The 72,089-nt window shown below is 31.9% G+C and overlaps 1 protein-coding gene across 1 annotated transcript; it reads right to left on the bottom strand.

Annotated features, from left to right (window-relative positions):
* Positions 1-22,531: 22,531 nt before the first annotated feature.
* LOC139525157 (uncharacterized) lies at positions 22,532-48,926 on the bottom strand. Its single transcript, XM_071320346.1, has 9 exons — positions 48,831-48,926; positions 43,618-43,709; positions 38,999-39,340; positions 35,152-35,169; positions 31,569-31,679; positions 30,982-31,098; positions 27,900-27,989; positions 24,590-24,661; positions 22,532-22,644 (listed from the first exon to the last, which is right to left on the bottom strand). The coding sequence occupies exons 2-9, from the start codon at positions 43,658-43,660 to the stop codon at positions 22,532-22,534; spliced, it is 906 nt and encodes a 301-aa protein (XP_071176447.1). The 5' UTR covers positions 43,661-43,709; positions 48,831-48,926.
* Positions 48,927-72,089: the final 23,163 nt, after the last annotated feature.

Here is a 72,089-nt window from a genome sequence, read left to right as displayed (position 1 = left end):
AACAAACACTCGATTGTGAACGAAATCGTGTGAGTATGGATTTAAATATCAACCATAAGCATAAAACATAATGATTTATAGATTGCAAACAAAAAATATTGACAAATTAAATATGTTTTTCCAATAATTGCAACGAAATGGAACTGACCGGTTTTGTCATAGATTTCACAATGCATAAGCCGGTTTGGTCAAATAAAAAAAATGATAATCGCATTACATTATAAATGATAATTTATAGTACTGCAACTGACATCGAAAAAGACGCTTAGTTAACGAGTTTAATGGTCCGGAATAACACACGGCTGCAAATTGTTTTAAATGATAGAATAATATCTATATTTTAATTTCCGTCGGGTCGTAAAAAGTTTCTATGGTCACATTTTTGTATTTTATCCCTTTAATGGGGGTACCCCTCAATTTACGGTTTTTGGTAGTTACCTTAAAATCCAAAAATATATTTTTTGGTTAAATTTCCCGCTATTTTCGTAAATATTTTCTATGCACATATCATCAAGGATCATCGGAATGATGAAGACATAAATATTTTACCATCTCCAAGTAAAACTTTCAAACTTAAAGTTGGCTGTTTTTTAGATAGAAATTTAACGCGTTTTTCTTTGAAAATGTGAAAACATATGATTCAAAAACAGTATTTGACATTTGAAAGGACACAACATATTATTGCGATACTGCATGCAAATTTTGTTGGGCAAATTCCAAACAATTTTGTCAAAAACTCAAAAATAAAAACATCATTTGTACCTTTTTTAATTACGGAAATTTCCTATCCGTCAATCAGCTCCACCATTTATTTTTTCATTCACAATCAATTTGATAGTTTCGATGTGATTATGTAGATTTTGTAGGAGAAGTTAATTTATTTTTGAGTGATTTGAATATATATAGTAGTTCTTTCGTGGTTTTTTTCTGTAAATAAGTTATATTTTTGTTAATGAAATTTTGACTTTATATAAAAGTTAACCAAATCCTTCGGATAAGAGGTTTTTCCGGATAATGACTAGTTGACATTGTGTGAAAATACATTGTATGTCAATGTTTAACCTCAGAGCAATTAATATGCATGCAAGTGGTCGGGGGAAAAGTACTATTGAAGTTTCGCAGAGATTTGGTGTGTGACAAGGTAATGCTAAAACCAACTTCTCTTGATATTCTGCTTTCCGTGGGCGAATCATCAGTGATGTTATGAGACTTGCACCAGAAGGCAAAATTGGTGAGTCTTTAAATTAAATTGATTGATTGTTGGTTGCTTAAAGTCCAGTGACAAATATTTCATGCATTTTCAGGACGAGAACAAGCTAACAATAAAAACAATAGGTAGGTTTTGTCATAATAGAGGCCATTCAGGATGATGATCGGGAGAATTTAGACTGCCACTGGAAAATGATGGGATATTGGATTGGGACAGAAATTTTCCATTGCAACATGCCACCTACGGACCCCTTAAAGAGTTGATGCAAAGGTTTTTAACGTGCAAAGAACGTGACACTCCCTTAACACGAGGCAGCGGATTTAACGTCCCCATTCTGACCGGACGTGACTGCGAACTTGATACATCCCGCACAGCCAAACGGACGCCCAACTTCGTTTTACTGCCGGTCGGGGGAAGACCAAGTGACCATATTTCGTTTCCCCAGTCACCCTTGGGGAACTTTAAATTAGAAACAACAGAAATCCATATATGTGATCAAACTGATCGACATGTAACCTCACAACCTGACACTTTTATACGATCTCGCGCTCAGTTTCTTCCTTGTAGTTTGGATATGAAAACAGGGTTTATGTGTAAAAAAAAAACCTTTAAAAAAAACAGAAAACTACGCAAAACTGATTCCTCTAAACGTGTTAACAGTCTTTTAAGTTGTGCTTATTAATGTGAGTGATCATTTATCCATGCATAACCAAGTACTTATTGAAGTCAACACCTGTGCAATTAAGTAAAACAGTCACTGAAAAAATAGAATTTGAACTTGCTGTCAGTTCATTAATAACGATTGTTAGTGATGTGATTTGTTTTTCCATAAGAAAAAGCCTTTCTCATGTAGCACATCCTCTATATATACCGATCAATTTTACCCAAGATTGTCTCTGATGCTTACCAAACTGCCAAACTCCAGAACTAACTAGATATTGTGACACCTTACAATTCAGACACAGTGGGGCCAAGGGATATGAATTATCGAGTTTAGCTCTGAACTCAATTTAGGGGATGCCATATCTGCTGCAGGAAAATTGAAGTCTATATTAAGATTTTCAGAATTACACCAAGGTGTGTCTGAAAATATCAAGGATACATTAAAAGAAGAACAATTACTTCATCCTGCCACCAGTGGTCATATGAGCTATGTCCTCGTTTTGGTATTTCTATGGAAATGATGCCTGCATAGCTTGTTAATAGATATAGGAAGATGTGGCATGAGTGCCAATGATACAACACACTATCCAAGTCACAATTTATAAAAGTAAACCATTATAGGTCACGGTCCGGTCTTCAACACAGAGCCTAGGCTCAAAAGTTCATTTGATAGTTAATCGATGGAAAATAACACAAAGGCGCTTCTGAACCGTATATTGTCCCTAAAGATAAAAAAAAATCGTAAATGTATGGCTATTACAAAATCAATCGTTTCTGTAGCAACATTCGCCCCTTTACATTTGGGACTGGCAGTGCAGATACATCATGCATATGCATATGGGAATATGGGTCACGAACATTGATCGAAACTTTGTACTCACATTTCTTTTGTGTTTCCTATGCAAAGGGAAGACTATATCTGACGAGTTTGACCAAATCATGACGGTATTTACGCTCCAGATAGCATTTGTACTAAAAAAACCGTGTTTGCTTTGAACAAACTCTGTCCTGCGCCGAACTTGTTCTTATAAAAAAGGGAAGTGTTTTGTAATGCTAACGCGCGTACTGAATCCGCATATGATGACTAAGAGATTGATTCATGTCCCTATTTTATGAATACTTGAGCTATTGTGTGTCGCTTTTAAAAGTTATATAAGGATCATGACTGAATTTCAATTACAACATTAGAAAATTGGCATTGCATTGTAGAATTTTTCATCCTTCCCTTCAAAAATCAATGAGTTAACTTTTTTACCAGGATTATCCTACTAAAAAAATGTTCATGCACCAAACTGACTTTGTTTTACACTCAATTTTTTTTAAACCTCGCATTCGCCTCGGGTGACTATAGTATATTTTGTGTTATTACTGCTCTGTCCAGACTTTGCAAATACACAATATGTATTTATCTATAACTAGATACTAATTTTCACAAAATACACAACCTTTAAGATGCAAAATTAAAAACACTGTTTCAGCGCTTGAATTTTGTTTTTTTCAAAGATAGAAAAAATATTATAATAATTTAATAAACTGGTGTTTTATACATTAGAAAATAATTCTGTAATATACTATAGTGAAATACTATACACAATATGAAAGTTTATGGATGTGAAAAGGTCAAGGCCACTTCTTCTTTTGCTATGTCTTAAATGGAAAAAAATTAGAAGGTTCCAAATCAACGCCATTTTGTAATGGCAGCTCTTCATATAATTAGTCAAATTTGTCGTTTTAACATCGTTTATATCATATGCTTATGATTGAATCGTTTTTGTAGCATTCTATTGAATACATATCAGAATATTTCTCCTTTTTGTTCTTGTGTTTGAAATATTGATATTTTTAGGTCTGACCTTTGACCTCAATTTCACAAAATTGTGACCACTCTGGATTTTTACGACCCAACTTTTCTTATTGTACACGTTGTCCTCTTTCCATCGATATATAATTTAGGTGTGTGTTCTTCCGGACCATTTAAGTTTTAAAAAATGATCTCTGGTTGCAGTACTATTAACGTCAGCGTTAAACAGGAGTCTTTTGAGTCGTTGGAAAACAAGTTCTTTCACAGGACAACGGCTTATTATTTATATGTCAGTTTCAGATTCAGATAGTGTGCTGGTGGTTGTTCCACAGGGCAGTAGTATGCGTCTAGTGTGGGTTTTTTTTTATGAAAAGCAGCTGCCGCTGGCTAGCTTACATATGTGAGCGAAGAGAGAGCCGAGTGAGTAAGCCCCTCCTGCCAGTACATAGCCTCTACACTGTCAAGACTTCTACAGTGCCTCCCCGCGACAGCACATGGTAACTGGGATCTAGTATCTCAGGCTTTACTGTAGAGGATCTTGGAGCAGCAAGGGCCCTAAAGATGCAGAGTGTAGGCCCACCGGCGTGTGGACACGCCCTTACTCTCATTAACCTTGCCCCAACTATGGGTAAATAGCCGGTTAGATGAAGATCGTTAACCCAGGAAGGTAATTTATCTAGGAGAAAGAAAACTCTGAAAAAAAACCGGGCAGATAATGGTTCGTCAGCCTTGGTCGGCAACTTATTTAAAGGAAGGAAACCTCGACAAAAAATCCCTGGCCCTCCAAGTAGGGGGTTCGGCATAGGGCCAACAACTCTATCCTGTAAAAAAATTAAGTTACGGAAACAGCAACAAAGGAAGTTTCAGATTCAAATAAATAATAAGCAAACACAAATAATTTCAATTTTACTTTACATTCAAAAATTTTAACAGCAGAATAGATAGAAATAAAGGTTATCACGCAAACTGAGGTTAAAGCTCTGAAATATGCGTTTTCTTTATAGTCCGGCCGATTGGTGCAGATATAGATCAGAATTGCTAACTTGAAGATAATAATTTATTTGGTACTTGTGGATTGTCATAGTAAGTCCTTGATACGATCTTTTATTTATATATGATCTAGCTTATGAAAGTGACGTATTGGATGATATCAGATTCAACTTAGCAGATCGTATACACAGTGGACTGTCGTCTCTGAAATATATAACAACACAAAAAACATGAAAGTAATGCGATTCATGTAATCCGAATGCATACTTTGTATTAACAATGTTTCAAAGGAAATTAAGCGACGAATGTCAACTAAAAAGCATTCTTACCAGAACTCCTACCAAACAGCTATTCAAAAATAAAAGTTCCAAGTTTGAAAGTTTGTAGTCCTTTTGAGTTTGCTTGTCTGAATTCCATACTTAATGAGTATGATTGTTTTGTTAAAGAATAACGTTTAATAATTTCATGCGTCCGAAGCGCTTTTCTGGATTTACCTCCATCAGGAACGCTCAAAGCCAAACATTTAAAATCCGAAGATATATAAGTACCGAAACCGTTGAAGAGCTGTTCGTTAAAAATACATAAAATAAATAGTCAAATTCATCTAAAGCCACCTATGCCTGAAGGAGTTGAACCCTTATTTTTTTTATAATTTCAAAATTTTTAAACGGACAATTTTAGTAAAGTTTGTTTAATCATGTCAGTACCCTCGGGGACTAGTCCACCAGCAGAGGTATCGACCCTGTGATAAGCTTTACAACGTCCAATTGCCAATTCCCGTAGTTGACCCTGTAATTAGAGACCTTTTGTTAGTTGTCTCCCTTATGAGGGACATTAATTTTTAATTAACAATGGAGAGTTAGCAGAAAGAGAAAAAAATACCTGTACGTTATGTAAGTCGTCTTTAATGTTTTGAAATCTTTCAATAACATTAATTTGTTGTTTAGCTAAATACTTACGACATCAGAAATTATTTTTCATGAAAAATTAGTTTAACCGCCAATACGTCATTTTCAATTCATCATACTTTGCATTGGCAAAAGCCAATATTGTCCTGTATAGAACCAGTCTTAAGATTGACAAAGGGAAGTAATTTGTTTAAAAAGAGTGTAATAACAAAATCAAATCGGTAATTGGCAAATGGACAATTCGTACAAACAACAACGGCTCATCAGCGGGTGTTTCTTAACGGCGGAAAACGGAACGCAAAAAGAAAACGGAAACATCTTTTCTTTTCGGTTATTTTATCTGCATAGGCATGTTTTATATAGTATTAAACTTGTTTACAAGAAAAAAGACAGACGAATAAATTTAAAATTGATACAGATTTTAAAGCATAAAGTATGAAATAAAAAGCAGGTGATGATGAGACTATGTTTTTCTGACGTCAGACACACAAATCAGTGAATGTGTTTGTAGATAGATGTTGTTGTTTTCTGTTAAATTGTTCCTTTTAATTTGTTATACGATGATGACTGATGTACCCATATTTTGACTATCTTATTTATTGTGTCTGTTTAGTTAACGCATCAATGTAAATATAACGGAATTTGATGAGACTGTCATCAAAGTGAGAGGGTTAGCGCTATAAATCCAGGTTTAATCCACCATTTTCTACATTTGAAAATGCCTGTACGAATTCAGGAATATGACATTTCTTGTCCATTCGTTTTTGATGCGTTTTGATATTTGATTTTGCCATGTAATTATGGACTTTCCGAATTGACTTTCCTCTAAGTTCAGTATTTTTGTGATTTTACTTTTTTGAAATATTTTATAAGGTCATGCGTACGTCGTTCATGCGATTCAGTATAGTCTGTTCGAGTTTTCTTAATAGTTAATACATGATCATCATTTTACATGTCTCTGTAATTTTTATCCACACCACTGTCCTATATTAGCTATATATATAGTTGAATTCTTTGATTTGTCGTTTTTACCCCATGATGGCTAACAAATGAGACCTCCTTATTTTAGTATTATAGATTGGCAAAAATTTGCAAGTTCCGGGTCGAATCCGATACCGATACAAATAGTTTATTCACCTATTATCTTATCTGTACGTTCCTCATCTGACAGGCGCACCCCAAACGGTGTATTTAGTATTTACTATATACACGGGTCATAATCACAGGGTTGACACTACTAAATTCAATCATTGTCACATTGTTTCCTATTGTAGTATTTTAATCAGCACAACTTTATAAGATGACAATACGAATACTTAAAATCTAGACTTAAAACAAGGCGTATAGGTAGTTTCCAATTTGTTAGCCGGCATGACTTTAAAACGGCGAATCAAAGAATTCAACTTTATTTATAACTAATATAGGACAATGCTGTTGATAAGAAATAAATTACTCCATTCCAGGTCACGTTGTTTTCCAAATAATTAATATAACCAATAATTGATAAGTTTCAGGTCGATGGGTTCAAGCAGAAAGATTTTGAAAGCAGAGAAAAAAAAACTGCATCTTATAATCAGCATGACTTTATCGGGTGACAATAATAATACTAAAACTCCAGGCTAAAATAAGGCTTACACATAGTTATATACTTTAATTCAGTCACGGACCACGATATCACGGGTGTGTTCTAGTAGATAGAAACTTTTAAAACAAAAGATGATCAGCAAGATACAAGTCAAAATTTTCGTTATAGTAAGTAGACTTTTAAAAGTGATGGTTGCCCTTAAATGTCCTCTCTTGTGTTTTCGGTTACAAACTAAAGAAGATAGTGATTTATGTGATGAACTTTTAAGTCTATAATGTTGGAGAGTTCTAATTGTTAAAGATGCACATAGACCTAGACGAATGGCTCGTGCTCTTTATAGCATCGTGGTTTTTTTTTTAAACTGTTGTTATTTCCAAAACTGTTTGCTATTTTGTTTTATATCTAGCTCCTATCATATCACTGATGAGTCTTTTTTTAGACGAAACGCGCGTCTGGGGTATATTCAAAATTTAGTCCTGGTATCTATAATGAGTTTATTTACTACCACTGGGTCGATGCCACTGCTGGTGGAGATTTATTTCCCCGAGGGTATCACCAGCCCAGTAGTTAGCACTTTTGTGCTGACATGAATTCTCATTGATATGGTTATATTTATAAATTAAACGTTCACAAAATTTTGAATTTTTAAAATACTAAGGCTTTTTTACCTCAGGTATAGATTACCTTAGCTGTATCTGGCAAAACTTTTAGGAATTTTGGCCCTCAATGCTCTTCAACTTCGTACTTTATCTGGCCATTTTAAACTTTTTTAAATTCGAGCGTCACTGATGAGTCTTTTGTAGACGAAACGCGCGTCTGACGTATATACAAAATTAGTCCTGGTATCTATGATGAGTTTATTTACTACCACTTGGTCGATGCCACTGCTGGTGGAGATTTATTTCCCCGAGGGTATCACCAGCCAAGTAGTCAGCACTTTTGTGCTGACATGAATTATCATTGATATGGTTATATTTAAAAATTAACCGTCCACAAAATTTTTAATTTTTGAAATACTACGGCTTTTCTACCTCAGGCATAGATTACCTTAAGCTGGGTCATACATTCACGATTTTTACTGCCGTCCTTGACAGGACCATTCCCGATTAAAATTTGTCAAAAGTCTGATCAAGATCGTGTGAATCGTGGATGGAAATTCGATTTGTATCTTTCGCCAGGTAAAATTCGACCGAGTCTGTCACGACTGCGTCCCGATTCTACCGAATGTAATCCGACAGAGATCAGATAGTGACAAGACAGTGAACCGACGCTGACGGAAGTTATCCGTTCGAAAACTGTCGGCATAATAGGGATGATCGGGTACTGTCGGAACGTAATCCTATCACGGTCCGCTCTATCGCATTGCAAACGGCTTTGTCTGGTCTCAGTCGTATTGTATTCTGTTATTGTCGGGACTTCTCCAGATCATTCCCGTTCCACAGGACACCGTCCCGAATACACAGAACATTGTTAGGAATTCGATCCGATACAGCAGAATCTGTCACGACATAGGCACGATTGTAATCCGACTAGAAAAAATCGGCTGAGTTTCCCCGAATGTTACGGGACGCACCTAACTGTCGGGGTGCTTTGCCGAACTATTCGGACCCTTCCCGACCAGTAGGAATCTGTTACGAACTAAAACGACTGCGTTCAGACAATAATAGGACATTCCAGATAATTGAGGATACTAATCCGACTTTTTCACTTTTCGTGTCGTATCGCTGTCTGATCTCAAACGGGAGCAATAATCGGCAATGTGTGAACCCCGCATTAGCTGTATTTTGCAAAACTTTTAGGAATGTTGGCCCTCAATGCTCTTCAACTTCGTACTTTATTTGGCCATTTTAAACGTTTTTAGATTCGACCGTCACTGATGAGTCTTTTGTAGACGAAACGCGCGTCTGGCGTATATACAAAATTAGTCCTGGTATCTATGATGAGTTTATTTACCACCACTGGGTCGATGCCACTGCTGGTGGAGATTTATTTCCCCGAGGGTATCACCAGCCAAGTAGTCAGCACTTTTGTGCTGACATGAATTATCATTGATATGGTTATATTTATAAATTTACTTTTTTAGATTCGAGCGTCACCGATGAGTCTTTTGTAGACGAAACGCGCCTCTGGCGTATATACAAAATTTAGTCCTGGTATCTATGATGAGTTTATTGCCAACATAATTGTTGTGTGATTTTGCTACTTCAGTCGTTTTTAATTTTCGTAGTTGTTTTCATTTTCTCCCTTAAATTCCGTTCATATAAATATTTCTTTCCGTTTCCGTCGTTTAGCAACACCCCTCATCAGCATGTCCTACATCAAGAGAATTGTTCATTAAATTGACACCAATTCTGTCCGCATTGAAAGAGTCTTCAGTAATATTGTGAAACAGTTTACTCGCGTATACGTAGTTAAACTTGACGTATTAAAACCATATACGTTCAAAAAAAATACCTACAGAACATTTGGCAATTTCAAATACTCTAAAAATAAATTCGATATTTGAAACCACCATTCCCTTAAAGAAATTAAAACATGCCAGACAGAAAAACAAGTGATCACTGATGCTGGAGTTTCTTAATCACAACATATAAGTTGAACTTGGGAGTAGGACTCTTTCAACCAATTGTCGTCATTCATTTCAACTTTTGATTATTATATTTAAAATTTACTAGCTCAAATTTTATCATTTTACAATGAAGGAGACTTGTCATCGAATTTGTAATTTTCATGAGCAATATGACGAGTGCAACATGTTGAGCAGGACCCTTTTTAATTTTCCGTCTTTTTCATTATTTTTTTTACAATGACGTCGTCCGTTTCTCTTCGACTTAAGAGTTTTTATAATAGCATTGCTTTGTTTTACTCTTTTCTAACTTGAATCAGGCAAAGTTAAAAAAAAAACCCAGCAAAAATCACATGACCATGACATGTGAAGATATCGAAACTATTCAATTCTACATTGATGTATGTTTGAATATATAACGATCATGCTGTTTCAAAAAACATTAAGTATTAGATTACAATAAATCGCTTAAATTCTACAATTTGATTAGTTTAAGAACAGTTTATTTGAAAATAATAATAAAAAATATAGGTCACCGATGAGTTAAAAAAAAGATCTTTCAATTTTAATGCCCCAAAAAATGACATGTGTGCACCAAATGGAGATAATGTGAAGCTTTTTTTTATTAATATAAACTTTTAAAAGTCATCTGGGCCCAAAGACAATCGATATAGTAATAAATAATTGCAAAATTTAAGCGATTTTTGTAATTTAATACTTTTTCGATACATCCTCTACTTCACCTATTAGTTCAACAGAAAACAAGAACGTGTCCCAAGTACAGTGATGCCCCACTCGCACTATCATTTTCTATGTTCAGTGGACCATGGTATTGGGGTAAAAACTCTAATTTTGGCATTAAAAGAAAGATCATATCATAGGGAACATGTGTACTAAAAGAGGGACGAAAGATACCAAAGGAACAGTCAAACTAAGAAATCTAAAACAAACTGACAACGCCATGGCTAAAAATGAAAAAGACAAACAAAAAACAGCACACATGACATAACATAGAAAACTAAAGAATGAACAACACCCCCCCCCCCAAAAAAAACCAACTAGGGGTGATCTCAGGTGCTCCGGAAGGGTAAGCAGATCCTGCTCCACATGTGGCACCCGTCGTGTTGCTTATGTGATAACAAATCCGGTAAATAGTCTAATTCGGTAGGTCACATTCATGAAAGGGAAGGGGATTGTAGTTACGAGGTAAGGAACATATCCGATATCATTTGTGAAACGGTTATTCCATAACGGTCAACCAACTCGTGGTGGCGTCCGTAAAATTTACGAAGGGATGATTTCAACTTCACCATTTGGAACTCTAGGTTTAATAGCTTCCTTGTGAGCAGCAACCCTCTATCAAGAAAATCATGATAGGAAATGCAAGCACGGGAATATCGTATATATATCAATTGGGAGATATATACCCCGTACAGTAAGTTTCAAGTTGATTGAACTTCAACTTCATCAAAAACTACCTTGACCAAAAACTTTAACATGAAGCGGGACGGACGAACGGAAGGACCCACAGACCAGAAAACATAATGCCCCTCTACTATCGTAGGTGGGGCATAAAAAGTACTTTTACAAAAATGTATGCTTTTTCGAAGGCAGACTTTGAGCTTAAATGAACGGTGACCCCATTTTTTTTTTATTTTAGTGTCTATTATTAGGTATATGATAAAGTTTATTTTTATCAGAAACATATAGCGAAATCCTATATTTAAAAAAAAACATTATTTATACCCGCGAGCCCCCTTAACATATTAGTACGATATAGACTCAAACATTAAAACCACACGTTTTGAGACTTTTATTCGCCTCAGATCTAGAGTGTTCAATTGAAAATTGACAAAAATTAGAATTTCAGGTAAAACAAACAGTCGTTTTTTAAGTTTTTGATAGAATAACATATCTCCGTTGTCACGAAGGAAATGTATATCGTTATTGATCTATGATGCTGGATAAACCCATCAAATTAAAGTATTTTTCGTATTTTTCATGCAGTATGGTACGAGAAATATCTCTTCATGGAAGACATAGAAAACACACCTCCACATAAGAGAAAATTATTTATTGTTTGTAAAGTATAATCGAAGCCGTCTCTCCATTCTGTGAAAATGGCGGTTACAGGCGTTCTGTTTTTTCTTCTTCTCTCTTTTGTACATAAATTCTAAGTATGAATAATCCATTTCTGTTTTATTTATGTGGTAATTCGTTTCACCTTTTAGTGTGACTTTATTGAGTGACTTAAATATAAAGCACACATCTATCTGATACAACACTTGACACAATTTACAACACCCTTTCGTTTTCCTCAATACGTCGTTATGGTAATTTTTCTATTGCCTCAATCATGTGTCACTTTCAGTTGTAGTAGCAGTTTCATCGACAATCCTGAAATGATAATGAAATAGCCAGTCAAGAACTTTAACTATTAGAACTTTAGACAATAGAAGAACTGTAAAATTATTGCATGCTCATATTTCATCATTGTGACATATTATTTAAAATTATACATCTTAACAGAGTTTCTACGAAATCGATCTCCGCTAAAATAAGCATTTGCCAAATTTACATCGAGAAGCTGCTTATTTCACGATATTTTAAGTTTGGAGGAAGATAGGGCAACTGATAGTTGCCACCTCTAACTAAGACAACGACAACCGCTCTGCTAAGAAGTACAGCACTTATATCCCTACCCAACAGAGCTAGTTATAATTGGTTTATTGCACAAGAATAAATCGAAAATATTACCACCGACAGTTTACTCTTAAAAGACCCCGAATGTCAATTGAAAACAAAAACATTTTGTTTTACATTAGTTAACGTTGAATGATTGACGTCTATAATTTGCTGTAAAATACTATAACAGCGACATATCTTTCGACTTAGGTTAAGACACAGAAAATAGGATATGTTATCGATTTTGGTAAAAAAAAATAATTACAACTGAATATCGAAATATATTCTATTTATCTTTTATTTTCTAAAATATTTCCGATTGAATTCATTCAAAATAGGTGATCACTTGTATATAAAGCACATACAATTGTTTAAAAAGTTCTTATTTTTTTCTTAAATGCCTAACATTTCTTATTTAAAATCCATAGATTTGACCTAAAACGTTTTATATTGTTGATGTATACATTTTCTTTTAAATGATGTACAATCATCGTATGATAACCGATTTTGTTTATAATGTATAAATCAATATTTACCAAGTTGATTGAGGAAGAAAAACGTATGGCTAATAACGCGATGACGTTACGCTTTTTTAATGTTTTGTGGTATTTTCCAACCAAGTCGGTGACCATATTAACGATTTTGTATTATAATATATTTGATTATTTTATCAGAACTTGTACACTGTGTCTAAACCACACCGGCAAAATTTGCTCGGACTCGATGCTATCTAACATCCGGCACAATGACGGAACACCAATAGACAAAAGAAAGGTAGGTTTCTCCTTATTGTTTTATTCTTTTTATGATATCGAAGAATATATATACATATACAACTATTTTCTATTGTGAGATGCAATATTTTCTACAACCGTTCTCTATTAGCGGAGAAATAAGTCAAAATGCATGTCAAAATGACGAATTGAGTGAACCTTGCCTCGAAATTGTTTAATTTCTCGTTAAATTGTTCACATTGTACGGAAAGAAAGGTACGGGAAGATAGTCTTTACCTTTAGCTATACCTATAATAGATATTCCAGATGATATACAAGCACAAGTGAAAGATATAAATCTGACTAATTCAGAGGATGAAAGTACATGTTTAGATGGAAATGGTAACACATTACCACAGTTGAATATTCGAGACTTTGTTACAACACTAGACAAACTAACTACTGTTGTTACAAATTTGAAAGACAAAGTTGACGAATTGGAAATATCTATACAAGCAAATAATTTGTCAAATGCGAGTAGCATTCAAATTTTAAATGACCGAATGACAGCTTTAGCAAAGGTGCGCATGCAACATGACCAACAATCAATGAATAAGATGCAAGACATTGAAGCAGAAATTCAAAATGTTAATAAAAATTTGGAAAAAAAAGTTAACATGTTACAGGGAAAAACACAAAGCATCAGTGATAAAATAAAACTGTATGAAGTGGAAACAATTAAATTACAAAAAAGCTTTATGCCGGAGGAAAATCTCGGTAACCAATGTACCCCAATGTTAGATGAAGATCAAACAATTCCAAAAACAATATGTGAAACAATATTACAAGAACATTCACATGAAATAGAACAGTCAATAAATGCTGATATAAATGAAGAACCACAAAATCCTGTTTATGATACCCAACCAAAACTGCCATTATCAGGAAGTAGGGTTTTAATTGCCGGAAGTTCAGTCCTAAAAGGAATTGACCCATCTAAATTAAAAGATTATATAGATGTCCTGTTTCACAGAGGAGCAAATGTACTAGATTTATACGAAGACATAAGAAATATGGATCTGAGTACATACAATACAATTATAATTCATGTAGGTGGCAATGATGCAAGTAGCAAAATGAATGTACAACAATTTGTGGACATTTTTCAAGAAATCATTAACTTTGTAAGATGTCAAAACTGTCGAGCAATTGTATCTGGAATATTACCAAGGATACAATGTGATGTCACTGAGTATAACACAATCCTAAAACAAATGTGCCATTATAATGATGTCAAATTCATATCAAATTATGAATCTTTTGTCTACAAAGATGATCATATAGCTAAATCATTTTACACCACAGATGGCATTCATCTAAATAGATATGGAACAATAAAGTTGTTGGCAAATGTTAATAAAGTAATTAAAGTATTCAAGGGAAAACAAATACAGCATCATTTGAACCAACAAAACAGAAATAGATATCAAAGTTCCAGTCACCAATATTACGCAAACAACTTCAGAAGGAGCCCTACAAAACAAAGATATCAACCTAGGAGCAACATGATTACAACAGACAGAAGAAATTTCAACCATTCAGGAATCAACCCCAGAAACGTAAAGGACAGGAATGATCTCAATATGAACTCTCGTGACTCGTGGGAAAACAATAATGAGCTAAATAGACAAAATGTAGACAGAGCACCATTTTTTAACTATCATTCACCAAACTCTGTACGTAAGTCAGATTATGTTCATAGGTAGCATTTAGCTTGTTCTAGTTTTTCAAACAGATATAATATTTTAAATCTGTTATGTGATAAATGTAGTAGTATACAATGTTCATGTATTAATATAAAAGACATTAATAATATAAACAACAGTAATAATAATAATTGGAGAAAATCTCAAAAGAGACATAGAAAGAGTCAAAATAAAACACCTAGTTCTGTAAATAAAAGTAGAAATAATGAAGCAAGTTGGTTGTTTAAAAAAGGGTTTAAACTAGGTTGTTTAAATATTCAACATTTACAACCAAAAATTGAAGAAATAAAATTTCTATTAAAATATGAACAATTATTTGATATATTTGGTATGGTAGAAACATTTTTAAATGATGAAATTGGTACCGAAACATTACAAATTGAAGGTTACAAAATAGAAAGAAAAGATAGAAAAGCTATTAATTATGGCGGAGGTGTGATTGCGTACATACGAAATAGTGTATGTCATCAGAGAAGAATCGATTTAGAAATAAGTAGTATTGAATCTTTATGGATTGAAATTAAATTTCCAAACACAAACTCTATTTTAATAGGCATTTTTTATCGTCCACCGAGTTCATTTCAATCTTGGATTGATTCAGCTGAAAAAGAAATAGATAAAGCGTCTGCAGAAAATAAAGAAATTATACTCTTAGGAGATTTTAATATAAACTTTTCACATATAAATCATACAGTTGTCGGAAATCAAAAATGGAAGGACTGTATTAATTTGTATGGTTTACAACAAATTGTACATAAACCGACACGAGTAACAGATAAATGTGCAACTACCATAGACCATATATATACGACCGATGTAGGCCATATTATAGAAGTAAAGGTGCCTAGTTATGCTGTCAGTGATCATTATCCTGTTTGCGTAACAAGAAAACTTAACCCCAAAATAACAAAAATGGAGCATTTGTCCATAGAATATAGATCATTCAAACAATTTGATAAAAATAAATTTATTGAAAATTTAACAAATACTCCTTTTTATCTCATTGAATCGATTGGAGATGTTGATGAAGCAGCTAATTATTGGTATAATTTATTTCTGAGCACCCTAGACAAACATGCTCCTAAGAAAATTAAAAGGGTGAAAAATACCCAACAACCAGAGTGGTGGACTTCTGATATAAATAGCGCTAGACACCAAAGAGATTATTTTCAAAGAATTGGTGATATATATAATTATAAAATTTGGCGTAATAAGGTTACATTTTTAATAGAACAGGCAAAGAAAAAATATTTCCAAAATGCTATTTCAAATTGTAAAGATAGTAAAACTATTTGGAAGTATGTCAAAAGTCTAAATCCTAAAAAAGTACATAATAATATCACGCATTTAGAATATAAAAATAGTGTAATTCAAAATGATGTTGATATAGCAAATACATTTAATGTGCATTTCACAAATATTGCTGAAAGTATAGTTGATGACAAGTTATGTAATAATGATGATGGTGCCAGATTTGATGCACTCAATAAATTTGTAAAATCAAAGTTACAAACGGGTAGTGAAAAATTCATTATACCAGAAATGAGTATTTTAGATGTAAACATGTATTTAAAAAAACTTGACAAGTCTAAAGCAACTGGTTTAGATGATGTCGGACCAAATATTTTAAGTATGTGCAGCGATGTCATTGCACCAGCCTTGACATATATATTTAATCTAAGCATCAAAAGTGGTAAATTTCCAAGTATTTTCAAAACTGCAAGAGTTTGCCCAATTTTTAAAAGTGGCGATGCCTGTAATCCTGATAATTATAGACCAATAGCAGTTTTGCCTTGTCTCTCAAAAATCATAGAACGACATATAGCTAATAGTTTGTATATATTTTTAAATAGTAATGACCTTCTTAATACTACACAGTCAGGTTTCAGACCTAAACATTCGTGTACTACTGCACTTACTAAATTAGTAGATGAATGGTTGGCAAATATAGATAATGGAGAGATAAACGGAGTTATATTTTTAGATTTAAAGAAAGCTTTTGATCTGGTTAATCATATAATTTTATTGAAAAAACTTGAATATTATAATGTTTCAAATTGTACACTAGACTGGTTTAAGTCATACTTGTTTGAACGAAGCCAACAAGTTAAGGTCAATAACGTCATGTCTAATACTAAATGCATAAAAACTGGGGTACCACAAGGTTCTATCCTGGGCCCTTTGTTATTTATTTTATATATCAATGATTTACCACTTAATATAGAACATTCATTAATAGATTTATATGCAGATGATTCTACATTACATTGTAAAGGTAATAATTTACTTCAGTTAACTTCTAACCTTCAAAATGATATTCATGTAATTGAAAACTGGTGTGCGCAAAATTGTATGAAATTAAATGCCAAAAAGTGTAAATCAATGATTGTTGGTTCAAAACAAAGACTTTGTTCAACTGGAAACAGTTTAGATATCAATATTTCAAATGAACAAATAGAAAATGTAGATTGTGAAAAACTTCTTGGTTTATATATTGACAAAAACCTAAATTGGAATCAGCAGATAGATAAAATGTCATGTACTATATCAAACAGAATCAATTTATTACAAAAGATAAGAAAATATTTACCTATGCATATACGTATTATCTATTTTAATGCTTATATTCTGCCATTATTTGATTATTGTTGCAATATATGGGGAAGCTGTTGTGAAAGTGGAATAAATAAACTTAATAAGTTATTAAAGAAATCTGCTAGGGTTATAGTAGAAGCTGACATAATGACATCATCCAGTTTATTGTTTAATAGTTTACGCTGGTTAAATGTGGAAAAACGCATTCAATACCAAAAGGCAATACTTGTATTTAAATCATTAAATGGTATGGTTCCTAACTATTTACAAGAAAATTTTCATTTTACTGATAATCAAAATTATAACTTACGTTCAGCTGATGAAAAAGTATTAAATCTTCCAAAACCAAAAACTAATTTTTTAAAGAAAACATTTACATATTCAGGTTCTCAAATATGGAACAGTTTACCAAATGAAATAAAAATGAGTAATACACTTGTATCTTTTAAAACAAAATGTTACAAATTTTTCATCAATTGTGCAAATTAATATGCTTTTTCATTATTATTTAAATACAATTGTATATTGTGTATAATATAACTTTATAATACTCTATGTACTTATAAATATGTTATTATTATTTTGAGGACTCTCAGGAAGATTAGTTTTAACTAATGGGATCATCCTCTTGAAATAAAGATTATTTATTTATTTATTTATTTATTTAGGTATTGACACGGAGATTGCAAATTTAGTTATTATGAGCATATCAATAATTGTAACTCTGTGTATGGAACGAAAGAAAAGGGTCGTGTCAAAATCGAACTGGCCGGTTTCGTCAATGTATACAACCCGGTTTCGTCATAGATTTCAAAATGCATAACCCGGTTTGGTCAAATAAAAAAAATCATAATCGCATTACATTAGAATTGATTATTTAACTTCAGCGTTCAAAAGGAGTTTTGTGGGTCGTTCGAAAACAAGTTCGTTCACCGGACAGCGGCTTATTATTTATATGAGTCTCAGATTCAAATAAATAATAAGCAAATTCATACTCTTATAGCCGACACATATATTTTAATTTTACTTTGCATTCCGAAATTTTTTAACAGCATTTTGAGATTAAAGCTCTCTAAATATGTTTTTTCTATATGAGTTATGGGAAAATATGTTGAACATTTCTAAACTTGAAATTAAAGTTTACGGTCTTAAAAATCGAAACACACACTTGATATGTGATTTCCTCGCACAAAAGAATGGACACCTTTATAAGTAAGCTAATCATTCCATGTATGTAATCTTTTTTACCATCGGTAAAAATAAATCTTCTTAAGGATAAACGTTGATAATAATGATAGACAAATGTATATGCATGCATAATCGACATAGAAAATGAATGTAGGGTTACAACTACCATGCATTAAAATAAAATTTATTTATCACTATACTGCTATGTACAAATTAGTACACACTATACTTATATATAACAATAAATATATCAAACACAATTTTGATTGCCGATCGCCCACGAGACTAGAAGGACACCGGATTTTATTATAATCTATCATAACAAACATAATATTTTTCAATAATATATATATACATATAAACAATGCTTTCAATACAAAACGAAAACATTGACTCCGTCATAAACGAACCCGCCGGCCAGGAAAAACCAACAACCAAGTTACCTTAGTCGATATGGAAACCTGTGTCCAAACCCTAATGCTCGGAAGATCGTCTCGAGAGGTGTACTTGGACAATACTGAAAATTAGCTTATTTTTACATAAACAAAATATCCTCAAAATGTGTAATAGCAAACAAAAATACCAATATATAGTACAAAAAACAAGAAAAAATCAAACAATAATGAACCAACATTAAATCTGAACTTGACCAGTTCGAAGTTGGCGAGAGAATGGTCTGATAGGGAAATTAACCCGCCAAAAAAATGACCATTCACGTGATACTACAATTAATATCACGTGTCCATACATATTTTGAAAGAACCGTTAGTACAATAATTTTCCTCTATACTTCGAAACGCGGAAAATTATAAGTATATTAGTCTCAGGTCATAATTATTTTGTAAACATAATTAAAAAAAACGAGTCTGCACTGTCGCCATTGTGTTATGATGATCGTACACTGATGTTGGTCAATATATTTTGACAATATATACGGACAGACGAATTCAGTTTATTTAAAAGTGGGCGTATTTCGAACAACTTTTACATACCGCCGAGCGTAGCGAGTCGAACAATATTTTGATTATTTTTTGCTTTACAAAATCTTTAAATACAGGAATCAATAAAGTTTTGGCAACCAAAGGTGGGGTCGGGGCGTGCAACATATACGTCATCTAGATTCGCCACTTATCTTATAAAGTGTATACCGAATTAAAATATTGTTAGAAATGAGAAAACAGGGACATCCGGGAAATCGGATTATGTCAGTTGGATTATGTTTCTCATAATAAATGCCGAATTTCAAGTTCTTTTTATCGATTTCTATACATTTTTTTTCTTCAAATATATATAAAAGTTATATAGGAAAATGATAAGGCAGACAGATATACAAATAAATCGACTTGGCCGATATCCTAATAAAAATGTTATTGACCTTTATTTACGATTTTTTTCTCTATTTCTTCGCGTTTTTACACGCCCGTCCAAATTTTGACAGGCCGTATTATTGTATACACCCGTCTAACCGTCCGTCCTTCCATCCGTCCGTTTCTCCATCTATCAGTCATTCTGTCCGTCTGACCGTCCGTCTATCTATCCGTCTGTCCACCATAAACATGTCGCACCGTAACTTCAGGACAGCTTATCTTATTTTCTTAAAATTTAACATGATCTGTTAACCTTTTAATGAAAATCAAATTAAATCTTTTTGAGTTACAGAACACGTAAGTGAAAACTGAATGTGGGGTTTTTTAACATGTCGCGCCATATCTCAAAAACGAAGTATTATAACTGCATCAAACTTTATACACTTCTTAGTTATATAAATACTATAAACTTCTGTTTACTCTTTGGTGATGTTTAAAATTTTGGTTTAGAGGGATTGAATTTTTTTTTGGTAAAACAAAAACAAAAAAAGGGGGGGGGGGCATTTAAACATGAAAAATTCATACAAATTCCAAGCGACAAAAACCCAACCAAAGAGCAGAAAACAGCCGAAGGCCACAATGGGTCTTCAATGAAGCGAGAAACTCCCGCATCCGGTGGTGTCCTTTAGCTGGCCCCTTAATAAATATGTATACTAGTTCAGTGATAGTGGATTTCATAGAAAACTGCGAATACATACATGTATCTTTATCATATTTAATGGATAATTTTAACTATGATACAAGTTTTGGCACAAATCGCGAATTTACTATAAAGGCTCTGTCATAGGACGAGTTAAGGTTTATTCATCATTTTTTATTATTTTTACTTTTGTTGTACTGTTTGTGTCAGCGACAACACTTTGACTCATTCCATTCCCCGAGTCACAGGCTTGTTATTCCATGGTTGTCTTTGGTTGCTTTATACCATATGTGTTTTGAACATAAAATAGGCAGGTAGTTTTTTTGTTTGAATTGTTTTACATTTATAATTAAGGGCCCTGTTATAGCTTGCTTTCATGCGGTTTGTGTGTTTTTCTCATTGTTTAAGGCATACGGTGACCTAAACTTGATTAATTCAACATCATTTTTGTGTCTAAAAGAAAGTTGTCTCATTGTCAATGTGTATGGGATAAGTGGTTACCGTCACTTCTTCTAAATAAGACCTAGATATAAATGACGGTCATGTTTTGCAAACCAACTTTTATTCACATTGAAAATACAATACTGTCCGATATTGTTTTCGAAAGTTATCTTGAAGTTTTAATTGAATTCGAACTGTAAAAAAGATGAATTTGAAATGTAAAAAAAAAAATGAATTTGAACTGTAAAAATAATGTGAAAAACATGCCTATAGAAAAATAAATGTGCCTACCAGAAACGGGGAGAAAGTTACAAATCTCATTGCTATGTTATGGATGCTTAAGTGTGAATACTTGCTTTAGTGCGCAAGGAACACAGTATATATAGTACCAGAAAATCTGGCAGGACTGCATGCATGATAAACTTGTGCAGAACAGTATAGACTATAGGCGGTTTGGGACTGTTCGTCAATGGTTGAATGCAGTGTATATAATTTAGTATAGTAAATTAAAATTATGGCACAATCAAAATACATACTTTTATTTTTCATCTTTACATACTACTATTATAAACAAAGAAAATATAATAATGTTACAAAATAATTAGATACCAGTGTTTGCTATTGAGTATTTATATTATTCAAATTAGTTTGAAGTTAAGTGAAATAAGGGATACGCCTTTATTAGAAAAATGTGTATTATCATAATTAACTATGTCCAAAAGTGCCTGTTTAAAATAGATTTTAACACGCAAAGTTTACCTTACAATAAATATATATTTAAATTCTCGAAATACAATGTTCAGATCCGTGCCTAAGTTGCTTTTCATTAATTGTTTGTTAAAAAATACAACCAAACCGGGTGATATATATAGACGAAACCGGGTGATTGTGTAGTAACAACATTGACGAAACCGGTTTATTTTAATTTGACATGACCCTTTTCTTTCGTTCCATACACATAGATACAATTAATGAGATGCTCATAACAACTTAATTTGCAATCTCCGTGTCAATACCTATCTTCCCGTACCTTTCTTTCCGTACAATGTGAACAATTTAAAGAGAAATTAAACAATTTCGAGGCAAGGTTCACTCAATTCGTCATTTTGACATGCATTTTGACTTATTTCTCCGTTAATAGAGAACGATTGTAGAAAATATTGCATCTCACAATAGAAAATAGTTGTATATGTATATATATTCTTCGATATCATAAAAAGAATAAAACAATAAGGAGAAACCTACCTTTCTTTTGTCTATTGGTGTTCCGTCATTGTGCCGGATGTTAGATAGCATCGAGTCCGAGCAAATTTTGCCGGTGTGGTTTAGACACAGTGTTGTAGGTAATATTTTTTATATTACGTTTTTATAGTTATACTTCTCTGAAAGGGTCAACGACATAAAAATATGAACTTACTGTAATGGTATATTCTCTTGTATTTCTGTGTTTGTCTGGTCTTCTTCGTCATCCACAACATTGACATGTTCTTTTTGTTCATTCAGTTTCTCTTTCCTTTTACACATCACTATAAGAGTAAGTATTATGGTGACCGTCTAATAGACTTGTATTGGTCGATTGATATCTTTGAAATTTAAACACTTGCATGTTGGTCCCAAAGAGATATACAGGGGTTAATGTGTAGTTTTTTTTCTAATTTTTTCAAAAGGTACAACAATCAAAATTGTCTTAAATGTCTTTAGTTTTTGAGTTATGCATGCAATCTTTTTTCAGGTTTAAATACATTGTATTATGTGTCTTTAATTGTGTTAGGTGTAATCCTGTTTAAGAGATATAATGGCTCACAGGAGTCGTTTCATTATTTTTTTTTTATTTAACTAAGTTGGGCGGCAAGACAACATTTATAACTTTCTTCGTGAGAAGTTCGATTCAATCTCCATAGATACCTTCGAAGAAAAGGCACTGTATCATCCAACTTACATTGTCAATACTTGACGAACTACCACAAAGAAACTTGCTTCTGATACGTCACATGAGTCTAAGCATGGTGTTGGGTTTAAAAAGACTTAACAAAAAAGTTTATTTTATTAGTCAGGAACCTGTTATTTGGTGGTTGTTGGATTTTTCGGCATCTCATATTTGTTATTCGTTTATTGTCCTTTAAAGTTTGTTCTTGTGTTGTTGTTGCATTAATTTATCAGGTTGTTTTTAGTGTGTGCCCGCCAAACATGTTGAACACCGCCACATTATGTATGTGCCTGTCCGAAGACAGAAGCCTGTAGTTCAGTGGTAGTCGTTTGTTTCTGTGTATCATATTTGTTTTCGTTCATTTTTTGTACATAAATTAGACCGATAGTATTCGCGTTTGAATTGGTTTCCATTTGTCATTTTTTCTTCAGTGGTTTTAAAATGTTATAAGAAATCGTACCCTGAAAATTAGCCCCATCGTAAAGAACACCACATGCGTGGTGTTGGCTATGTTTGACGCGGGGTGGTGGTTTTGAAGTAGAGAAAAGGCGATATGCCGATATATATATGATCAAGTAAAATGGTGATAAAAACGAATACTCACAACAACAACCGTTTATGAAGCTTTGTTCTCGTTCAGTGCCTGCAATTAAAAAACATGCAATAACTGTTGGACTTTAGTCCCACTTTAGTCTTTATATTTAACTAAATCATTTAAGGTTATTCGATCACTATTCCATACTTTTTGAATATAATCACGAGAGAGAAAGAGTCAATACTTCATAATGTCAAGTAAATGTTCTGATTATTTATTAGAAGTGTAACAGTTTGTTTACAGTTCTCTTGTTTTATGGTATCTCAGATAGCTTCCTGAAGCAACGACACATTTTCACCGTGTTTTTTTTTTCTTCAAATTTTCTCAGTTCTATCATTCTTTTTGTTCTTTAATTGATAGCTGAACTGTACACGCTTATTTTCTTACATGTTGATTGTTGGCAAGGGTTAATAGACTGGCCAAATATTTATGGTATTTCCTGTTGTCCTACTGCTATATATAATATTTTTAAAATATGTTATGATTTTTCCATTGTGTATATACTTGTATTGTATGTTTACATGTCTTCACCTCGGGGTATAAATACGCATTTCATTAACAAATAAATAAATTCTAAAAATACAGCCCTATAAAATTAGAAAAATGAGCATTTGAGTTCTTATAATTACATTTTTATGCTACAATTATGAAATTGGTAGTATAAAAAGGGTTTTTTTGTGCCTTTTTTAAACATTGTTGCCGGAAAAAATGAGCAGTCAAAGCTGTTGTATATGACACAGAAATAAAATTTAATATTGGAGTGTCTCGTGATGGTTGTCATATAAAAAAACAGATTCTAATGATGATGCAGCTATAATAATCCAACATAATACCTTAACAAAGAATGCTCGCGATTCCTACAGAATTTCAATACACAAAAGTTGAATTCCAAACACTGTACATTCCAAAGTTTCTTTTCAGTTTTAATGTTTGAAATTGAGTTACATACCTTTTTCGTCCATAAGTAGCATTCGTACTATAAACCCAAATACAAATCCAATAGGTATAAAACTAGGATTGCCTGAAAAAAAATACCTTGTCACATAAAACATACTTTCAAATTTTAAAGATTTAAGATGTCTTCATATATTTAGAACCAAAAAGTAATGATGCAGTGATGAGAAGTTCACGAAAAATACATATCCATGACTTCAGTTGTAAAAGTACGATAAGGGGATAAAAAAACTGTGATAGCATTTTACGCTAAAGGTGTCTGAATCCTCATCATTATAAACTAGAGGCTCTAAAGAGCCGGTGTCGCTCTTCTTAGTCTACGTGCATATTAATCAAAGGACACAAATGGATTCATGAATAAAATGTGTTTTGGTGAGGGTGATGTGTTTGTAGATCTTACTTCAATAATCTCCATCTATAATGAAATTGGCACAGTAGTTATTGAGGAAAATATTTTGTAAAAATTTACAAAAAGTTACCAAATTTATGAAAATTGTTAAGAATTGACTATAAAGGAATAACTCCTTAAAGGGTCAACTGACAATTTTGGCTCTGTTGACCTATTTGTAGGTCTAACTTTGCTGTACTTTATTGCTGTTTACAATTTATCTCTATCTATAATAACATTGAAGATAATAATCAAAAGCTGTAAAATGCAGATTGATCTTGAGATAATCATAATGAACAATTTTTATCGTTAATATATTTGGGTTCAGAAGTATGAGCTAAAAACTTCATTTTACCGTATCTACTATTTTGAGCCATGTCGGCAACCTTGATTTATAGGTTGGTCATCGGACACATTTTTTAAACTAGATACCCAAAAGATAATTATGGACAAGCTTGGTTAAATTTGTCTCAGTAGTTTCAGAGGAGAAGATTTTTATAAAAGATTACAAAAATATACGAAAAATTGTTGAAAATTGACTATAAATATATGGCAACAGTAGTATACCGCTGTTCGAAGTTCATAAATCGATTGAGAAAAATAGAAATATGGGTTGAGGGAAACGCATCAAATATAAGAGGAGAACTACGACTCAACAGAAGCACACCATTAAAATTAAACACACACAGAAACGAACTATAATATAACAATGACCATTTTCCTGACTTGGTACAAGTCATTTTAAGAAAAAACTAGAGGCTCTAAAGAGCCTGTGTCGCTCACCTTGGTCTATGTGCATATTAAACAAAGGACACAGATGGATGGATTTATGACAAAATAATGTTTTGGTGATGGTGATGTGTTCGTAGATATTGGCCCATCCCTGTGACGCCATATTACTTTACTGAACACTCTTGCTGTTAACAATATAATGCCCAGTAGTTACAGAGAAAATAAAAAATTACAAAATTTATGAAAATTGTTACATTTTACCCCTATGTTCTACCTTTAGCCATGGCAGCCATCTTGGTTGGCAGGCCGGGTCACTGGACACATTTTTTAAACTAGATACCCCAATGATGATTTTGGCAAAGTTTGGTTAAATTTAGCCCAGTAGTTTCAGGAGAAGATTTTTGTAAAAGATTACAAAAATTTAAGAAAAAATGGTAAAAATTGACTATAAAGGGCAATAACTCCTTAAGGGGTCAATTGACCATTTTGCTCATCCTGACTTATTTGTAGGTCTTACTTTGCTGTACTTTATTGCTGTTTACAGTTAATCTCTATCTATAATAATATTAGAGATAATAACGAAAAACAGCAAAATTTCCCTAAAATTACAATTCTGGGGCAGCAACCCAACAACCGGTTGCTCGATCCATCTACAAATTTCAGGGCAGTTAGATCTTGACTTGAAAAATAATTTAACCCATGTCAGATATGCTCTAAATTCTTTGGTTTCAGAGTTTTAAGCCAAAATCTACATTTTACCCCTATGCTCTATTTTTAGCCATGGCGGCTATCTTGGTTAACAGGCAGGTTCACTGGACACATTTTTTAAACTAGATACCCCAATAATGATTGTGGCAAAGTTTGGTTAAATTTGGCCCAGTAGTTTCAGAGGAGAAGATTTTTGTAAAAGATTACACAAATTTAAGAAAAAATGTTAAAATTAACTATAAAGGGCAATAACTCCTTAAGGGATCAACTGACCATTTTGGTCGTGTTGACTTATTTGTAGATCTTACTTTGCTGAACATTATTCCTGTTTACATTTTATCTCTTTCTATAATAGTACTCAAGATAATAAACAAAAAACAGCAAAAATTCCTTAAAATTACCAATTCAGGGGCAGCAAACCAACAACGGGTTGTCCGATTCATCTGAAAATTTCAGAGCAGATAGATCTTGACTTGATTAACAATTTTACACTGTTAGATTTGCTCTAAATGCTTTGATTCCAGAGTTATAAGCCAAAATCTACATTTTACCCCTATGTTCTATTTTTTGCCATAGTGGCCATCTTTGTTAGCTGGCCGGGTTACCGGACACATTTTGTTAACTAGATACCCCAATGAGGATTGTAGTCAAGTTTGGTTAAATTTGGCCCAGTAGTTAGAGGAGAAGATTTTTTTTAAAGTTAACAGACCACGACGGATGGACGACAAGTGAAGAGAAAAGCTAACTTGGCCCTTCGGGCCAGTTAGCTAAAAATGATGGGTTGAACCTGACATCCTAAACCTTCCGCTTTTATGACAGTGTTAAATATAACATTAAAATGACAACATTACATGACAGGACTACAATACAAATAAATGGGAGATAAAATAGGACAGTGAAACACACGAATAACAGCTAACAAAAGGTATCAGGTTTGAAATTTAATACGCCAGACTCGAGTTTCGTCCACACAAGACTAACCAGTGACGCCAAGAAGAAACAAAAGTTCGAAGGCCAAAACAAGTACAAAGTTAAAGAGCATTGAGGACCAAAAGTTCCAAAAAGTCGTGCCTAATACGGCTAGGATTTTCTGCCTTTGATAAGATTTTATTTTTCTTAATAATAAACAACGTCGTATAATGCTACACCTTATTTCATCTGACATTTTCAATCATATAATCAAATACAGGGAGGTGAATTACCCAAGGCGATATTCAACCGGGTTCAATTTTGCATATGGCATTTATTTCTACAAGTTTATCCAAGTCAATTCTTTTCTTATATACCTGAGTAAGTTTGCTCATGATGGCTTCATATGCAAATGTCATATATCGTTTTATTTTAGAACTACATTATCTTAATATCTGATTGTTGTCTAAATATTAAAAAAAAATACATTTTCATTAGCGTTAACAATGAAAGAATATTTGCATTTGTTTGTTAATGGTGATATTCCTTAATAATAAAATTTACAAACCTGAACACATGCTTTTCTCGCTAAACCCGACTACTACTGGAATTGCAATCATTAGTACCATTAATAAGCAAACAAATGTTCCTTTAATTGCTGAAAAAAGTCAATAAAGTTTATCAATTTGCTGAGTACAGTATCCAATAAACTACAGCTAACCATTATATGACCACAGGATTTCATACCAAGTGGTTGTCTTTGATCTGGTAATCGTACATGTATATTTGATTTTAAAGGGTGTTTATGTTTGTTTGTTTTGATTTATTCTTATCATTAGATCAAATTATTTTTCACATTTGTACTGGAACACGGTAGTAGAGACTTTCAATATAGGTAAATCGGTACTTGGTTTTGATTTTGAAAAATTAAAACATACTTGATGGTATCATCAGCTCAGTAGTCAGTGCTTAGGAATTGACATGATTAAACAAACTTTACTAAAATTGTTGTTTATAAATTTTGAAATTATAACGAAACTAAGGTTACAACTCCTTTAGGCAAAGTTGGCTTTAGATGAATTTTGCTATCAACTTTAAGTACTTTTGACATATAGGTCTTCAACGATTTTCGGTACTTAAACATCTTCGGATTTCAAATGTATGGCTTTAAGCGTTCCTGATTAAGGTAAATCCAGAAAAGCACTTCGTACGCAAAATAATTATTAAACGTGTTGTTTTCCATTTTTCACATCACTTGGTCGATACCTCTGCTGGTGAACTATCAGTCCCCGAGGTTATCATCAGCTCAGTAGTCAGTGCTTCGGTACTGACATGATTTAACAAACTTTACTAAAATTGTCCGTTTATAAATTTTGAAATTATTACGAAACTAAGGTTTCAACTCCTTCAGGCAAAGTTGGCTTTAGGTTGCACTTTGTAAATACAGCTGTTTCTCAAAACACGCCTCTTTTGGGGAGATCTTGAATATTCATAGAAAATTAATTTTGTTTACATACTGGTTCCCAGGTATGCTCTCTGTGTTCCACCTCACAGAGACATAACTTGGAAATATTACCAATACATAGACACGTGCATATTGGTTACATTGAAATCTGTGGTAACCTTTCATTCGAGGTAGGGGTAGTTAAGAAAATTAGTGTTAGTTTAAACTTTGAGAAGTTCAGGGCATATAAACGTTGAAAATATGCCGCACAGCCCTATCTTTTGACCTTTGAAAAAAATTGTGGAGCATATGAACTTTCAATTCTAGGGTAAGCTTTTTTTTTCAAAACTTCGTAGTAACAGTGGTACAGTTTTAGCCGTAAAAGGAGTTCCTATGGGAAATTGCATTGTCAATATTTACAGAAATGCAACCTTTGGATGAATTTGGCTATCAATTTTAGGTATTTTTGACATTACAGCTCTTCAACGATTTTCGGTACTGAAACATCTTTGGATTTCTATTGTTTGGCTTTGAGCGTTCCTGATGAAGGTAAATCCAGAAAAGCGCTTCGTACGCAATAAATAATTAAACGTGTTGTTTTCCATTTCTTAAATCACTGGGTCGATTACCTCTGCTGATGGACTATCAGTCCCCGAGGGTATCATCAGCTCAGTAGTCAGTGCTTCGGTACTGACATGATTTAACAAAACTTTACGACAAAAGAGATGATTTCAGCTTTCCAATTGTGAACTTTCCATTTCTAAGTAGCAACATTCCAGTAGCACCTACATACGGGGTATATATCTCCCAATTGATACGATATTCCCGTGCTTGCATTTCCTATCATGATTTTCTTGATAGAGGGTTACTGCTCACAAGGAAGCTATTAAACCAAGAGTTCCAAATGGCAAAATTGGCTTTAAATGAATTTAGCTATTCATTTTAGGTATTTTTGACATATAGCTCTTCAACGATTTTCGGTACTTAAGCATCTTGGGATTTGAAATGTTTGGCTATGAGCGTTTCCGATGAAGATAAATCCAGAAAAGCGATTCGGACGCAATAAGTTATTAAACCTGTTGTTTTCCATTTTTCAATTATTTATATTGCTATATATGACAGTTACTCATATTTTTTAAAAGGTCTTTAAACTTAATCCGTTGGATGTGTACTAATTGATACCTTAGTCTTGGGAACATGGTTAATTATTTATTACTTGTAATTGACTTTGAACTAGCTTTCAGTAACTTTCAGCGAGTTCTCTTATTTCGTTACTTTGTGTCTATTGCTTTTACTTAGGTTGTTTTTGTGCTCCATACCAATCTTTTGAGTTGAACCAATTGCTACTGATTTTTAAAGCTTGTTCTTGTGGTGTGCTTTTACACTATTTTTCTATTTTAGGGAAAGGTTGGGCGATCAAAACATATTTTACCGTCCCACATTTGGTAAGTGCCTCATCCAGGTCAGGAGCGTGCACTTTAGTAGTTCTCTGTGATTTATGTCTTGCCATATTTGTTGTTTTTTTTTTGTAAATGGTTTTGATAGAATAAGGTCGTTAGTTTTCTCGTTTTGATTGTTTCACCTTTTTTTTATATCAGTTACAGTAAGGGTTTTCTTATTGTTGAAGGCTGTACAGTTGCCAGTAATTGCTTAGACTTTGATGAGACTGTCATCAAAGTGAGAGGTTTAGAGCTATAAACCCAGGTTTAATCCACCCTTTTCTACATTTGAAAATGCCTGTACCAAGTCAGGAATATGACAGTTCTTGTCCATTTGTTTTTGATGCGTTTTGTTATTTGATTTCGCCATGTGATTATGGACTTTCCGACTTGATTTTCCTCTAAGTTCAGTATTTTTGTGATTTTACTTTTACATCCATACATTTCTCAATAAAAAAAATAACACATTCAAATTGACATAGTTTCTTCACAAAGTGGCTCAACTTGCGAAAAATAGTGTAAACTTCGAAGCAAAATGATTTGATGAAATAAATTTGGAAATTAAACCTTAGTTTTGATAAATACATGTATTTGCTAATTTAATTTACTATGATTAATTAACCATTTCAACCTAACTTTCGTTTAACTTGTAAAAATTACATAAAGTTACAATTCGGCACGTGCATGTTCATCCTACGTGACATATCTCAAATGCATGGTGTGTGTATTATGTCCGTTATCGTAATTAGTTAATTACTATTCAATACCTTTCATTGAAAATTCTTTATTTTTTTGTAGACATAAACAGCAGTCCGTTATTCCCTCTATCATACGTCTTCGTCCCATCCAGATTTTTTTACCAATTGTCTTTAAGCAAGAATTTTCTTTAAAAAAAAAGGTGTGAATATTAATACACACCAATTTGTTCTTCCTGAATATGTATTTAAATACACACATTGTGCAGTATATAATTCAATTATAACAATAAATCAAGTTTATCTTTTATCTACTGGAATGAAGATTTTTATTAAGTTTTTGTGAACTTTCTGTATTTTTTTTAAGTTTAAAGGACCATTAGCCTCCCACCCCCTTCTGTTGTCGACGGTAAAACAACCAAGCTTTATGTTCTAACTTATTTTTTCAACACATGTCTAAATTGCTTTTGTGTAAATATTTACTCTTTTAGTTTAAATCCTGATCCTTGAAATTTCATAGACATATTGAAATTGTACACCTTTTATTCAAACAGGAATTTCTGTCTTTTGTGTTAAGATTTTGATTTTTTTTCAATTTGTAATGTTTTTATCAAAAACTCTAGCTGAACTTTCAATTGTATGGTTTTAAGTTGAATTACCTGAACATGACTCTATACAAGGTGAATAAAGAGTATATATAAATAATTGAGATAAAATGTAAAACAGCAAAAATCCAGAAATAGTCAACACCAATAGTAGTGGCCAGCAATCTAAAACAATAATATATATTATAAGAACAGTTTTGTTGTAAATAAGCACGAGATTATTTTTAAAACCAAATAAAATATACTATCCTGCATAGTTGATAATAATAACAATAAAGTAATAGAACAGATGCAACAACGACAACTCCAATTAAGTATTTAAATGCGCTCCATAGTATTCTTTAATAATTTTTTTCGAAACCAGAAAATATTTTTAAAAGCAGTTGCTCTCCGAACTGTTGTGATTTAGGGACGACATCCAAAAAACAATGAAGGATGAAAAACTTAATTCAAATAGTTTAGGGGTGGAAAAGAGGGGGGACAAAATTGCTGCAAGTTTTGTTTAATTGACTTCAATTTTATATATATCCTTATTGGTCAATCAATTTTTCCCAAATTAAGTTAAGAGAGAGGGGTAGGGGTCAGTGAAAAAACTATATCCTACATTGAACTTTTGCTGTCGTCCCTTACTGCAAGACTTTTAATATTGGTTTAACATAGAAATGTAGAACTGTGATAAATGTACAATTCATGATATACCCGGTTTCTAAGAATTTAAAGTCAAAAATATTTTTTTAGAAATCTGGAAAAAAGGAAAAAAAGGGTTGAGTAGGGATACCAAATTGATGGTATGACACTTTTATCCTGCAATTAGCCAACTTCTTTACTTATAGCAAGTGTGTAAATACATGTTTGCGTTCGTTGAGGTTATACAAATAAAGTTTCCGGTTATCCTGCTTCAATCTTTAGGGAAAGGTGATGTTGATATTTCGATGACGTAACAGTAAATTGTTGTGGCTTCATTGCGGTCTGAGTTTAAACGTATCGATTTCAAAAAAAATATATAAAAAACAATATTTCAGGTAATATGTTTGAATTGCAGAATAAAAGAATATACATACATTGTTAAAAATATATTTTATATTTATCGACAATGTTAAATATTAGTGTGATTGGATGGTATAAAGAATTTTGTGGGAGACAAATCTAACTTTCGATATTTCAAACTTATCATGAAGAACAGGTTATGAACAATGACGATGACCACGGCCTCGTCTACATCGAGTAGCAGCAAGATTCCGTTTTGTCACAAACAGTTTGTATTAAACACAAATATATATGACTATTGCTAACATCTTGTCTTTCTAATCAGTCAGGATTCTACTTTGTCAAAATTATCTCCCCATTACGCCAGTTCATTTTCACATTCGTAGAAATGGAAGCCACTGTAGGGATGACGCGCTGCCAATTATGCTCTTGGAAAACGATAAATTTATCCACATTGCACCATTACGATCCTTATATGTCAGTTGTTTTTTAAAAGACAAATGTATCAACTAGCATCAATTAATGATCTTGCCTGCACTGAGTCAACTTAAAACTATTGTCTGATCGGTTGTCAGGTGGAATTTTCGAAAATTCATAAACATTTAAAAAAAATTGTAATTAAATATTTCGTGGAAGGGCAGACTATATTTTTTTAGTGGTTGAAGACTATAAACCCTAGTTATCACACACAAATAATTTTAATTTTTCGAAGATATGCATTTTCATCATCCAACTTGAAAGACAGTCGTCAAGTACTTTTAGTAAAAAATAGCTATTCGAACACACCTACTCTGTTTTTGTGATTCATTGGATAGGTATTTCACTTGACCTATATATTTCATCTTTTACTTCTGTAATTTTTTTATGTTATAAAGTCAACCTGTAGCTTTGATATATAAAAATGATAGAATCTGAAGCGAGACGATGTATGAAATATTCTTGCTTTCTACGATATCAAGACAAAATATTAAACTCAAACACGCCCTATCATAAAAAGGTGCACTCGATTTTCTCTTTTCGATACAATTGTTACCCTTTTTTTTTCTTGAGTCACATAATGGAAAGGCAGACACCAAAATTACTAAACTAAAAGATTGATATGTTTTCCGTCCGTGGTAAAAAAAAAAAATTTAATCGGAGGTTATGCATTTTCTACATCCAACTTGAAAGATACCCATGTCGTCGACTTGATATCTAATTGCTCTGCTTAACTATATACTATATAAATTGAAAACTTATGCAAATGGTGTTTTTAGAATAAAACACTTCGTAATTGAGAAGAAAGTTGTCATTTTATTTGTTTATATTAACTTTTAAAATGTTGGTCACTATAGTAAACATTACAGTAAGCATTTATCGCCTTCTTTAACAAAGAGCTTCGATTCTTTTGTTCTATTTCAACCGGGTTTCCACCTGTAATCATTAATGCTGGAACGAATTTCTGTTAATCATTAATCAGTTTATAAAGGTCAAAAATGAAAAATGTCTTTAATTTGTAAGATTGGAAAAATCTTGTTAGTCTGGTAAATTTTTTTTTTCTTTTGACCTTCACCTACACAACGACAAGGTTTAATTCATCATTTTCTACATAAGGAAATGCCTGTACCGAGTTGAGAATATGACAGTTGTTTTCCATACGTTTGATGTGTTTGGTCTATTGATTTTGCAATTTGATAAAGGACTTTAAATTTGAATTTTTGAAATTTTTAACTTCACGAAAGCAACGTATTCATTTGCGGTCATGCATGCATGACTTTAATGAAAACATGTTCAATTGAACATTTATGAAGGGCTACATAATGTGACAACTTTATTGGTGTCTTAAAGGGGCACTAGCTGTCAAAAGATATTCATCTATGTGACTCCAATTATCATATTTGATGTATAATATACTGAAAACACATATCCAAATTATAACAAGTCTTAGATAAACAATAAACAATATATACACTAGATAATATATATCATAATTTCTTGTGTATTATAGTACAGACGCCATGTTAAAAAATATCGAGATGACCCCGAAAACTACCGATGGTCACAAAACAAGATATAAACATAAACTTAGATATAAAAAGATATGGTCCTCGTGCAAATAGATTTTTCTATGACTGTTTGATTTCATTTTATAGGTTAAACAATAAGTTTATTTTCGATTAACCTGCATAAAAATGATTGTGTTGTGGATCGAACCAGTCATTTGAATTATTTACCTTTGTTTCACTTTTAACGTTGACATTCTTTTTTCTTTATAACCTAACACACATAAATCATGTACAAGCCATCTGTAGCTAAGGAGTTAAATTGAAGTTCACATAAATACGGATTCAATGAGGTCGAATTATTCACTTGCAAGTGAAAAATTCATCTTCGATGTTTCTTAGCCTATATTGACAAAATTGACTGACTGCTATAAGCGAATTATTATTTCACTAGTTCACTTTCATTAATGTTTGAACCAAAAAGAATCGTTATTTTATATTTTTTTATATCTCGTAGCTAGTACCCCTTTAACGCAAATATACATCTGTATTTCTGTTGATCATTTTGTATGTCTCATATTAACCTTATACGATTTCAAATTAATGTCATATAGAAAAACAGTTTTAATCATCTAAAACGCTCGTTGTTCTTAACTTTTAATACTTACCTGATCTTGTTTTTCTTTCTGCAAAGATTATTTGATATGATTACATACTATTCAGATATTCTATAAAAATAGAAATATTTTGATTATACAACACACAAGCATACGTGCATTGTGACTGGCTAACCTCATAGTTTCTCTGTATATTGCTTTTAACTTAGATGACGTTGGATCTAGTATTTTCAATATAACAGTTTGTATATTAAAATCACCTATATTTATTATATTTGTCAAAAACATGAAAACATACAAAAGAGGAAATCTAGAACGATCAAAGATATGTTATATTTGCCTTCTGAATCTTCTGATTGTCCCTTCTTCTAAGTTATACAAAAATAAGTGTTCTCACAAACATCGTTATATAGTCCAATGTCTGACAAGGCTCCTTGAAACTAATTTAGTAATATCAGTTCTATCAGCGATCAAATCTGGGCATCATGATATATATCAGACTTGTTACTATAGTGATGATGTGAATATGGATAATAAAAAGCATCCCAAGACCCGTGAGATTACTTAAAATCTAAGTCCCCCATCCTATCACAGTATAAACACCTTTGACCTCATTAAAAATCCTTGTTTTTTTGCTCTTTTATTCAAATTGGCCAGATAATCTTACATGAGCTTTGCAATAAGAATTAGAAAAAAAAGCTGGCATTTAACTCTAACTTCACGTTCAATTAAAATAATGATGTCCTCTCACTGAATAGTTCAAAATATGGTGACTATATTAAAGCATGTATCCTACCGAACTTGAGAAAACGATACCACAGATACAGTTGTCCACCTCAAATCATTGCTTTCACCTACACAACGACAGTGAGAGTGAACAAAAATTTAACAACAAAAGGGGTGATTTTATTGTTCCAATTGTGAAGTTTCTTATTCTAAGAACCAATTTGCAACCAGCGCCTAGATATCATAGAGTTGGTACGATATTCTAGAACTAGCATTTCCTGTCATGATTTCCTTGATACAGGGTTGATGCGTTCAATGAACTTAATGAGTCACAGTTTTAAGTGGTCAAATTAAACAATTTCGGAAACCAAGAATTGTTGGTCGACTATTATAAACTGTATATGTTTGAATTCCTCGACAGTGATACACTGAATGTGTACTTAACATGAGCAACATGATGGTTGCCCCTTTTGAAGCAGGATTTTCCTACCATTCCGAAGCACATTAAATCATACTAGTTTAGGTTGGGTATGTGCTGCTTAGTCGTTAGTTTTAAATAAACATGTAGTGCTTTCTGAACTCGTTTGTCTCTTCGACTATTTCGTCTTTTACCAGAGCGTCGTAGGTATCTATTTGACTTGTGAATAGTGCGCCTCCCCTTTCTTTCTTCGGACTTTATTTGTTTTACAGCAAAACTAAGATAATTGAGAAGAACTCTCCAATAGTAATCTGAATATCTAAATAGGTCGATGAAAACTTCTAGGTTGTCCAAAGTGGTGGGTTTTTTTTCTATAGCTATGAATGAATACAAGAACAAGTGGAAAATTATAATGTCGATGCGAAACCGACCAAAAGACGCATCCAACTGACATAAAGAGGTCTACATACAATTTTCTCCCATAGACATGCATTTATATTTACAGACTATTTCCAGTTTTAAACTGACTTTGGTTGAACTAAGTTGGGTGGAATATTAAAAGAATGTATCAAAAATTTGCAAGCGAAATCTCGTGTCACTTCTATATCTCTTACCCTCTAAAACAATTTCATTAATATATGTCAATAGGAAACTACTGTTGATGTTCCTGACTTTTGGAGCAGGTGAGGTAGTGAATCGTGCATCACTTTATTTTACTTTAGTTTACCTAATCTTAGTCTCCGGGCTGATGTGATTATTTTGGTCGTAGAGTTTCAATGTGACTCATTAAAAGCAATTTCTCTAATTATGTCTTTCATCAAAAAAGATAGTCAACTAAGCATGCCCTTATGACGTCATTTACCAGATTAAAGGTGCGCCTGTATCCCTGCACTATATGAGTCTCAAGCATTTTCAGGATCATCATTATGCTGAATAGTCTACAACTAATCTTTGTTCTTAAAAAAATTATAACGATTCCCGTGCGACTGTTAGGAAGAATGTCCATCTAATTAGATTTTAATTTCCCAAATATTTTGTGCAGTATATCAAACTTTTTCACCCTAAATTTGTAACTTTGTAATGAAAATCACATGACAGATTCAACTTATTACTGTATCTCGAACTGGCGCATTTATGAATCCCGACACTAGGTTTCAACTTTTCATCTTTGGGAATTACTGGTGCAGGTAGGTTAGAGGGTTCGATTCGGACACAAGGGTTTTACAGTTTTTTTACCGGATTTTTGTGACAAAAATGTCGGTTATTGATTTGGGGATGTACGGCGGGCGGGCGGCAACCAAATGTTGTCCGTGCATTTACTCATGAACCGTTCATCCAAAGCTTTTAAAATTTAATATGTTGTTACTGACAACAAAATGGAGGTCAAGTTCAAGAATGACGATTTTGACTTTTACCGTTCAGGAGTTAGGGTTCTTGAAAGATTGAAAAATGGCGTTTCCAGTCGTGTTCGTGCATTTACGCATAAACTGTTCAACCAAAGCTTCCCAAATTTTAATATATTGTTACTGATGACAAAATGGAGGTCAAGTTCAAGAATGACGATTTTGACTTTTACCGTTCAGGAGTTATGGTTCTTGGAAGATTGAAAAATGGCTTTTCCAGTCGTGTCCGTGCATTTACTCATGAACTGTTCAACCAAAGCTTCCCAAATTTTAATATGTTGTTACTGATGACAAAATGGAGGTCAAGTTCAATAATGTCGATTTTGACATTTACCGTTCAGTAATTATGGTTCTTGAAAGATAAAAAAAATGGTGTTTCCATTCATGTTGTTGCATTTACTCGTGAACCATTCAACCTAAGCTCTTTCAAATTTTAATATGTTGATACTGATGACAAAATGGAGGTCAAATTTGATATTGACCATTTTCACTTTCACTGTTCATCAGTTATGGTTCTTGTGATATTGCCAGGACACAAATAAATGTTAATAAATCCGGTTTGCTGTCGTTGTGACAGCCTCTTGTTCACTAGTTTGTTTGCCCTTGCATTTATATTTACTAATTTTTTTCTCTATCGAGAACATGTATACTTTATTAACGGTATTTATTAACAACGACAGGATCTTTTTTTAGGTGCCAGTCATTGGCAAGCACTATTAAATCTTTTTAAAGGCGTCTTTGTTAGATTAATTAGTATGTTTCTTTAAAAAAAAAATAGTTAGTTGTATAGTATGTCTGGGATGTATGTTTACACAGTTCTAGCTGCTGGTTTCCCAATTGTTGTCACATTTACCTATTATGGCTGCTGCCTGTATAAACAACTGTCATACAAGTGGGAGGTTTAACTTGCTACAAATGTATATCAAACCGGGTTTAACCCACCATCTTCTTCGAAAAATGCCTGTTCAAAGTCAGAATATGAAAGTTTGTTTTTTGTTAGGGTGTTTTGCAGTTGCTTGACTTTTGTCAGTTTTTTTGGACTTTGAATTTGACTTTGAGTTCAGTATTTTTGTTATACTTTTTTTAACCATTTTCAGTGTAGGCATTTTCAGATAAACAGATGTTCGTAGTAAGTAAATAAGACTTACTAATAACTAGTATTGGGTTTCGATTATGTTTGTTACTACACATTGGCTGGCTGTAAATGTATCAAATAAATAGTTTTTATTGAATTAAACAATCTTTATAAATTAAAAGAAGTATCTTTCATTCAAATAACTTGATCACAATTTTCTAGAATAAAACACTCAATAATAACCGATATTTTTGTCTTTGTTTCACATTGCCTTACCTTGGTGATTTAAATTGAACAGAGTTACTTCAGTGGTAACATATTCAGCACGACTTCCATGTCTACATGTCCAGTTTCCATTCAGACGCTGATCAAGGGGTCCAGTGACGTTAAAAATGGTCTCATTCGTTTTTCTATTTTGATGTATGCTAACATTCTTGTAGAGAGGATAACATTTGACGACTGGTATTGGATGTGCACAAAATCCTTGTTCTTTATCTAACGTGTCGTACAAAGAAACAGGCCATACAAGATTTGATATTTTACAAGTCAAAACAAGGCTACCATTTTTAACTTTCCATGTCAAACACATACACACGTTGTCTTGGCATGACAATATACCTACAAAAAAGAAACCAAACCAATTCATTTTTTTTTTAAATATTTGAACAAATAGGTAATAGTTCATTTGAAATTGTATCTTCTTTTCAAGTACAGCATGTGTTACCTTGTCTTACATTAGACAAACACGAAAGCAAAGGGTATACATGTTTTACTGTTGCGACATGAGAAATTGACAGTTGATTATTCTAGTTTGAAAAAATGTCTATATCCAAATTCATGAAAGAAATGCAGGTGTGCAAAGGTCTGTAGTTGCTATCGACATAACTAAGATTTACGAAGCAATAAATCGACAGTAGTTTATATAATTGAATATGAATAGAAGGAAGATGCTAATCTAAGTTTGAAAAAATGTTGAATGAATAAGGCTTCATGTAAAACAAAACAATCTGCCATTATGGATCTAAAAATTAATAATCGGAGTTATCTTACAAATATGTAATTCAGACTAGTGTTTTGTAGATACACCGAGTAGTTTGTGACTTTCAAAGGTCAAAAGATGTAAGAGAAAACCAATTATGAAGTTTGAAGAAAATTGAAAAATAAATATTGGAAAAGATTATCTGCAGAGCCCGACACATAATCATCGAAAAAAATATATTTTTAAAAGTTTAAACCGATAAAAAAGGAACACAATACTGGTGAAGAATTTAAAAAGTACCAATTTACAAACAATGTGCATAAAACAGTCATATTTGTTGTTATTTATATCTGTTCTGAAACCATGGAATGTTTGCTAAAAAGTTGAAATAGGACAAGCATTAATAGACCATTTTCAAATTACCGACTTTTCACTCCAGGTTCTACTATTTTTCAACAGGTTACCTACTCTGCAGTAGTACTTCCTGTTAATTGGTCAATCATGAACAATCAAAAAAAGTATAATCAAATATATAATCAGTGCAATTTGGGGGACTGGTGGCTGTTTTCCGATGATTTAGTCATGAATAGAACGCATTTTAAAACAGTCAACTTTCCCTGAAAAATATGGTAAAATATGGTCAACTTCATAAATAATAATCAATTTCACTGAATATGAAAGTATTTACTCGTATTTAAAACTAACGACTAAGCAGCACATACCCAATCTAAACTAGTATGATTTAATGTGCTTCGGAATGGTAGGAAAATCCTGCTTCAAAAGGGGCAACCATCATGTTGCTCATGTTAATCACTTTGAATCAAGAACTTATCTCATGACAAGTTCAACGTAAAAAATTGACACATGAAGTATTTTTTACAGTTTGTTATGTATATTAGAAATGTTAATATACTATGTTTAAGACAAAAGATAAACAACAGTTCGATTGATTGGTATGCATAGCATAAGTTTAATGTTTATTAGTTTGAATGTAACTCGTGTAATTTTCAATGATATTAAACCTATTGCTTTATTATTGTTCAAAATGAAAGAATTTAGAAAAAATGAGTTATGAACTACAACTATATTCTATTCTACAGTACTTTTTTTACGTTTGTTTCTACTTTTATATATGAGGTAAGTAGCATTTAAAATGATATTCCTTTGAACTACTGTCTGTACTTTATTTAATTCATCTCATCATTTTTCTCAATAGCTAACCAAACTATTAAACAAAATATTCACTATACAAAGCCCGTCGCCATGTCGTCTTTTACCGCAATAGCCAACCATACCATTCAACAGAATATTCACTTTACAAAGCCCGTCGCCATGTCGTCTTTCACCGCAATAGCCAACCAAACCGTTAATCAGAATTATTCATAAGAGACTGTTGTCAAGTCACAATTGACAATTTTGGTGAATTGATATAGATTCTCTTATATGGAGTTTGCATCGGAATTAAACACATTTATTCTAAAGCAAAAAAAGGGTAAGGGTTGAGAAATCATATAACGTATTTATTGTATCTTTGACACATTCTCCGTTTCTTTTCTCTATATTATTCACATGTTGTTCAGGATTTGCTTTCCCTTTCAGATAACCTGAGAGGTAACCCCCAGTTTTTGTGGGGTTCCTCTTGCGCAGTCTTTTGTTTAATATGTTGGGTTTTGTGTACTTTGGTTGTCTTTTGGTCTCTATTTAAAGCCATGATGTTGTCAGTTTAAGAAACATAAAATCCTTTAATTTTATTTGTCAAAACGTTGTAGACATATTATCTTTTAATTGTTAACTACACATTATTACAAATAATCCCACTAATTAAACTTTGTCTTCTGTGCACTAATTTATCATTTTTTTTCGTGTAAATTTCGTATAATCGTCAGTTTTTTTCAATCGGTCAGTGTTGTTGTGAAAATATGGCAGGTAATTAAAGTTCGTGTTTTGAAGCCGAAGTTTAACGATTTTCACCTGTTTGTCAACAATCGACAAAAAATCAGCAAAAAAGCATGGAAATTGAGCACGTGTTTAACATGGAAATTCAGATAATAGTTTATTTTTTAGGACATCCATGCATATTGTGATCACCGGATTTTTACGAGATGGGTCACACTGAGGTCACTTTGCATACGGAAAATAAACGTCTTCTAAATATGAATAAATTAAAGAATTTTCTTCAGAAAAAATTATATGTACATAAGTTTTATAATAAAAACTGTCCATTAAGTTATAAAAAACATATGCATTATTTTTTTTTGATTTGATGTTTCTTATGACTTTAACTAAGAAAGTATATTTTTTCATATAACAAGAGCTCATAATTTTCATGATTTTACCTTGGCACAAAAGGCCACAAATGGTCGGAAATCTCTTTGAACTGATGTCAAGATGGTCAAGTGAAAATAGAGGTATACATTGTGAATTATACATGGTAACAATGCTTATGCCCCAAGAAAAAAATTATAGAAGAAATGTGTGCAAAAGATTGACACAAACCTTACGTTTTAAAGTTAATTCCAGTCTCCCTTTGTTGATTTTATAAAGATTAAAGCTTTTGCAGCAGTTTTGTTTTTGTTTGGGTTTTTTTTTTTTGGAGGGGGGGGTGGAATATAAGGTTTTCTGTTTCTTTGCAGTTAAAGTTTTTTCACAAGTGGTTTTAATTGATACATTTTGACTTATATATTGGTTTATGTGGTATTGCGTAAACATATGAACCCCAGTGTAACCGACAACTGGGACTAAACATACATGTATCTATTGGTCTCATCCAACTTATAAAGACTTATTCATCGTAACTGGAAGAAGAAAAATTAGTTCTAGTAATGTATACACAGCACCACTATTGATAGATATTATTTTCATATCGAAATTGTAGATAAGAACTGTAATATAACGGCTATTTATAACATCTAGGAATTCTTCTTACTGATTATTATCCCTGAATATTTAGTAACGAATGTATTAGGTTAACATAATGAAATGCTGTAAATTAAATATTTTGTGTCACAACAAGTAGTACAATGAAGGTATTGCATTAGAGTAAAATATATTAAAAAAAGAATTTATTGAAACATATAATGATAAAAGGCATGGAGTTAAAATTGGTAAATGTTCATTATTTTTGATTAATGATGTGTTGTTACAATGTGTCTGAATTGTGCACCCCTAGACAGACTTGCCGTTTTATTCGTATACGGCAGAATTTATACAAAACCTTTAAATTCACAAAAAGCATCTTCCAAAATTCTGAAACTTCATCCTCAGACATACTGATGGTGTCTTGTAACTCAATAACTCTAAACTCAACGAATATATGCATCCCTTATACCAGGGTAGCCAAATGAACTTGTTACTAGAGATGATACCGAAACCAGAAGATCGACTTCATATCTTGATCTTGTCCTTGATTTTGACACTTCTGGACAACTTAAAACTAGAATCTGTAACAAACTTTCTTATATGATTTTAACTTTTATTTTGTCAACATCCCATTTCCTAGAAGTAACACACCCTCGTCTATCACATAAAGTTGAGCTATCTCTATACATACGTTACACTTGTGCATTTTCACATTATACGAAAACAATTGTAGAGGTGTGCTCCTGACACAAAAAGCTGCTCAAGTATCAATCAGAAGAGCTGCAAACTTTGAATATATTCTCGTTTGCATGTGGCATTGCTTTTTTTTTTGTCAGGCTCTCGTGTATATCGTTCCTTATTTGAAATCTTCTGACTGTTGTTTGTATGAAAAAAACGATGATTTTCGGTTTCAGCAAACATCATTAGAATGATAAAGAGTAAATCATGTAAATGATCTCTACTTAAAATATTGGAAACAAAGTTTTTACACATTTTTCTCACGAATGACAATGTATTAACTGCCTACGAAATTTTTAGTAAATATATTCATACACACCTGAGATTATTATAGAAGCTAACAATAAAACAGCTTCCCTCATTTCTACTATAACTGTTCATTCAATGTGTCTCATTAATTTGCTCTTCATTCTGAAATGAAGTAAAGTTGCATATCATTAATCGCTCAATATTAAAAACTAATATAAACACCAAGCAAAACAGCATTATCTAGAGTATTGTATCATTCAGTTCATAATTATTCCTTAAAAATATTTCAATAAAAGCACAGTAAGCCTCACCTGGTATTAAGCTAGCATTCAATCAATAAACTATCTGTTTCCATTCAATCATTGCATTTGTATATCTTGATTACAAAAGTAACCTTTTTTGACATCAAATGTTTAAAAATATGAGAGTCATAATCTTAATGTACCGTTTCCCATTTGTAAATTATACCCATTTGCATATTCTACCTTTCTTCATAGTAGCCATATGCATATTAATATAGAGAATAAAGTTAGAATCATTCTGATCACATGAAATCAATTATTTCCAAGTAAAACCATAATTTACATGTTTTTAAACCTATGAAAGATCCCTTCAAAATCGTTTTAACACAATTCCACGTGCTTCTTAATCTATGTTTAAATTTAGATCAGGCCGAATGATCGGAAGAACTTGGTGGATATCTCGATGGTTAATAATATGGCGTCCATTCATTGTTAATTGTTTATTTTGATTATTTTGTGATTGGGACGTTTTAGTGTGTTATGAACCAAATATGAGAATTGAGTTAATTCAGTGAACATAAATTTGTCCCTTCACTGCAAGTACAATCCGATAACAAGTCCAATTCAGTGATGGGAAAATCGGGGAAAAGAGATCAACGATCAACAAAGTCGTGATGGCGTCTATACAAATTTCAAAGAAACTACTTAAGTTTCATTTCTTTGAACGATTGGTACAAAAACTGCATTGCTAGCAGTAAAAACCTAGTCAATAGTGATGGGAAATGCATGTCCTGGAATATCATTTTTGTTTGTGAAACTTAATACACATTTATATTTTTGTAACCTGTATTTACTCCGTTGTAAAATGAAAATGTGATTCGATTGCTAATGAGACAACCCTCAACAAGAAACCAAATAACACTGAAATTAACAACTATAGATCACCGTAACAACTATAGATACGGCCTTAAGTAAAGTTTAAAAAAATCTCTAGCAACCCTCAACGTTATTGAAAAGATGTAAGTCGAGATATGAGGGAGACTAAACTTTATTTGTTGTATCCTTCATTTCAAGTTCGAGGAAATAAATAAATTCAACATAGTCACCATACATTGAACTAATTGGATAGAGGACATCATCATAATAGCAGAATATGTAGTAAAAGAGACTTGCAAATTTCTATTAATTCTTGAATAATTCGTCAGAAGTCTGTATAAGTTTGCAAATTTGGCTTCAAATAAAAGATTTTTTATCAGTAATACAAGTCTTGTAATGTGGTACTAAAAGAGGCCAATGGATTCTAAGTGAATACAAAAGCACACTCCGATCTCTTGTGATACGTTATGATAACTTTGAATGAGATTGTGAACATTTTTATTCAAATTCATATATTAAACTGAATATGAAGAACGAATCTTTGCTAACATTTGGAAATGCCATGAATTTATTTTGGTGCGGCAATTGTTTTTTTTTTTTTTTTTGTAATATAAAATTGCTCAATATGCTTTCGGTGATATTACAATGTCTTAACATTCTGATAAAATGTGTTTTGCAAAGTAATCGCCCTAAACTTTATGAATCGATTATTACTGTCCGTTTAGAACAACAGAACAAGCCACTTCTTCAAGGACGCATGCTTAAAGGACGATCATTGTATTAAATAATTAATGACAATTGATTTGTAGATGAAGTGATTAATTATTCATATTAAGTAGATTTCAAAGGGGCAAAACCTACGATTTGACAAAAAATGACACAAAAATGGTGAAATCAAACAGACCGCGAAAAATCCAATTGCATGTGTTCCTAATAAAAGTGAGAATGGAAATGGGGAATGTGTCAAAGAGACAACGAACAGACAACAGCAAAAGGTCACCAACAGTTCTCAAATCTATCGTTAGTTTATGTATATATGTTTATACCGGGTTATGACTGTTGGAATATATTACCTTATCTGTATTTGGCAAAGCTTTAAGAATTACGGTCCTCAATGCTCTTCAACTTCGTACTTTATTTGGCCTTTTTTACTTTTTTTGGATTCGAGCGACACTGATGAGTCTTCAGTAGTCGAAACGCGCGTCTGGCGTAAATTCAAAATGTAATCCTGGTATCTACGATGAGTTTATTTCCATTCATTTTCTAAGTTGTATTTGATGCAACTTTTTTGAATTTTCGGTTTTACATCTCCTTAAATTAGTATATTATTTGGTCTTTCAACTGATTTTTATTATGAGTGTCACTGGTGAGTCTTATTGGAGATTTTCAGTTAATTGACTTACGTACCAAACTGGGCGTATGTACCTTCTGGGACTGGTTATTGCTAACGAATGAATTTTGTAAACTACTTCGCTCAAGTTATACGTATTATTCCAAAACTATTAAACTTATACACTGGAAATTTCTTCCATATCAAATAGTTTTTACGTGATGAAAAAATTATATTTTCATTTATCACGTGGTTCTCCAGGTTGTCATAAGATCATGTACACACGTCAAAATCCCCCTGACCTATCCCACGAAAACTACAACTTCTATAGCATTACTGTTTACATGAAAATAATTGTTTTTGTTCTTCCTTTCGTTTATGTCCGACAGTAACATTGAATTGCAACATGCTCGTAAACACAACAATGTTTTTGATTCTTTTCTTCTATGTACCCTGTGAGCTTTCATATGTTATATAATTGTTAAAAACATAAAGTGCATGTTGCAATTCAATGTTACTGTCGGACATAATAACCGTGTCATCTAATTTCAAAATTAAAAAGATTTTAACTAATGCTTCTAACAACAATGATAATTATTCACAGTTTTTTTGTGTTTTTTTTTTAATGTTTTTGTCTAAAAGGGCATTCTTGATCATTTAAAAACACAAAAGGCTATACATATTAACTATGACTAACACCAACGACACATCTTTATACACGTATTTGATATTTGTACTGAAAACTGTTTTAAATTCAAGAAATGTTTTATTTTTTTTTTATTTTTTATCATAATCTTGTTCTCTAAACAGTGCTCAATTCTATTTAATATCCCATTTATCTTTTACGATCAAAATCTTTCGTAAACAAAATTTTATTGTTAGGCCTCTATAATGTTAACGGTTTGCTTAGGAACCCTTATTTAAAAAAAAAGAATCGTTATACTAAGAAACCGTAACTGTGCAACTTTACTCGTACCTAATATTAAATATAAAAAGCTTATCATACATTTACATATTAAGATCATATACATCAAATTTTATATTTCATTAATTATTTAGTTACAGCCGCCAGCTTTATCATTTTCAATTTTATCACAATTTTTAAGATTGTGTGTTATTGTCATTAAAAAAATCCAACATTCAATTGTAAAATGAATTAGGATTTAAAAAGCCAGATCTGGTTTATTTTTAAATAAAACATATCCAAAAAATAAGTTTATTGCACGAGCTGACAATCCACATATTATATGCTCCCCACCGTAATGCTTCACAGCAGTAGCTGCAAAACGATCCAAACACGAAACATACTTTCTAGTCAAAGGGGTATCCATAATGTTAAGTTCATTTTGATTTTGAATTGCAGTTACTGTTTCCGACTAAATGGTTTACATTCTTTTATAGCCTACGTCCTTTTCAAGAGCAAGATCACGCAAATACTTTAGGGAACACGGCGAACTCACTGAAAAATTAAATAGCACTGTGGAAGAGTAAAAACTAAAACAAAACAAGGCCACATTCTGTATGTAGGTGCCTGTCTCTGTAGTTAAGTGATTTGCGTTTGCTGCTGTGTAGTATATATGTTTTTCGTTTATTTTTTTAACATTAATTATGCCTTTAGTTTCCTCGTTTGAATTGTTTTTTTGTTTGTCATTTCTGGACCTTTTATAGCTGACTATGCGGTATAGGCTTTGCTCATTGTTGAAGGCCGTATGATGAACTATAGTTGTTAATGTCTTTGTAATTTGTCCTTTTGTGACGAGTTGTCTCTTGTCAATCATAGCACATCTTCTTTTTCTATATTCTCCATTTAGGAATAAATAGATGATTATGAAACGGGTGACTTCCGACATTTTTGGATTATGATAAGGTATAAGGTCAGGTAAACTTTCCTTCTTTAAGAGTAAAATATTCCGACAGATAACCAATGTATATGTCTGTAGGACTAGACTACTCTAAACCGATCGTACAAGGGCTATATAGCCAGTCAATAACTTCCATATATATACTACTCTATTCAAATTCTATTTTTACTTTGTTCACAACTTCGAATTGATCGATATAAAAATAACACGATTTTCATGAATCACTTTATAAATACTATCAATTGCAAATTTGTCATTTTTCGGATATTTCTTTCAATTATTTGCTATTTTATGTGAATTGAAAACGAGCTTGGTGTGTGTTTTTTAATGTTGGTTTTTTTTTCATATCATTTCATTTTGAATTTATCTATTGATCATTCACAACTTATAAAAGAAAAAAATAAAGAACACGTACATTTTGCGATTTTATATGTGAACATTTTGCATGATTTAACATGAACGACTAATCCATCAAAGACCAAAATATAGGCAATCTAACAAACTTCAGCAGGAAGCAAAACGTTGGCTATATAGTACAAGAGCCCGTGATGACAAAATGTGAAGTTATTCAAAAGATAATATTCATTACCCAAGTCTTTATTTTTATTTGATGTTGTAATTTGTCACGATCGGGACTATTATTTGCAAAGTTGTTTCCTCAGTAAATGTCTTTAGTAAACATAGAAAGGCAGGAGTTAAGTTGTTCGAGGTCGATAGGATAGGTATTAATGATTTTAATATCACAAAATCACAATGCCAAAATTGTGATAAAACCCAAAAGGTAGAACGGGGAAGTATACTCGGCTCATTGGCAAATATATCCCGCCTACATGCAGCTCGCCACCATTTCACCTTCAAATCTTAAGTCTCAATATTAACGTGTTTACCTGAGCACCAACTGCATTAGGCATCTACATGCCTGAAACTTAAAATCTTTTTCATAAAAGGAAACCAAAAATGATAATTGTCTTACCTTGAATATTCCAAATTAAATATTTTCTTTCGTTTTTTGTACACATGATAACACATAAATATGAATAGTCGAGCGTTATTTAAAGCTTACGATACACTAATCAATTCACCTTGAACATGTTGAACCAGACGAGATAGGTTTTGGTGATAGTATTACAATACAGGTGTGATTCAATGTGGGTTAATGTATAAGGGTAAATGTGTGGAAGTTTAAACAATATCCAAATTCAAAAAGGAAAATATATGATCAAGTGAAGCATTAGCAATACAATTAACCTTAGTCGGTAGAACCTATTTTTTTCAGGGGAAACAAAAGGAGCAACTTTGGTTGTTTTATGTTGTCCCTACTAGTGCCTAGAACTGTCGAAATTATCGACCAAACAAAAAGACGCAATACAGATTTATATAAATATTTTGGGGAACACAGACGTGTTGTTATTAAATACAAATAAAAGTTGTAGGTAAGTGAATCTTACTTAATTTTGATTGATTTCTATCTTTTATAGTTAATATCTTGATTTATATGAATCTTATTTCAAGGTCAATCTTAAACATACAAGATTGTTATTACCACGAGTTTTAAAAATTCAGTTGAAAAATTGAATATGTGTGCATAAATATTCATTTAGATTGCTTACAGGTTAAAGTACATTTTTGAAACTAGAATAACATTTTGCTGTTAAAAGTATTAAAAAGTAAAATAACAAAAATACTGAACTCCGAGGAAAATTCAAAACGGAAGTCTCTAATTAAATGGCAAAATCAAATGATAACACATATCAAACGAATGGACAACAACTGTCATATTCCTGACTTGGTACATGCATTCTCAAATGTAGAAAATGGTGGATTGAACCATGTTTTATAGAGCTAAACCTCTCACTTGTAGACAGTCGCATTAAGTTCCATTTTAGTTAAAACGATGTGTAAACAAAACAGACATAATAGGTAAAATTGTCAAAATAAGAGAAGAACGTTGATTTGATTTCACTGACTTGTCCTGTTTAGAGAAGCTTAATTAGGAAATAGAGTATATTTTCCCTATGGCTATCCATATACAAAGCATATTTGTCTGTCCGCGAAGATTGTCTCGTCTTTATTTACTTTTTTGATTGAGAGTTTGTCATTTTTTTACATCTTTTTTATCTACATACACCAGTCTTTTATAACAGTTACTTTTACGTTACGTTCTATGTGTGGTTTAAGTTACGGTCTCATTGAAATGTTTCAACAACCACTACTATTTAAATGTAAATGAACAAAAGTTTAACCTGAACTAGTTTTAAATTTATCTTATAATTTTTCCAAATCAAAATGAACATAATTAATCAAGAACTGAAATCCTGATTGTGTGGTAGGGTTAAAACAGGATGATACCATAAGTTATTCCCAGTTGTTTTCCATCGAGTTTATATTATATAGAGATTTAAGACAACAGCACCACAAAGTAACTATGTATACTGTTCTTCATACTTTGAAAATCTTTTCTGGATGTAAGGTCAAGAACGGAGTTTTATGTGAGATAAATGGCAGTTACGAAAATAAAAGGAATTTAATAAACAATGGGGTGGGAGAAGCGAGAACATATAATCAGTGCTGATACCAATTACTTGTGTCAACGAATTAGAGTTTGTTGTGGCCATACTGTCAAACCAAGGACGTTTCTATGATCTTCTATGAAGTTTGGTTCGATTGGTTCAATAAGTGTTGAAGAAAGTCTGTCAACCAATTACAGGCCATGAATTTGTCGGAATAATAAGTTGAAGTTTTGGCGGAGGATCATTCCAGAAACATTTCTTCTGTCTAATTTCAATCCTACATTTAGTAGATATTGACGAGAAGTATTCTGCTCAAATTCAGTGATGGCCATTTTCAAAAATTTCATAGGTTATTTTTTTAAGTAAACAGTGTAAAGAGCATTTTTAGGATAATCATCTAAGAATGAAGTCCAAATTGCTTAATTAAATAAAAGTTATAGTTTAAGGCATCCTCTTTGTGTTCAATAACTATAGACACAAATTTTTATATTTATGAATGCTGCTGTGAAATAACTATTTCATTTTTTGCAGTGATAATGCTTTTCTTCTGTGGTACACGTAATTGCACATTTGAGTACCTTGTTAACATTATGAGATGATCCCTTTTACTTTTTCTGTCAATAGTAAGTGAAACTGTCGATACCGATACTGTCCGTAAATCTCAAGAAGAAATACGTGCGTTGTAAATCAGAAGACTCTCAAATATAATTATACTCCCTAAAATGTGGAACCGACTGACGGTTTCCTTAGTGAACAGACCCTTTAACATAAATAAATTTCAAACTATTCGTCTTTTTAATGAAAATTTAAACCTGCAACGTTACAGTTACTATGATGGTATTGACCGTTAAAGTGGATATCCAAGTTAAAATTAGTCCTGCACTTTAATCAAACTTTATTCTTATGCGTGATGAACAACTATAAGTACCAAAAAAAATCACAAAGTATACAAAATTGATGTAAAAAAGTAATCAATATTGGTCATCTTTCGACCGGCAGTAAACACTTCCCTTAAGTAGGGCGTCTGTTTGGCTGTCAGGAATGTACGAAAAAGAAATTCCATGAGGACGCGGTGTGTCAGTATAAGATAATCTCGATGGCCGGAGGACAGAGCGTGATATTGAATGGACACACCAAGTCCGAATGGGATAATTATTATACATTTAAGCTGTTCAAGATTGGTTAAATTAACATTTACACTACATTAAATCTTGTTTATAACGCCAAACAATCCTTATAATATACTTTATATATCATTATATATATAGTATACAACTCGTCTAAACATCAACCCAACAATGTTAGATCTGTAAATTTACTTTCGCAAACTTTTGTTTCTTCCCTCGCCGGGATTCGAACCCATGCTACTGTGATATCGTGACACCAAATCGCCTGCACTGCAGCCGTCCCGCTAGACCACACGAACACCTGGGCTCTACAATAATAGAGCTTTCGCTGGCCGTGTGTTACCTTTCCACGTCAGTTTTAATTTAGCGGCGTACTGCAGTACATGATATATAAGGCATGAAGATGTTATTGTTACAGATCAGCTGAATTATCTATAGTAAAGGATCCTACAAATTAATGTAAGATACAGTCATAGAAAATAATTATATTTATAAGTACGTCTGAGTCAGTGACAACTCTACAACAGATGTATCCATCGGATCGCCATCAATGATGGTGATACATGGCTGTGTACATAATGTATATACAACTCGTCTAAACATCAACCCAACAATGTTAGATCTGTAAATTTGCTTTCGCAAATTTTTGGTTCTTCCCTCGCCGGGATTCGAACCCATGCTACTGTGGTATCGGACATTATTTATTATTATTAATTATTAGTTTTATTGTGGATAAGGCATTCCCGCCAAAATGTTACATAACAAAGTATAGCATGCAAAACAAAGAAACTTAAGCTACGGTGATCTGGTAGAGGTGATCCGGCTCAGATCACCCCTGGTATAACAAAGGAGCTAGGATGTAAAATTACAAAACCGTGTCTGTTCAGAATGCGGATCTTAAATCATTACAAACATTATAAACAAATATTGGATAAATTACTCCATGTTTAGCCATTATCAACTGCTCAAACTACCTTGATAAAAAAAACTTTAACATGTTTAAAGTTGAAAAGTCTATATTCTTCCTTTATTCGGTTTAAATGACAATAACCCATGACAATATTGACAAACTGACATATATTTAGTATTCCACTAAAAGTAACGATTTTCCTCGATATATGCACATGATTGATAATAATACGAACAATACAAAAACAATGTAGCTTCTCCAAATTGTGAACATTATAAACAAATAATGAATAAATGACATCATGTTTAGCCATTAACAACTACTCAAACTACCTTGGAAAAGAAAACAAATAAGTTGAAAATTCTATATTCTTCCTTGATTCGCTTTTTAATAAATACCTTATAATATCAATAACCCGTGATATTGACAAACTTGCATATATTTAGTATTCCCGTCAAAGAATTACAGTAAGAATCAGATGTTGGCATGTTCTTTTCAGAAAGGACCTGATTATTTCGGAAAATCTGTCAGAAACATAATGATATAAATTGGTGTTAATATTGTTGATTTTCATAAACCTTGAAGACAAGTGAAATGAATGAAAATGAGTAAATTAATATATATTAATATATTTTACATGATCATTATTTACGACCTTTCTCAAAGTTTAGCACTACTTTACTTAAGAATAGTTTTATTGTGGGTAAAAGAATTTAGAACCTACCCCATATTAAAACCTTGTAAAAATATGTCTTATTCCAGTTGTTTTAATTTCATAGTATAGGGAGCATTTAATAGTTCTAAATAACAATTGTGATATGCTCAGTTATAACATGGCACAGCAGCTGACTCTGGTGAGTTTTTGGAGGAAACAGGGTAAAGAACTTTAAAGGCGTGCGATTTCTGTAATATACTGAAATATTATCAAGAAATAGATAACGTCTTAGGAAAGATTGAATACCAAGCACTGTTAAGTATGCAATACTTGACTGCCTTTTCTCAATTATTCTGGGTTGAATTTACATCAAAATTTTAGATATGAAGGTTCATCAGAGAAAACAAATTTCAATCTCTAAAGAGTACAAAAATATCAGACATGCCCATAAAACAAAACTGTAAAAAAATAAACCCTGCCAAAAAATGTCTGAAATCCGATTACAGATATACTATAATCTGAAAATGAAGACTTTTCAAGAAAAAGCCTATATTTAAGTTTACCGAGACCTATAAAATTAAATATATTTACTTTCAAGTATTTTAGATTTATATATGTGTGATGCATGTCGTAGATAACTTTATTGAAAAATTGCCAATTTAAAGGGATAATAGAGTTGATAATTATATTTCTTTTCAAAAACAATAAAACAAAATGAAAATGACGTCATCTTTCTTGCCGCAAAGGTTTAGTGGTTTGTTGCAAATTTTATATGAATGATTTTATATTAAAACTCAACAGTTTACACGTGTTAAATTGTAAATATATTGATTGACAGGAAAACACGAAAGACTTTGTTTATTTTAATTTAAACAAAATTTTGTACAACTATTCTCTTAGATTTCTGTAAATTATGCAATACTTGACTACCTTTTCTCAATCATTCTGGGTTGAATTTACATCAAAATGTTAGATATGAAGGTTCATTAGAGAAAACAAATTTCAACCTCTAAAGAGTACAAAAATATCAGACATGCCTATAAAACAAAACTGTAGAAAAATAAACCCTGCAAAATAATGTCTGAAATCCGATTACAGATATACTATAATCTGAAAATGAAGACTTTTCAAGAAAATGCCTATATTGTAAGTTTACCGAGACCTATTAAATTAAATATATTTACTTTCAAGTATTTAAGATTTATATATGTGTGATGAATGTCGTAGATAACTTTATTGAAAAATGGCCAATTTAAAGGGATAATAGAGTTGAAAAATTATATTTCTTTTCAAAAACAATAAAACTAAATAAACATGAAGTTACTTGATTTTATATAAAAACTCAACAGTATACACGTTTTAAATTGTAAATATATTGATTGACAGGAAAACACGAAAGACTTGTTTTATTTTAATTTAAACAAAATTTTGTACAATTATTCTCGTAAATTTTTCAGTAAAGACTGTCGTTTAAGCGAACAAAACAAAAAAATAACATCATGATTTGCCTTTATTTTGAAAAAAAATGAAAAATAAAGTATGCAAGGAACATATTAAAATAGTGTTAGATATTGAAATGACCCATTTTATTTCCCAAAATGCATATGTGATTACTGTCCGCTTAACCTACCAAATTCGAAAAACTAAACCATAGGAAAAATAGTCTAAAATCAACAATTGTCATTATGTTAGAAAAAATCAAATCCTCTTCTATCAAATATTAAAGATCTAAATGTGGCCATCGAAGAGCATCGCAGTATAAGGAGTGGATCATTAGGGTAACTTTGTAAGAATATCCGACAACAACTGGTATTTTAATACATTTGGTTTTGTTTTAGGATCGATCTTTAAACAATATTTTAGAAGAACTAATAAAGATGAATTTAAGGAAAATATTAAGATGTTGGTACTTTCGAGGACCCCCTAATCCCTAATATCATTTAAGTTTAATTATCAAATGTTGTAGAAACGTGACTAAACCATTGCAAATAGGGAGAGATTTGGATATCGAGTTGTTGAATGGATATTGCACAAAAATGAGACGAAGTTAAATAAATGAATAAAAATGTAACATTTTAGCTAAAGATAGGTTGAATCGGGATTCTGTGTATTTGTATTAATTCTATAGCCTTCCTTTCTCTTGAAACATATCGTGGTATTTGCCAACCCAACCTATTTGGCTCAGGAAAATCAGGTTTTTACAAATAGTATGGTATGAAAATAATCTTAAATTCTAACAGTTCACACAATATGTACAACTGTTGGAAGGCCATTTTCTCTACACCAGTACACACATTCAAATAAGCTATATCAATTTCCTACATATTTTGTGTAGCTAAACCAACTAACCCAATTATCATGACTTGTGAAATGTATTTAACATTCAGACCTTTATTGAACATATATCATGATACTACAAAACTATACAGATCTTATATCTTATTGATATAAGTTGAATTATGTTGAGAATATTACGATAACAACCTGTACATTGTGTAATATTTAAATTCTTGCTTTACATCAAAGTTGAATGACAACATAAAGGATTGCGTATATATTATCTTCTTCTGTTAGAAAGGTGAGAATTCATTCGTTTATGGTGGGTGTCTTCATTTTTGTATCTATTTTTTTTACAAATTATAACATATACCACTACCTCTTATAACCTCATAAATGTGCTACAAATGTATATGTACCCAAGTTCTCTTCCATTCAACAATGGATTTTTCCATGGTGTGATTACTAGATAAAAAAGCAATGACTCAGTTTAAAAATCCCTGTTTAGCGTTGAAGATTACAAATTACGCTTGTTTCAATTAAGGACGACATTCATGGCATTTTATAGAAGGCAACCTAACTAGAAATATATTAAATTCGGATATTATTCGAATAATGCAACTCCTTAAAAATCGCAAAAATAAGAACTTATATGCAGATTCTTATATCTCTAGAACGAATACGTGCGTTGTATATTATATAACTCTCATATATAGTTATAATCTTTACAGGTAGAACCGACTAGCGGATTTGAACTATTCGTCTTTCTTTAAAGTGCATTTCTTTCTGACTTAATTTTTTTAAGGTTGTGTGACGTTTGTTATCGTTTGCTAAACGCTACAAAAGTAGAAACAAATAAATCGTTTAAATATTGTTTACTGACCCTATTTGAACTTTTGATAATGCATGCACATGTTGTTGGTAAATACTAAACAGACTTATTTCGCGGTTATAATTAAATGCGGTTCTTTTCACCAACATACCTAATTAGTCTCAAAACTTTACACCGTTTGTCTATTTCATATGTATGAAAGTTTGTTGCCTATGATTAAGAAATACTTTATGCAAGCTATACTTTAATGTAGTTTTAACATACTTAGTAGGTAGGCATTATATTCGTGATTGTTTTGCCCTAGCGATAGTGAGGGTTAAAATAACACGAATAATGCCTACCCATGTTGAAACTACAATTAAGTATAGCTTGCATCATTTATTTCGATTCTGAATAGGACAACTAAGGTTACTTCTATGTCCGATAAGTACAAGTGTAAAGCGTTTGTGTAGGCTTTACCATGAACCTCCTTTCTTTTCTTTTTAAAGAACCAAACGGCTGGCACAGAGGGAGGAGTTTGAACAGCCAGCATGAACGGTTTTCGTATCGAGGTCAAATATGTCAATTTCGGAATGCAACACATTCATTCATAATAAATGAATTAGTAACATCAAGTGCACCATTTAAGAGTTTGAAAGTGTTTTAAAGTTAAGGAAATATATTAAGTGCATGACAATTTGATAAAATTAAAGTGGACTTCCCAAGTTAACATTATTCCTGCACTTTCATCACACTCTATTCATATGTGTGCTGGACTACTATAGGTACAACTTAATTTCTTATGTTCACGAGTTATACAAATTGATGAAGAAAAAGTAATCAAAATTGATCATCTTCCGACCGACAGTTAACCCGTCGCTAAAGAATGGCGTCTGTTTGGCTGTAAGGAATTTACGCAATGTTTATCCCATGAGGACGCGTGTGTCAGTATACGATCACCTCGATGGACGGAGTCCAGAGGGTGATTTTAAACGAATACTACAAGTCCGAATGAGATAAATATTTTAAATCCCAGCTGTTATAGATTGGTTAAATAAACGTTTTCACTTTATAAAATCTTGTTTGTAATGCCACACAATCCTTATAGTATATTTTATATCATTATATAGTATATACCCTTAATGAGCCCCGAACACAATGTTTAAGTATATTAAATCAACAATGAGTTCGTATCCAGTCGTCCTGGTTTAGAGGTTTGAGTCGTGGGTTTATATGCTACAGGTCATGAATTCGAATCCCATCATAGCCTCTTTTTTTATTAATAAATTTTGAATGTTAGTCTTTTCCCTATGAAAAAATCCAAGTGTTATTGTGGATAAGGTATTCCCGCCAAAATATTACAAAACAAAGAAACTCAAGCTAGGGTGATCTGGTAGGGGTCATCCGAATCAGATAACCCCTGTTAAAACAAAGGAGTTGGGATGATACAATACAGAACCACGTCCGATCAGAATGGGGATCTTAAATCCGCCTCTATGTATAGAGAGAGGGTCACGATATCTATAACAAGACCTATCTGCTGTATATATAATAATAATTGTTAATTCGTCCTCCTTCTGAACATTTTATGAAATATTTGCCATTGGACTTCCAGCAACCAACGATCAATCAGTCATTTAAATCTGTGACCAGTAAATTAGTGATATGTTATTACATCCAATTAATACGACTTTCCCGTGAACGTTATTTGCAGTTTTCCTCGATATATGAACATGCTTGATAATAACACGAACAATACAAAAACAATGTAACCTCTACAAATCCCCTAAAAGTAATTAGAGTAAGAATCAGATGTTGACGAGTTCTTTTCGGATTGGACCTGATTATTTAAGAAAAACTGTCGGATACTTTATGATATGAATTGGTGATAACGTTGATATTGCTGAAGAAAAGTGAAATAAATGAAAAGGAGTAAATTAATGTATATTAATATGTTTGACATAATAATTATTTACGAGCTTTCTCAAAATTCATAACTACTTTACTTAAGGAAAATTGTATTGTGGGTAAAATCTACCAAAGTCGCATCAGTAACTATCCAAAATAAAGCGTCAATGGGCTCTGAAAATATGTTTTATTCCCAGTGTTTTAATTTCATAGTTTAGGGAGCATTTAATAGTCCTGGATAACAATCCTGATATGCTCTGTTATAACATGATATAACAGCTGACTCTACGGAGTTTTGGGGGGAAACAGGATAAAGAATTTTAAAGGCGTGCGATTTCTGTAATATACTGAAACATTATCAAGAAATAGATAACGTCTTACAAAAGATCGAAAAACAAGTACTGTTAGCTATGCAACACTTAACTGGCTTTTCTTAATTATTCTGGGTTACATCAAAATTTAAGTATGAAGGCTCGTCAGAGAAAAAGAAATTCATTTCTCTAAAGAGTACAAAAAATCAGAAATACCCATAATAAAAACCTCCCAAGAAATGACTGACATCAGACTACAGATACCATATTTATTCTCAAAATGAAGACTTTTTAAGAAATAGCCTATATTTTAAGTTTATCGGGATCTATGAAATTAAATATATCTACTTTCAAGTATTTTAGATTTATATATTTGAGATGAATGTCGTATATTACTTTATTGAAAATGGACAATTTAAAGGGATAATCAAGTTGAAAATTATATCTATTTTCAAAAAAAATCAAACGAAATGAGCATGACGTTATGAATAATTTATATAAAAACTCTAAGGTAAAAACGTTTTCAAATAAAAATATATAAATTGACAGGAAAACACAAAAAACTTTGTTTATTTTAATTTAAACAAACACTACAAACCATTAAAAGTCTGAAATGGCCTATATCTGTACTCGACTGTACTGATTTTTACTCGACCAGTCTGAATTCGTCTGAGATTTACTTGATAATACTCGACTGTAGTCTGAACCATACTTAACAGTCTGAATGTGTACTTGACCAGTACTTAACCGTTTTATACGAGTCTGAACTGTACTCGACCTAGTCTGAACCGTACTAGACCTAGTCTGAACCATACTCGACAAAGTCTTAACCAAACTAGACCTATTCTTTGTATCTATCAACTGAATTTTATCAATTTAGGAATTTTTTTAATAAAAATGAAATTTGAACAACAACTTGAAATTAAAAATGTGTTCAATACAGTATTGAAATTAAAATTTCACAATAATCAATCATAATTTAACTTCAACTCAATATTAATCAACACTTACATAATAATATACGTGTATATCAACTTTTAAAATATAAATAAAACAAGCTGATCAAATAATCTAAAAAAATGAATTGTGACTAATATTTTCAATATTATTCAAAATTTTATGAATATTTGGGAAGTATTTTATGGTAACTGGACTATTTTCACCATTAACTTAAGCCTAGTATAGATTTATGGTAACAGTTGAGTTCAGGTAATAATGCAGTGAATGTTTTTTAATTAAGAGATATATAAAATAGTTTATAAAACAACTAAATAAATTAAAAAAAAATGAGAGCTTAATTGTTTTGTTTTCTTAAACCAAGAATTTAATATAATCATTATAATAGAATTTCCATAGCAATCCTTGATAACCTTTTTAAAAGGAAATGTATTCCAAAGTAACAGTAAACAAAAATTTAAATTAATTTAAGTATTTTGTTTTTGTCAAATTAACATGGCATATATAAAGCACTTTAATATGTTCTAATTAACTCAGTACATGTGTGTTTTACAGGTAAAAAGAAAGCACTATATTCTTAAATTCGTGTATTACTTATCTAGTACATACATGTATATTCGAAAGGCCTTGTTATTGAATTTAAACAGGATGTTGCAGTTTTGAATCAATGTTAATTAGAATTTAATACCTCTGACCAGGTGTGATCTTATTTATGAGTTTCCCCCAAGCAGAGGTTATACTTTATATTTCACCACTAATCAGAAAAATAATTTTATTTATTTATTTAATTTTATCCCTTTTTGATATAAGTTATATACAATATTTTTTTTATCCTAAATATAATCAGAGATATATTTCTTTTATAAGGTTAAAATCTTTTATAAATTTTGTTGGCTGTTGTTATATATGTCAGTTAAAAAGAAATTTATTTTAACAGTTAAAAAATAGAGGGTTTTTGGTCTGGTTCAGACTGGTCGAGTATTGTTCAGACCTTTGGTTAAGTATGGTTTAGACTGGAAAAATAGGTGGAGTACATGTCGAGAATGGGTTAAGACTGTTTCAGACTGGTCGAGTAATAGTTCAGACTATTTTCAACGGCAAAGATAAGGGTCAAGTACGATTCAGTACAGTCAAGTATGGTTCAGACTGGGATCGAGTAATGTCAAGTAAAAGTCAGACCAATTCAGACTGGTCGAGTGAAAATCAGTACAGTCGAGTACAGATATAGGCCATTTCAGACTTTAATGGTTTGTAGTGAAAGTTTGGTGCAATTATTTGCTTAGATTTCTGATCTGAGTTAAGACTGTGGTTTATGCGAACAAAAAAAAAAGACATCACAGGATTTGCCTTTATTTTGAAAAATAAAGTATGCAAGAAACATATTAAAACAGTGTTAGATATTGGAATTGAAAATTACCCACCTTACATGTATTTCCCAAAATGCATATGTGATCACTGTCCGCTTAATCTATCAAATTCGAAAAACACATCAATAGAAAAACACATCAACTAGTTTAGTATCAAAAATTGTCATTATGTTAGAAAAAAAACCAATCTCTTCATTTCATATAATAAGGATCTAAATGTGGCCATCGAAGCGCATCTAAGTATAAGGAGTGGATTATCTGGGTCATTTCGTAAGAATATCTAACAACAACTGGTCTATTGGTACATTGGTTTTTGTTTTTGTTTCAGTATTTATCTTTAAACAATATATTAGTTAATAACTGATATAAATATCAGTCCTTTCGCAACCCTAATACTGTTTACATTCAGTTGTCTAATGATGGCGAAACGTGTCAAAACACTGGCAAAAAGGGAGGTATCTGGATATCTGGCTGTTCAATGGAGATTGCACAAAAATGAGACGAATTGAGAAAATAATCAAATGAATAAAAATGTAACTCTGTGTATTTATATTGTTTGTATAGCCTTCCTTTCTCTTGAAACATATCGTGGTATATGCCGACCCCTTTGGCTCAGGAAAATCATTTTTTTTTAAATTGTATAGTAAAAAAAAAATCTTTTATTCGGTTGGAAGGCCATTTTCTCTACACGATTTAAAAAAAGCTATACCAACTTTCCTTCCATTTTTGTGTAGCTTTACCAACTAAACAAATTATCATGAATTGTGAAATGTGTTTAAATTCAGACCTTTATTTAACATATATCATGATAGTACAAAACGATACAGAACTCAATAGATAAAAGTGGGGTTATGTTGAGAATATTACGTTAACAGCCTTACAGTGTGTAATATTTAAATTATCTGTACAAATGTATATTAACTCAAGGTCTCCACATTGGAGAATGGAAATTTCCATGTTGTGATCACTAATAAAAAAGAAGTGACCCAGTTTTAAAATTACCTGTATAGCTTTAAAGATTATGTTTGATTTGACTAAGGACGACGTGCTGGGAATTTAACTGAAGGCAATCTAGATAGAAATAACGAAAAATTATAAGGTAAATATATAAAATACAATAGCTGTAAATTCGGAAATTATTGCAAATAATGCAACTCCTTGAGTCTCGCAAAAAAATGAACTTGTAGTCTGGTACCTGATAAGTATATATGAATGAAGCAATTTTCTTCAATCTTTAAAAATCGTATTAATAATAGTAGGCATTAATTTTTAAATTTACAATATTCTAAAACAAAAAAAGAAACATTTTAGTTATCTTCTTTCCTATTACTTGTGTCTTTCAACATAATATAACAGGTCAAGAGGGAATGAATTAAATTCGGATTTATATACCAAGCACAGTAACAAACTTATTGACACATTAAATGTTTGATCTTACCAATATGAATGAGTTTCTTACTAAAATAACGGACCATAGATGCACCTATTATTTTTCTTAAATATCCAATGTTCGATATTAAATCTTCAAAAGAGAAATTTTAGCTTGATGATAAGGCTGATAAATCAAAATTAGCGTGTGGAGAAGTTAGATGAAAAAGATTGCAATACCATACTTCGGACAGTAAAAACACCAACAAGTTGTTTGAAATATCTAAAATAGAATATCTGAAAATAGCTAAAGAGTGGATCCCTACTTTAAGTAATGACTGTTTCCCATAACGACAAACGCTAGTTAAAAAACGACGTAAGCCGACGAGAAATTCTACTTCAAGAACGATTCAGAAAACGGTGTATATAATATGAAAAAATAGCCAAAAATTTGAAACAAATTGAGATTATCTCATATCAGAAAAACAATTTTTACTGTGTAAGGATCACTAATGAGGACAAAGTTATCGAATAAAAAATTATTAAAGCCAATTTCAAGTTCAATGTTGCAGAATATTAAGGCGATTTTTTTAATGTTAAACTGATTAGGTTTCAAGGTTTGGGTTTCAAACTGGATTCAATTCAGTTTCAAAAACCAGTTTCGGTTGAACTGATTAACTAATTATTTGTTAGCAATGCAAATGCATATATGTATTAAGTTTCATTATGACAGCATACCTCATACATGGAAAACTAACATCAACCTGTAGATTGAGGTGACTTTTTGACGCACGGACGGACGCAAGCACTATATACCCTCTACTGAGGTAGATGGGGTATAAACATTCGATGGTATGAATAATGTAATTCAATCCCGAGAAAAGACCATATTGAGATAAAGACAACATCAAACATTAACAAGAGGCACCCTGTAGCCTAGATCACTCACCGTGGAAGCTTTTTGTTTTTGACAAGTAAAAACGCTGAAACAGCATTTAAAATGGAACATCAGTGTTAAGTTTGTTAAAATCCTTTTAGTTATTCGCTAATATTATGCCCCACCTACGATAGTAGAGGGACATTATGTTTTCTGGTCTGTGCGTCCGTTCGTCTTTCCGTCTGTCCTTCCGTCCGTTCGTCCCGCTTCAGTTTAAAGTTTTTGGTCAAGGTAGTTTTTGATGAAGTTGAAGTCCAATCAACTTGAAACTCAGTACACATGTACCCTATGATATGATCTTTCTAATTTTAATGCCAAATTAGTGTTTTTACCCCAATTTCACGGTTCACTGAACATAGGAAATGATAGTGCAAATTTCAGGTTAAAGTTCTTAGTCAAGGTAGTTTTTGATGAAGTTGAAGTCCAATCAACTTGAAACTTAGTATACATGTTCCCCGTGATATGATCTTTCTACTATAAATGCCAAATTAGAGTTTTTATCCCAATTTCACGGTCAACTAAACACAGAAAATGATAGTGCGAGTGGGGCATCCTTGCACTATGGACACATTCTTGTTTTGTAATATTTCAAAAAATATGGGAAATCTGTGTTAAACGAAGTTACTGGTGGAGATCAGTAACTAAGTAAGCAATCTTTTTTAGCCCCTCACAAGAAACATTTGTTTCGTACTTCAGGAGAAAATTAAAATGTCTCTGTCATTAAATGTTTTTTGGCTTTAAAATATATTTTGGTACTTCCCTTTACTCTAGTTGGCTGTGGGTTTTTTTTTTTCTTTGTTCTTTTTTTTTTTTTTTTTTGCTTATTGTTTTGAACTTCAATATTTTTAATTCTGAGTACTGATGATCTTTAATGAGTTGATGAAATATGCAAAAATAAAGCATTTTAAATTGGTATAGGTAATAAGGGTCTCGCCACATCCATCGGTAACAAAATCGTGTCAAGGTCATTACTTTTTTTCTTGCGAGATATGCTGGATTTTGGCATGTTGGTAGGTATTTTCGGAACAAAGTGTCGCGTACAATTGATGATGACCTTCGTTTTAACTTTGACCTTAAGCTTTTAAAATTGAATTTCATTTAACCAGGTGACCTCCCAGATTTGATATAGACAAACAGTAAATGAAGTTTGATCAAAATGCATTGATATATGTTCGTTCTAGATGAAACGACAAGAAATGGTATGTGATATTGGAATGAATATTTTACAAAATGACTTTGACTTTTGACCTATGACCTAGAAATTCCAATAGGGTTCTAGATATTGATGAAGACTCTATATTATAAGTTTGATCAACAATCATTGATATATGTTGATTCAAGAGCGTCTAAAAGCAATCTAAGATTTTGTTACCGATGGATGTGGCGAGACCCTTATTACCTATACCAAAAAAGATGATTTTGGAGTCTAGCTTAAACGGGAAACCCTTTAACATTGAAAATCAATAGCAATTCATCAATATCTGAATTGCGATTAACATTTATCAATGTATTTTGACCAAACTTGATATATGGTCAAGACACATTGATAAATGTTAATTGTAGAGTGTCCATAAGAAATGTTTTTGAATGGCTGACGGACGGACAAACTACATGTTTCTTATTATAGTTACTGCTATACATTAAAAATAATTAATAAACACAATTCAAGAAACTATAAAGTATGCCCTATTGGCTTAACAAACATATACAACAAACTATAAGTTATGCCTCAATGGCATAACAAATATAATGCAACAAACTAGAAATTGAGTACACATGAAAAGGCACGATATTGTTTTCCTAAAAAGATAAACTGAAGTGTTTGTGTTTGCAAATGTATTTATCATTTTCTTTAGAAGTTCAAGTTTGTCCACACTTGCTTCAGCTTGTTATCGTCTTTTTTTTTTTATTACATCCATTAATTCATCCTTAATTGTTGCTAATAATTGCATCACATCTTCGTAAGTGGAGAATCTTTTTTTTTCTTTTATTTTTTTAACTGTCACTTTTAAATCTGCACCACTGTCTTCGTTTTATTTTTGGGTATTTCTATGTCTGCTTAACTGGATGAGAAAAGTTCTGTATCTGATTCCATTGTGTAGAGGTATGTTACATTTGAGACAATATCAAAACATGTCAACAAAAGTTGAAGTGAGATCTTCAACTCTTAAAGTACAGAGAAGGTGTAACAGTGATAAAACATGGTGATTGTGGTGGTATTACCAATGTTATTTCAATTGATCGGGTGGAGGTCACGGTTTAATTTGCATAAGGACATTCTATTTGATGGTGTGTGCGATACGGAGGATTGTTGTTATAATTATTATTGATTTTTAATCACCTATCAGTGTCACCAAACGGATAAACAAAAGAACTGAGTGAATGCTTTATGGCGAATAACTGGACACTTCATTGATGAGTTTATCCCAAAACTCCTGTCAATAGATTGACTGGTCTTTAATAAGCGAACCGGTTAACTCCGCTCAGTCAAGTGAAATAAATTAAGAAATACTACTCTTATAATTTGTATTTTAAATACTTTGTTTCTATATATAAAACAAACACCTTAATTCTTTTAGCCTTATTAAAAAGTTTCACTGCCATCACTTTAAATGCATAAAAATGTAAGAAGAATGTTTAGACAGAAAAAAGTTAAAGCAATGCCACTGTCAAGAGTGTTGACACAATGACCGTGATTTATCACAATAACACTTTTTATCTTCCAGGAATCTGTTTTAGAGATGCGGGTTGGGAAGGCAAACATTTTTAAATCTTCTTTGGATATATATTGCATACTTCTACTTAAATAAATAAATAAAACACAATGCGATGTATCACTTATTTCACATAATCCTTAAACTCTGTAAAATGTCAGTCAGTGGACCCAGACCGTGAGGGCTGTGCGTTAAATCATGACCATTTGATAGGGTATGATCATAATGCAACTGCATACCAAATATCATTGGTCTAGTTTGAGTAGTTTATGTTAACTTACAAGAGAAAAAAACCCTTACATGTTTTCGCCGCCGTCAGCCGATAGTCCATCCATAAGTCTCGCTTTTGTCGCTGGCAAGACAAATATCAATATTTTTAAGATATTCACAACTATATGGCAAATATCTCCCATGTAGTACACAAATATTTATTTCCTTTGGTATTATTAATAAAACTTAATACATTTAAAAGAAGCTTAGTTTTTGTTGTTTTACTATCATACTCAACATTCCTTTACCAGACATTTTATAGATATAAATTATTACCAGGTAAAGGTGCTGAACAAACAAAATGTTCAAATGGGGTTGACCAATCAATCAGGGTGTTGAACACCCATGGTTGTATTTCTTTCATAGCTTTTCCCTCTTCTGCAAGGTTCCTCATAATTTGGTCATACACCTCAGCGTGTCGGTTGATTTTTTGGGGTTTTTTTTCTTGTTTTTTTTTTTTCTTGTTTTTTTTTTTTAATTTTCTGGAATATCTGCTGGTCTTACCATTTTGGCAACGGTTTCATGATCTAAATGTTTTGAAGACAAGTACGACTTCAGTATCTGTCTTGTTATTAATCTGTGGTATTTTGATGATACTTACTTTCTAATAATCAAAACAACATAATGAGCATATCATATCAAAAAGAATATAAGCAGACAATTCTATATTGCTTAATATAACTTGCAGAATTTATTACTAGTTTGCACAAAAAAAATGTTATTCATTTACAGAAGGTATTAATTCTTGAACTAAAATATTTATAACACAAATATTTTACATATATTTTAGTTTATCTAATACATACATCACTTTCACATACTAAATACTTAAGGGGATAACTATTTCAAAAAAACTATGTGGCGACCTGGCAGAAGAGAATGCTCATTTAAGCTTTTGTAAAAATATATACTTGGAGTAAGTAAAAAGGCAACAAATATTGCAGTTATGGGTGAACCGGGCAGATATCCTTTATTTTTGGAGGTTTTATTAAATATGTTTTAATACTATATACCTTTTAAAAAATCTGATGATTTATTATTTAAGGAGGCTTTCAACCTCTCAAAGTCTCTACATGATTAGCAGAAAAAGAGCTAGATATCAAAGGTACCAGGCATATAATTTTTAACGCCAGTCGCGCGTTTCTTCCTCATTAGACTCATCAGTGACGCTCAGATAAAAAAAGTTTGAAAGCCAAAACAAGTACAAAGTTGAAGAGCAATGAGGACAAAAACTTCCAAAAAGTTGTGCCAAATATAGCTAAGGTAATCTATGCCTGGGATAAGAAAATCCTGAGTATTTCGAATAATTTATATTTTTCAAACAGTAAATTTATAAAAATGACCATATAATTGATATTCATGTCAACACCGAAGTGCTGGATACTGGGCTGGTGATACCTTAATTAATATAGATAACAAGCATAACATGTCAAAAAGTCCTTTCAAAAGAAAGAAGCTGTACCCAGATTAAAATCTTTTTTAAAAAATTTTAAGTGATATATGGCGAGCAATGCATGATAAAAAAAGTACAATTTACTTGGAGAAGGAAAACCAACATCAATGAAGCATCAAGAATTGATTTCTTTTTAACGGGTTCTGAAATACGAACTCACATAGATTCAACAGATATAAGACCAGCCATTTTCACCTTGTTCATCCTTGTTTCAATTCCAATTTCAATATTCTTTTTATTTCTATAGCTTAATACATGTGTAAAATTTAAAATGAACTTAAATTATTTACTTGCTCGTAAATAATTCACCAATGGTGTTTCTACGATTATTTTGACAAAATTGAACCAAATTATATAAATTATATGCTAAGAGCGTAATATTATTTTATTGCTTCACATTCAAAAATTACCGAATAAAACATTCATGTTTTCTTAATTTTCTTTATCTCGCAGCCTATATCCTTTTAACAATCCAAACTTTTAAAGTTGAGTCCCATTTATATATCCTCCTAAAATAAAGATTGATGAAACCATAGATACAGCTTCCTACTCTTAATTTTTATAGATAAACTCACAATTTGATTGCAGCGGACAATTCAGTGGAAGTATCTATGACAAACAAGACATTTTACATTTACAAATTGCAAAGTTTCATTAGATAAGCAGCAATAACTTCACCTGTATACGGAGTATACATCACTGAATCCATACGTAGTCAAGAACCTGCGATTCAGACTTTCTAAAAAAATTAAGTTGTATTTGCAAAAAATAGACGAGCCAGTGTTCTGTCAAAGAACATTTAAAAACCAAGACCGGATTTATAAATTTTAAGTGTCTACATCGGAAATGATAAAATATGTTTTTCAGTTATAGCTTCTATGTGCTTAAGTTGTGCATTATTTTATTTACTCTGAGTTTATCCTCTATTTGTCTCTTTACTTCTTTATTCCTACTCGACGTAAATATTAACAAATATAAAAAAAAAATTGAAAAAAAAATATTAGTGCTTAAACTGTTAGTAAAAAGTTAGAGGACATCAACTTACAACATCAGTATCTGCGGTTTAGACTGTTAGCCAGAATCCCATTATTACTGCTTTATCAAGACAATGGATAGCTGTTATTTAAATCCTTCCTGTTTATGTCGTTGATATTTTAGTCTGATATAGAAAAATTCTAATTAGGTTGTAATGAGTGCAGTTAGTAAAAAAAAAGTAAAATCACAAAAATGCAGACCTCCGAGGGAAACTCAAATCGGAAAGTCTCTAATCAAATGGCAAAATCAAAAGCTGAAACAAATCAAACGAATCGATAACAACGGTCATACTCCTGACTTGGTACAGGCATTTTCTTCTGTAGAAAATGGTGGATTAAACCAGGTTTTATAGCTAATAAACCTCTCACTTGTATGACAGGTGTATCAAATTCCATATAATATTTACGACGATGCGTAAACAAACAAACAGACATAATAAGTAAAATTGTCAAAAAAAAGCAGCAGTCAACATTGTGTTATAATCTTAATCACTAAAAAAAGCATGCAATAAAAAAAATCAAATAGCAAGTATTACCAGCAGTGTCAGTTATATAGATTAGTTGGCAAGATTTTATCTGTATGCATAATAGAAAATAGTATAATCATTCACTTTGATGACAACGTTGTGACAAATTCTTGAATTATTTCTTTTACTTTTCAGATATTCGAGATGCAAATATCAAGAGAGTACTTGTCTATCTGTGTGTTGTCATCGTTGTGCTCTCTAGGTACTTTATTTATTTTATCGTTCTAAAACAATAAATAGACGAGTTGTCATATGGTTGGAGGCTATTAGCATCGTCAGGTTATAATATGGCTAATGTTAAAGTATACATATAATAACAAAGACCACAAAAGAACAACAGGTGGTCCTTACATTTCAAGTCAAAATATATCAAAACGATTTTAAGTTGATGCCAAATTGTTACAGCTTAAACAGAGGTTAACGAATACGCAGACGGTAACGGATTTTCTGTTCTAGAGCATATATTGAGAACCCAAAACATATTATATTGTCTTTTGTGTTTTAAGTCAAGGGCTTATTTATTGTATTGATATAACTATATTATACAAATATAGCCTTTGTATGAGGTCGATACAAGGATATATTGACCTGAAAGAAGTATATTGACTGCAGACGAAGTCCGAGGTCGATATACTTCTTTGGGTCGATATATCCTGTATTGACCTCATACATAGGCTATATTTGTTATATTATTAATTTCCGACCATATTTGTATCAAAATCGTCATTTGATTTTGTTGGAATTTTATAGATATCATATTGTCTACTTGACAATAACAAAATATTAGTTGTAATTTCAATTGCTTTTTTTTTTGTTTGTTTGTCATCTCATGTATTTGAAGATTGTTTTCGTCAAATAATCGATCACAGATATCATTTGTTTCAAAACGTTTAAGATCGTTTAACAATATCCTGAAATTCATTACATGACGTCACAAAGTATATCGGTTTTTAGATATTCTAAAAATAACCGTGCAATATTCTTTTTGCTGTACAATATGCTTTTTGCTATCCACCGTTTTCTCTCTACCTTCGAAAATATAGTTTAACATGTGACTATCCCTAAACGAATCAAATTTGTTAAAATGTACGAATTAATAATATTACGTAATAACATCAAACGAACACTAACTTACCACACTCACCTGACATACAATGTGAGTTTCCTATATTGTGTTGTAGCTTTGGCAGATATATAAATAATGTTGTTGATTTTAACCTTTTAGTTACTGCTCTATCCAAATCCCCAATCCACTAACCGGTGACAGTTTTTCAACAACACAACATCAAAGTAGATACTTGATTTTGTTATCAGTAAATTAAAACCAAACTTAATATTATTGTTATATACATTTACAGATTCATGGATCTACAGGCTAGGGGAGGTTTGGGATCCCGCTAACATGTTTAACCCCGCCACATTCTGTATGTATATGCCTGTCACAAGTCAGGAGCCTGTAATTCAGTGGTTGTCCTTTGTTGATGCATTACATATTTGTTTTTGTTCATTTATTGTACATTAATTAGGCCGTTAGTTTTGTAGTTTGATTTGTTTTACATTTGTCATCTCGGGGCCTTTTACGGCTGACTATGCGGTATGCGCTTTGTTCATTGTTAAAGACTATACAGTGACCCCGAGTTGTTAATTCTGTGTCATTTGGTCTCTTTTTAAGAGTTGTCTCATTAGCAATTTTACCACATCTTCTTTTTTGAACTATTTGCCGTATCTAAATAGCTAGTTCCGATTAATAAGTAAACCATATTTACTCATACTAAAATATCATTCTGCTTTGAAAGTCTTAAAAAATAGTTTCAAATATATCATACTAAAGAACTGAATTCAAAAGTAAGCAACTGCATGAATTTAAGGATGTTTGCTCCTTCATTGTTTGATTTTTTGCCAGATTTTCGGAATCCTCTGGTTTCATCCATGTATTGTCATTAAAACAATTTGCCCACTAACCCCTACTTTTCTTTTCATAATTTTATTACATAAAGTTTAAAAAGCTATATTTCAAAATTTTATAAAATTCTTGTTATTTTTTCGTACTTTTTGAAACAAATAAGGTGCCAATGTTAAATGTATGAAAAATCTAGAGAGAATTATTTCCCGCCAAATTTTCAATGTCTTATATCCCAAAAATTAGCACACGGACCCTCCATTTTTTTCTACTTTTTGAGTTTCTTTATTAATATACTATCAATTCATAATAGTCTTTTAAAAAGCTTGTTATTTTTTAACAGAGTAGCGAACATCCTTAAGAAGATCTATTTTAAATCTATGAGTTTGACTAACCCTCTGGTATCTTTCGTCCCTCTTTTGCATATCTTTTCTCTTTGTAAATGTTACCTAGGAAAACATTTCAAATAACTTGAAACTGACGTGATTTATTCTATGATAACAAAAAATAAGATTTCTCATTTAAATGCAAAACGCAAATACCAAAAAAATAGTTTTTTCTTTGTTATTCTTATATTATATTCCTGTATGTTCACCAAATTCTACGGGCTGTGATTCGGTGAAAAATTTCTTAAATGGACTAAAATCACTTTAATTAACCAATTACTAGTAATGCTCAATGATTCTTATTTACTAATGATACCGACAAGAAATTTTTGGAACGACATAACCGTTTAGTTTTTTTGAAGAGGATTTTGGTAACTGATATAAAATCCGGCACAATAATGAGTTACTCATGAATACTGCTGATTTACATGTGTATTCAATGGCTGACTGACCATATTTTGCTAAGCTATCAAATTAGTGTGTGTTGCACAATTTAATAATTGAATTGTAGTGTAAATATTTCTCACTGGTCATAAAACCTTTTACATTAAATAGGACAAAGTAACTTTGAATTTATTTTCTCAGGGTTTACTGAGAACCGGATGTGAGACAAATAAAAACTGATGATAGCTATTTGATTTATTTCACTTGACTGGACGGGGTTGAACAGATTGAATTAGATCATAAGTCCATCTATAGATGTCACTTTAGAAATACACAGATCGTTTTACTATGAATTTTTCATCAGTTATGAGTTATTAGATTTCTAACTATGCTAATAAAAATGTAATTTATAATTATAAGCACCTC

The sequence above is a fragment of the Mytilus edulis genome, chromosome 5 (assembly GCF_963676685.1).
Source record: "Mytilus edulis chromosome 5, xbMytEdul2.2, whole genome shotgun sequence".
Taxonomy (NCBI): Eukaryota; Metazoa; Mollusca; class Bivalvia; order Mytilida; family Mytilidae; genus Mytilus; species Mytilus edulis.
Note: the sequence above shows the minus strand (reverse complement) of the source record. Positions and strands in the feature narration are given on the sequence as shown.

Coding starts and splice junctions, on each gene's coding strand:
- LOC139525157 (XM_071320346.1), bottom strand. CDS start 43,660: ATGAGGGAAGCTGTTTTATTGTTAGCTTCTATAATAATCTCAG. Junction 31,099..31,568: donor TTGTATAGAGTCATGTTCAG/GTAATTCAACTT, acceptor TTTTTTTTAAAG/AAAATTCTTGCTTAAAGACA. Junction 24,662..27,899: donor CGAGAAAAGCATGTGTTCAG/GTTTGTAAATTT, acceptor ATTTTTTTTCAG/GCAATCCTAGTTTTATACCT.